This window comes from Lissotriton helveticus, chromosome 3_1 (assembly GCF_964261635.1).
Source record: "Lissotriton helveticus chromosome 3_1, aLisHel1.1, whole genome shotgun sequence".
NCBI classification, from domain to species: domain Eukaryota; kingdom Metazoa; phylum Chordata; class Amphibia; order Caudata; family Salamandridae; genus Lissotriton; species Lissotriton helveticus.
Window position 1 is genome coordinate 454,332,790 of NC_136061.1, and position 72,089 is coordinate 454,404,878.

A 72,089-nucleotide genomic window follows, 5' to 3' on the forward strand; every position below is an offset into this window, starting at 1 on the left:
AACAACTCACCAAGGCACAACTCGCCTGACACGATCCAGCAGGAAGTTCAGAATTACGCGCACGGGTCTCACCGCGCAGGTCCATAATATACTTCCTCATGATAGAGGATCATGGGAAGTGTAGTTTATGTCTAAATGTAAGGCAGGCGCCGTTTGATAGATCCTGACAGAATCTGCATATGTTTATATTTCTGCTCCCTATGGCTTGCCCGATAAGTCCATGATTTCATTAAAGAAAGTTTAATGACTGGTAGACAACTTCCTGATTAGCCTAGCTTTGGGGTATTTGGACAGTTCTTCTACATTCGGGCATACTAAGTGTTTCACTGGTTCTAGTGCTTCAGGATTAGTCTACACCCAGTTCCATCTTGCGTTATTCATTAAATAAAGTACTCCTATGTCCTTCGTACCCCAACTACCTATTTCAACATTGTTGCTACCCGTATTCATTAGGGACAGGATCAAAGCGTTGTGATAGCTGTCTAGGCAGTTGACCACTATCATGTCTTGTATTAGGGGCCAGAGGCTAAGTGCAACCAGGCAATAATCAATTCTACTGGCATAGCCAGGTCTAATATATGTCACCTCCCCTTTTGAGTCTGACTTTGTTCTCTCGTTGGTGGCTCTCAGGTCATGAAATGAAACAGTTCTTGTAGATGCGCGGACTTAGCCCAATGGGCGTCAAGGCGCCTAATCAAATGCAGAAGCTAGCAAAACTACGAAGTCCTATTTGCTCATGGGTAGGCCCTCTTAAAAAAGTAGGTTTTGAGAGCCTTTTTGAAGGACTCGATAGTCGGGAGCGTTTTTATTTCTGTGGGAATGGAGTTCCACAGCTGCGGAGCAACCATGGAAAAAGCTCTGGCGCCCCATCTGGCAAATTTGAAACGAGGAACAACCAGTTGAGAGAGTCCCGCAGATCGGAGGTTTCTTGTGGGGACATAACGCATAAGAAGAGATCCGATAGCACTGGCAGGACCCTCCTTCAATGCTCTGTGGGTCAGACAGAGAATTTTAAAAGCAATTCTGTGCTGCACCGGGAGCCAGTGAAGCTCCTTCCTGGCTAAGGTGGCTGAAGATGCTTTCGGGAGATCCAAAACAAAGCGTGCTGCAGCGTTCTGGAGAATCTGCAGACGATGTATCAAACCTTTATTGGCTTCCATGTACAGGGAGTTGCAGTAATCCGGCCTTGAGCCAACCAGGGCGACTGCAACCTGTTTACGCGCCTCGGGGGATAGGTAACCGCGGATTTTATTGAGCGTCCTGATCACGCCCCAGCAGGTGGCCACGGTCCTGTTGACTTGCAGGGACATAGAGAGCGAGGTGTCAAATAATACTCCAAGATTTCTGGTGGAAGGGGAGGGAGTGGGGCAGATGCCAAGAGAAGAAGGCCACCACTCGCTCGACCACAGATTTTGACTCTTCCCAAAGACCAACACCTCCGTTTTTTCGCCGTTTAGTTTGAGGGAATTTATAGTCATCCAGTCTGCCACATACTGCATGCATACCCTGAAACTAGCGGCAGATGTACTAACAGAGGTGTGGGCTAGTGATACCATGATCTGGGTATCATCTGCGTAGGATACCACCTCCATCCCCTGAGATTTAACCAGTCTTGCAAGGGGGGCCACATAGATGTTAAACAGGGTCGGGCTCAAGGCCGTCCCTTGTGGCACCCCACACTGCAATGACTTGGCAGGGGAGAGGTGGTTCCCAAGCATGACTCTCTGTTCCCTTTCGGTCAGGAAGGAGTTTAAGAGGCTCAGGGCCGGTCCTGTAACACCAGCTTCCCTCAGCCGAGATGTGAGAATGGCGGGGGATAGGGTGTCGAACGCGGCCGTGAGGTCTAAAAGGACCAGAACCGTAGTTTGGCCAGAGTCCACCTTGCGTCGGATGTTATCGACCACACAGATAAGGGCGGACTCTGTGATGTGGTGTTTTCTAAAACCGTGTTGTGTGTTATCCAGATATTCAGAAGAGTCAAGGAAGGAGGACAGGTGGAAGTTCAAATGTGCCTCAAGCATCTTCGCGGGTGCTGGAAGGAGGGAGATTGGCCTGAAATTTTTCAGCAAGGCCGGATCCAGGGATGGTTTCTTGAGAAGAGGCTTAACAATTGCTTTCTTCCATATAGGGGGGAAATATCCTTGAGAAATGGCCTGGTTAAGGACCTGAAGCAAGGGAGGAAGGAGGCAATTTCTGCATTCTTTCAGTTTTTTAAGTGGTATCGGATCAAGGGGAGAAGCCGATTTGGTCCTGTCCAATAGTAGGTTCAGTGATTCAAGGGATAATGATGGGAATGTCGTGAATAGGCACGAAGGATCTTTGCCTAGTGAATCAAGACTGGAAATGTCAGATGGAATTTTTTGGTCAAGAGCGCGACAGTGGGCTTCAAGAGAGACATGTTTGTCATGGATTTTGCTATGAAAGAAATTAGAAATATCGTTACAAAGTTGTTGAGAGCTGACTACAGGGTCAGGGAGTTGTAAGGAGCATAGAGAGTCGGCGATTTTAAAGAGCTCTCTAGAAGAGGAGAGGGAGCTGGTCAAATTGGAAAAATATCTCTGTTTCTCAATTATCACTTGGAGTTTGTAGGCTCTCAGAGAGGATTTATGAACCTCTCTGTCATTTGGGTCCCAGGATTTCCTCCATTTTCTCTCGTTGCTCCTACAGCCTTGTCTGAGAAGCCTCAGCTGATCGGAAAACCAAGGAGCCGTAGGTTTACGGCGCGCTACGTAACGCAAGGATGAGGGAGCAAGTTGTTCCACTGCGTTGAAAAAGGAGTCATTCAAGATTTGGGCTGCCTCTGCTGCTTCGTTTACGGCTAAAGTATCAGGAGTAGAGATCAGAGGGGCAAGGGCCTCATCAGAGATATTTCTGAGATTTCTCCTGAGGGTAAAGGGAGAGGTTTCCCGAGTAGTGAGACAGGGGACAGGAATGCATAGTTCGAATGGCACGGCAAAATGATCAGACCAGACCACCTGGAGAGGAGAGCCGGTGGAAAGCCTGGCATCGTTAGAAAAGAGACCGTCGAGAATGTGTCCTGCCTTGTGAGTAGAACTTTTTACAAGCTGGACGAGGTCACAGGATTCTAGCGTTTCAACAAGTGCAATAGTGTCCTTGGAGTTAGTCTCATCAAGGTGAAAATTAAAATCACCCAAGATAGTAAAGGCAGTTTTTCCAATATAGGGTTCAAGGATGGTCATTAGATCAGCGGGAAAGGTGGCCCTAGAACCAGGGGGTCTGTAGATAAGGATCCCAGAAATTCTGTAGCAAAAGAGAGCCAACACCTTGCTACCTCTCTTAGACCACCTGACCATGGGAAGATCGACCTGGGGACCTGCCAGACCTTATCCCAATCCTCGGCCAGGTCTCTAGCAATCATAGTTAAGGGCTCAAAGGTACAGTTTAGGTCCCCTGCTACCAGGACTCTCACGCTGTCATTGGATTCAGATAATACCTGGTCTAAAATTCTAATAGTATTGGTATCAACGGAACCCTGATCGACTCTATTATACACATTAAAGATCCTAATTTTTAGGTCATCACGTATATATTTAGAACTAAAGCTAGTATACCAGGGGAGTCTATATGAACTAGTTTTATTTTTAGGACTAAAACATTTCTGACCCAAATTGCCAAGCCTCCATGAGGCCCGTTTCTTTTTCCTAGTAGCATTCAGACCACAGGTTGAGAACCCGTTCCGATTTGGGGTATGCAGACTCCTTGTTTCCTGGAAAAGTATTAGATCATCTTATTCCACAAGGTAGCCCCACTCAGGGACAGCACAAAGTGTGTTGATCCTTGCCACATTGCAAACCAAAAATTTTAAATGTGTTGTGCAAGTACTTGAGGAAGTACAGCTGGAATCAATCTTAACAGTTTCCTCTTGCTCGGCATTTGGGGAACTGTTACCCCCCTCTCTTCCTCCCCCACTCCATTGCTCACTAATTCTCATCAATGTGTAAGGCTCCCCTATATCCTCCGTCAAATTTCTAAGATTTGTTGAGTAAGTACTTGTGGGAATATAGCTAGAATTGTTCACAACGATTTCCCCAAGCTCAGAATATGGGAAGCTGTTGAGCCCCCCTCCTCCTCCCCCAATCCATTACACACTGCTTCCCACCATAATAGCGGGCATCCCCATTTCGTCTATCACTTTTTCAGCCAGCCCTTCCTAAGATTGACCAGGGGGCATCATACATTCATCTGGGTTTAGCAATCCTCATCTATACAGTCATACTATTGTACCTGGGCCACTTGTGTTAGTTTAAGACTCCCCTCTCATTACAGACCCGGCAATCATTGGATCTAGTTCTGCCAGAAGTCTATATCTCATCATAATAGATGTGATAGCTGTGGGTATAGTACGTGAGTCGATTAACATAAGTAGCAGTGCCTAATTTCCCTAAACCAATGAATGACCTTATTTTTGAGTGATTTGTGATCTTCATAACCACCCTAGGGAATTCAATTAGATATATTTCGTGATTTTTGTCCTGCCAGAAACCGGTCCTAGGAGGCTTTATTCCGTTCCAGGGAAGACATGGCTTGGCAGTTCGGGCTGGACTGTTCCAATGAGGCACAGCGTCAAGACTGATTTGCATATGGCCATGTCTGAACTGGGGTGGTGTGGTGAGCAAAATAACGATGGATTAGACCCAGATCTGTGACTGGGGGTGAATGTTTTGCCATTGTGCAACATTCCGTCCATCAATTGTTGTTTTTGCATTTGTCACCCCGAGTGGGACGGGTATGCTCAGACGTGAGTCCCGTGCTTTCCATGCCACTGGAATCAAGCTATCCTGGCTGATGATGGCTGATAGCCAGAAACCGGTCCTAGGAGGCTTGATTCCGTTCCAGGGAAGACATGGTTTGGCAGTTCGGGCTGGACTGTTCCCATGAGGCACAGGGTCAAGACTGGTTTGCATACGGCCATGTCTGAACTGGGGTGGTGTGGTGAGCAAAATAACGATGGATTAAACCCAGATCTGTGACTGGGGGTGAATGTTTTGCCATTGTGCAACATTCCTGAGGGCTAAAAATCCAATTCCCCAATATTAGCAGTATTAGACATATCTATATATTGTGTTAGCATGATGTATCTATATACTCTTTACGTTTTATATGCATAATGCCTAACCTATATCTGTTTTAGCTAGTTGATAAGGTTATATGCTGTTTGTGTGTTCTGTTTACATCGAGTAGGCCGAGAACCATACAGACGCCATATTTTCCCTGCGTATGCCAGGCCCGAGCAGTGATCACGTGTTACTCTTCAATAGTTGTCAGGCCCCAATTCAGTTGAGTTACTGAGAACAGCTGAATACACACCATTCTGCCTCTGTTCATGGACTCAATGTCTCATCTGGCTTTGGGTGTGATAAGCGCATTCCTCAAGGCGCCGTGCCTGCACTCCCGGGCCCCGGGACGAAAGGGAGTCACCCCTCCTGACCTCCCCAATAATAACTAAGCAGAGCTTTGAACTAATCATGTGTGCCATATATGGTCCTTCCTCGAGGCCCAAGAGCCAAGTAGTGTTTTTCCATTTACGGTGACTTCTAGTACTGTGCTGAAAGTATATATGTGCTGTTTTGACTGTAAGCCAGCAGTCTTCTCCGCGCACCTGATGGGTGAGGGTTGGAGAGGCTCCTCTATAGAGTATTTTGCATAATAAACGATTGAACTTTCTTCACTGCCAACTGACTGGTTATTTGGTAATTGGTATTGGGGCTATTGGTAGGTATAGCTCCTTATGTTATTCTTTTAAGGTACGTCAGTTGGCGACTCTGGTGGGACTCCGCTTTGGGGTCGGCCTCCGGTAACCGGGTAGAAAGGACAAAGAATGGGGAGCCCTGGTCGAGTGGGTGGACTGATGAGAGATTCTGACTTACTCTGCTCTCGCGATCAGGGAGGCCCAGCTGCTAGTGACCCTTCACCGGAGTCCTACGGGTGTAACCCAGGAGCTGACCGTGATGGTCTTCAGGAGTTGGCAGTGGAAAATACGCAATTGTACCTGTGTGCACCAGGTGAGTGAATTGTCATTGGTATTTTTAGAAATGCGCGGTTGAGCAGTGCTTTGAAGCAGTTAACTTTTCTAGATTTGGTAGTCGGTGTACCACGGAGAACTTTGGGGGTCTGACGGGGCAGCATTGCGGCTGCACGGGCAGATGCTCCACGGACTTGTTTGGTGAATATTAGAGACACTGATCGGACGCCTTGGTGTGGCTTGTGTGGTGCACACCCGGCCGGACTTCTCTCGGAAAAGCCCGTGGTTGTACCTGGAGAGCCTTTGTGACACATCTGAAGCGACGCTAGGGCAACAGGCTTAGTAAAAATAGTCCTGAGGGTGAACCAGGAGGATTGTGGGATGGTCTGTAGGACGGTCTGTGGTTAACCCCTGTCCGACGGTCTCTTGGTAGTCTTTGGACTGCCTGATTTTGGTATCTGTTGGTCTTAAAATTCTGAATTGATTAAGTTCTCCATGAATGGGAGTCGACAGGCGCTGTTCCTCTGTTTTGGAAAAGACATGTCGTTTTGAAATTTTCTTTTTGAATATACCTATGCATGTATTGTCTGTATTTTTGATTTCGAACGGTGAATGGAATGTTGAGAATGTATGAACATGGCCATGTTTGAAAGATTGTTTTTCTGAATGAGATTGAATTGTCAGTGAATAAGGATGACATGCTTTAGTAAATTATGTTTTGGATGTTGTTGCTGCCAAAAAGGCACGCGATTGGATGAAAATCAGCCTGTCCCGGCAGAGGTTAGCCCGAGCTATGATATGTATGTTAAACATGGTATTTCACCTATTTTGTTTAATACGTTATGGCATAAGTACACTAAAGACAATGTAAAACTGCAATGGCCCTTAACCGGGTCTTTTGATGAGAAAAAGATACATTACTTGCAGGATAAATTATTTTCCAAACGTAGTTGACAGGCAATGTTTGATTCTTTAAATATGTGGCAAAAAGAAGCAAAGCGTAGACGCATTAGGGAGGAGAAGCTATGTAAGATGAAAGGAGGCCAGACGATTACACAGAAAGCTATAGCTTATGATAAAGATCAGACTGAGAAAAATATTGATTGCACGACTAGACAATTCAGGTTGCTGGTGGATAAAAGCTATGTAACTAGGACAGAGCAAGAGGATGAAAGAGAGGATTTATCAGATGTGCGTCCGCCTCCCCCTTATGCACCCCAACGCATATATCCTGCGGTCTCTTTGACTCCAGCCTCGGCTCCAATGGCTTCGGCACCCATGGTATCCTCTTCCCCAGCCCCTTTGGGAACTTCTTCTGTTTTGTCTTCCCCAGCCTTTGGATCGGCTACTCTAATCCCCGATGAGTTGTCCTCTTGCACCATGTCCACAGTTGTTTTTTTTTCCCCAACTCCAGCCTGTGCTTCTCAGTCTTCAAGCATGACCCCCACCCTAGCTGACCGAACTCTCTCTCGTGTTCCGGGTAATCTTGGCGTACGACGGTTGTATACTCGATCAGCAGTAGGGCTAGATGAGAAACAGGTGGTTGCGGATCAGGCGTCCCAATGGATGCGGAATGCCGTCTATACTATAACTGATATATGGAGTACTCTTAGAGATTAATAGCCTGTTATGCAGCAACACGCCTTGGAGCATATGGCTACATGTCTTATTTCCTTATGGGAACAGTGTTTCCCGGACGGAAGAGCCCCTCAAGTGATGTATGATATTCTGGACCGGGCTCATAAGTTTGTACTAGGATTGGAAGATGTTTACAGGAATGTCAAGACTTTAGTGAAATATCGAGGGCGGCTGCACTTGAAATGTCCAAATTGGGATTCCCAGCATCTTATGCGGGAAGTTCATTCTATTTATCATCCAAAATACCAGAATTAAGAAATGATCAGGATCAAGTAACTAGAGCTCTCGTGGAGGCACGATTTCAGGAGCAATGGGTATATACCCTTGGAAAAGGAGTGAGGTCCTTTCCCTGAAGTTGCAACTTCCCGACCCCCGTAAAAATCCTACTGCTTACTATAAAGAGCTCACCGAGGCTGCCTCTTCGGCTGCTATGACCCTAGCTGACATTGAGTTATTTTTCAGTTTACTAGTCCCTGTTGATCTGTGGCGTCAGGTGCATGATCAGGATCATGCCACAGAGTTGGAAGGGACTTGGAATCAGATTAACAAATGGGACAAGGATCGAAAGCCTGGTGATAAATCTAAACCTGAAATATTGGCTTTGCCAGGTCGGATTATTACCTACATGCATTCCTTAATTCCGCTCCGTAAGGTGGATAGGGACAAATTGACCGCATGTAAGTAGAAAAAGGACAAGAGTGTTTCGGATTTCTTCACCAGATTTGAAGGTGCGTTTATCGACTTTAGTGATACAAAAGGGGATGATGGACGGAGCGTTTGAGTGAATCAAACACTCATCCCCAGTCAACTGATCTGGGTTTACTCCATCACCATTCTTTAGCTCACTCTGCCACCCCAGTTCAGACATGGCCATATGCAAATCAGTCTGACCATGTGCCTCATGGGGACAGTCCAGCCCGAACTGCCAAGCCATGTCTTCCCTGGACTGGAAACAAGCATCCTGGGACCGGTTTCGGATTCATAATCCTCATCAGCCAGGCTATCTTGAATCCAGTGGCAAAGTGAGCAAGGGACTCACGTCTGAGCATACCCTGCCAACTTATGGCGAACAAAGCGATACAAAAGGGGATGATGGACGGAGCGTTTGAGCGAATCAAACACTCACCCCCAGTCAACTGATCTGGGTTTAATCCATCACCATTCTTTAGCTCACTCTGCCACCCCAGTTCAGACATGGCCATATGCAAATCAGTCTGACCCTGTGCCTCATGGGAACAGTCCAGCCCGAACTGCCAAGCCATGTCTTCCCTGGACAGGACCTGTCAGTGGAAGGTGGTATATGATTATTTGTAAATCGTTTTGTGACAAATACTGTTACCCGAGATCTCCGCGCGGCAACAAGCTGCTGAGAGTACCTGCTATCCCATCGACCCTGTGGGCAACCGGGGTTACGGATGTTGGTCTATTGAAGATTTCGCCTGTTTCTATTACTCTGAAACCTAATGTTCGTTTACCACGTATACCTCAGTACCAAATTTCACCGGCTGGTGAAAGGGCTCTGCTCGCTATTATCCAGGACCTGATAGATAAGGGCGTAGTGGAAGAAACGGCTGCCAATGTATGTAATAGTCCTATATTGCCGATTTTGAAAAAGGCCCCTGTTGGAAGTTATCCTGACCATGTTGATACTTACCGTTTTGTAATTGACCTGCGAGAAATTAATAAAATAGTGGTGCCGCAGTACCCTGTGGTTTCTGACATCACTACTATTCTCACTATGATTCCTCCCACTGCCAAGTATTTCTCAGTTATCGATCTAAAGAATGCTTTCTTTAGCATTCCGATCCATCCTGATAGCCGTCATATTTTCGGCTTCTCCTTATCTGGCCGCAGCTTCCGGTTTTGTCACGCTCCCCAGGGGTACACTGAGAGTCCTAGCATTTATAGCCAAGCTTTGAAAGCAGTATTGGATGATTTGACCCTGCCCCCTGGTAATGTGCTCCTCCAGTATGTAGACGATCTGTTGGTGGCTTCTGATACTGAGGAAGGTTGTAAGGAAGCCACTGTTAAATTGTTATCTCACTTGGTAGCAAATGGTAATAAGGTATCCCTCTCCAAATTCCAATATTGTCGACAGGAGGTGACTTATCTTGGTCATCTACTGTCGAAAGAGGGGAGGAGACTAACCCCTGAACACGTGACTACCATCTCTAATATGTCTGTACTACGTACTCAGCGTGATGTACGTGCATTTCCTGGTATAACCTCTTACTGTCACCAATTGATTCCTAATTTTTCTCTTCTGACTAAACCTCTCTTATATTTAACCACTAAGGATGTGCATGAACCCCTTCCCTCGACTGATGAATGTCAGGAAGCTTTTGACTCTTTAAAATCTGTGCTTTGTTCTGAACCCGTCTTGGGTGCTCCTGACTACCGAAAACCTTTCGTGCTTTATGTACATGAGGTAGACGGTTGTTCGCTTTCTGTCTTAACACAAGGATTTGGTGGTAAGCAAAGACCTTGTGCTTATTTCTCAGCTGTGTTGGATAACGTCGCCAGGGCCCTTCCTAGCTGTTTAAGGGCTGCTGCTACATTCGCAGTGGCCATTCGACAATCTGAAGGGCTTGTTCTGAATACTGACCTCACAGTGATGGTACCGCATGCTGTGGATACATTATTGAACAAAACAAAGACCCAGCACCTTACGAGTGCGCATCTTACTGGAAACGAATTGACTTTGTTTGCTCCCCATATTACAAATAAACAGTGTGCCACTCTGAATCCTGCCACGTTGCTACCCCTTCCTTCGGACGTGAAAAATACTGACGTACATGATTGTATATTTTGGACTGAAGAAGAGACGAAGGGACGGGTAGATCTCAAAGACATTCCTCTATCTGACCCTCAAGGGGAATTGTATGTGGATGGCTCTTGTTTCAAGTTGCCAGATAACACAACAACAGCTGCATATGCGATTACGACCCTCCGCACTGTAGTTGGGGCTTCTCGAGTACCCTATCAGTCAGCACAGGCAGCTGAGTTAGTGGCATTTCTGCGGGCCTGTGAGTTGAGTGAAGGATTGAGAGTAAACATTTACACAGATAGCCAATACGCCTTCGGCGTGGCTCATAGTTTTGGCTGGCTGTGGGCGGAGAGGGGTTTTCTCACTTGTCATGGTCAAAGAATACAATATGGCCCTTTGATTTTACGATTACTAACAGCATTAACATTACCAGAGAAGGTGGCTGTAGTTAAATGCAGTGCACATAAGACAGTAGTAGATGCAGTAGGTGAGGGAAATGCCTTTGCCGATCAGGTAGCAAAGGAAATTGCTAAATCCAAGATGCCTTCGATGTTTGTACCTACCTCTGCTAGGTGGGTTGTGGAAACAGAGATGTTTGACAACACAATGGAAAGTGTCCGAGAGATACAAAAAGAAGCTACTCCTGCTGAACTGGCTCATTGGGAAAGGGAAGTGGGGAGGTTAGATGAAAACGATTGTTGGGTTAATTTGATGGAAAAACAGAGATGGTTGTTGCCCAATGCATTGGTTAATGCTGTAGTAACTGAGGCACATGGTTCAGCACACATCGGGGCAAAAGGCATTTGTGCACTTTTGGATCCTATGTGGAATAATCCTAATATTCCAAAGACTGCTGCCCATTTGGTTCAATATTGCATGGTTTGTTTAGGACACAATCCAGGAGGTAGGGAACCTGTTCTCAGTGGGAACTTTGAACCACCATCTTTGCCTTTTGAGGTGCTCCAAATAGATTATATCCAACTGGAGCGCGTGAATAATCTAAAGTATGTCCTGGTCGTGGTGTGCACCTTTAGTAAATGGGTGGATGCCTAAGCGACCAAAGAAAATACTGCTCTGGCAACAGCAAAAGCTTTGATAAAGGAGTTCTTGCCACAATACGGATTACCTCGGGTGATCTGGACAGCTTACGAGGGACACTTTAATGCAGATCTTATCAGTCATGTTTGTAATGGGTTGCAAATTAAGCAGAAGTTTCATGCTGCACGACACCCCCAGTCTGCGGGACTGGTTGAGAAGTATAATGGAATACTGAAATTGAAACTGGCCAAAATCCAAGAGGGTACTTGGCTGAAGTGGCCTGATGCCCTACCATTAGCATTGATGTCTTTACGAGTTACCCCACATTCCCGATCTGGCTTGTCACCATATGAGGTCGTCTTTGGATGACCAGCCACTGTTTGGGGTGTCCCGAGACCCAGAACGTTCTGTGATATTGATTATCCAATGATGACAGGTTATCTGTATGCTTTGACTAAAGATCTCCGTTTCATTCATCAACAGGTATCGGCCCCTGCCGGAGGGTTCCGGACATCATTTGGAGCCAGGACAGTGGGTTCTGGTCCACAACTATCAGCAAAAGTCCAGCTTGGACCCTCGGTGGTCCAAGCCTCACCAGATTCTTTTGGCCACGCGGACGGCAGTGAAGGTGGATGGCAAGAGACATTGGATATATGTTTCCCACGTTAAAAAGTTGCCTCTCCCGCTTCCTTATGATCAGCGGAACCAGGAAGGAATTTGGACCAAGGAGAGCGAACGAGCCCCTCGTTTTGTCCCTTTTTCTGATGACCTGGAAGTAGGAGAAGGGCAAGGAGCAGGAGCGGGAAACAACCATTACATCGCAACTTTTACAACGCACTACCATTACAACGGAACTTTTACAACGCAAAAACCATTACAACGCAGGTATTTACAACGCAGGTATTTACAACGCAGGTGCTATTACAACGCATACCATTACAACGTAAGTACTGGTAAGTATATAATTATATTTAAGATGTTATATGTTTGTTTTTTAAATGGGGTACTTTTTGGGTTAAGGGTCAGTTTGGGGTTTTAGGGTAAAGGGGCATTTTAGGGTTCAGGGTGAGATTTGGGTTTTTGGGCAAAGGGGTATTTTTAGGGTTCAGGGTCAGTTTTCAGTTTTTGGGTAAAGGGGTATTTTTAGGGTTCAGGGTCAGTTTTCAGTTTTTGGGTAAAGGGGTATTTTTAGGGTTCAGGGTCAGTTTTCAGTTTTTGGGTAAAGGGGTATTTTTAGGGTTCAGGGTCAGTTTTCAGTTTTTGGGTAAAGGGGCATTTTTAGGGTTCAGGGTCAGTTTTGGGTTTTTGGGTAAAGGGGTATTTTTAGGTTTCAGGGTCAGTTTTCAGTTTTTGGGTAAAGGGGCATTTTTAGGGTTCAGGGTCAGTTTTGGGTTTTTGGGTAAAGGGGCATTTTTAGGGTTCAGGGTCAGTTTTGGGTTTTTGGGTAAAGGGGTATTTTTAGGGTTCAGGGTCAGTTTTGGGTTTTTGGGTAAAGGGGTATTTTAAGGGTTTAGGGTCAGTTATGGGTTTTTGGGTAAAGGGGTATTTTTAGGGTTCAGTGTCAGTTTTGGGTTTTTGGGTAAAGGGGTATTTTTAGGGTTCAGAGTCAGTTTTGGGTTTTTGGGTAAAAGGGTACAAGGTAAAAAATAAAGTAAAATTAAATTTAAATTAAATTAATTAAATTAAATTAAATTAAATTAAATTAAATTAAATTAAATTAATTAAATTAGAATTATTTACATTTGTAATTTAAATTATATACTTACCTATACTTACGTTGTAATGGCATGCGTTGTAATAGCCCCTGCGTTGTAAATACCTGCGTTGTAATGCCATGCGTTGTAATGGCACCTGCGATGTAAAAGTTGCGTTGTGATGGCATGCGTTGTAAATGCATGCGTTATAACGTCATACATCCGCAGGAGCAGAGGCTGAAAGGGGCTTCGTCGTCTGCATCAGTAATTGTCCCGGATACTGTTGCTCCTACAGTTGAACCATATTCCTGTTGCAATGGATGTACCCTCCTCTGTTTTGTTCTCTGATCAGGAAACTCCTGGCTGTGTTCAAAACAATCAGTGGCCCAGAAAACGACACGGTACCCCAGATGAAAATGGAAGGAGATAGGGAAAGACTTGAGTAATAGGGTTTGTCAGAAACCTTCCTGGGGTAATGAGCGAGATACTGGACTGAACACGCTGAGGGCCTGGAACATTTTGTTTGCTCTGTGCTGAAAGAAAGACTGAATTTCCCGAAAAAGGGGCCCAGGTTGTGTTTTCTTCAAGAGTTGTGTGAAAACCCAACTCCAACGCGAGGATTTGTTTTGGTTTTCTTTGTGATGAATGATAGGAGCCTGCCTGTGAGGCTCTAGATGGACACAGGAACGAAGAACCCTCTGGCAGGTTGGACTGCATTGCGCAAGTTTAGTTTTGGACTTTTAGCTAGCATGTACCCTTTTGCCCTTTTTGTTCCCGAAGAGGAACGCCCTCTTGCACCCCTGTTATTACCTTTCATATATGCTTATTTTTTCTAGTTGGACCATGCGTGTCAAAGTAGCCTTTGTGGTCACAATAGTGATTTTGTTAATAATATTAATGAGTGTGTTTGTATATTTGGAATTTCGTCATCCTATGCCTACTGTCTTGGGACAACTACCCCGCCTCCAGAACATCTATTTTATACTTTAGCCCCGCATAAAGAAAGGCACCGTCAGACTTATACTAAAAATGTATTTGTTGAAATGCTTCATCAAACGCATAGTGCTACGAATACGACAAACTGTTGGGTTTGCGGCCTTCTGCCCTCTGTAATGCACAAACATGATCTATTTATCTCTCTGCCATTATCATATTTAGGAAGTTGTGAAGCTTGGTTTAAGTTGTTATCTATGCTGTACATGCATTATAATGTAGATACTAAACGAAATTCAGAAAAAGACTATGAGATGATCCTAGCATACATAGAAGTACATCAAGGTTTTGACCTGCAGGAAAATGAAGGGGAAGGGTCATTAGACCCAAACACTTGTATGAATTTATATACCGATCACGAAAATGTTACCTGGTTGTAAACTGAAATACTCGACGTTGAAGAGTTTAATTTTACCCAGTATTTTCAGCAATTTCAGGAAAGAAATGTTACAGATGACAAAAGCAATACCAGTGCCCATAATAAACAGTACTTCAGCATTCTGTGTTCAGGGAGCAGGATACATTTCAATAGGAGAAAGTCGATGTAATTATACCTATCGGCTGCGCACCTTCAGGAGTCCTACATTGTTGACTCCCCCTAATGTATATTTCGTCTGTGAAGAAAATGCATATACATGGCTTCCCCATGGATGGCTGGCCGTTGTTATTTGTCCTTTTTGTATCCCCCAGTATACATAGCCCCCTCTAATTATCATAAGGCTCATCGATTAGATAACTGGAGTCTGTCACTTGTCAGAGATAAGAGAGAGATTGATACCACCGACATAGATCAGACAGATACTCCTGAGCAGCATTTTATTGACATTGCAAAGGGGTTGTTTCCTATTTGGGGTCCCATCATTACCTGTAAGGAAGTGAGGCATCTGTCTAGAGTAGTCGAAAGGGTGATTAATACCACTGCAGGTATATTGACCAATCGAACTGTAGAGCTTCAAGCGACGAGACTCATCTCGCTTTAGAATGCCGACCGAGGAGGAGCATGCCGCATGATCGGCAGCTCCTGTTGTATATATATCCCTGACTCTGCCCCTCTGTTCATCTGGCCATTCAAAAGTTACACCATTTGGCCTCTGAAGTGCATGCAGATACTGATACCTGGTCTTTAGCTGGTTGGTTTTGGGGTCTGTTGTCCTTCTGGGGATGAAAATATTTAATGGTACTAGCGGGTATAGCTGGTATCATATTCACCGGCTGTCTCTGCATACATTGTGAGCCTGCTTGTTGCTCTTACTGTGCTGCTAAGCTCGCCTATTCTGTGACTAGTCCTTCTCCAGCAGCAGTAAAAGCTCAATTAGTTCAGCAGGAGATAAAGGATATCATGCAGATTGATGAAGGGATTTTTGAAGACTGACTTCCCTTTTAATTAGCTACATCATGCTAAAAGGGCAGTTCTGAGGGATAAAAATCCAATTTCCCTATATTAGCACTATTAGACATATCTATATATTGTGTTAGCATGATGTATCTATATACTCTTTGCGTTTTATATGCATAATGCCTAACCTATATCTGTTTTAGCTAGTTGATAAGGGTATGTGCTGTTCGTGTGTTCTGTTTACATCGAGTAGGCCGAGAACCAAACAGACGCCATCTTTTTCCTGCCTGTGCCAGGCCCGAGCAGTGATCATGTGTTAGTCTCCAATAGTTGTCAGGCCCCAATTCAGTTGAGTTACTGAGAGCAGCTGAATGCACACCATTCTCCCTCTGTCCAGGGACTCAAGGTCGCATCTGGCTTTTGGTGTGATAAGCGCATTCCTGAATGAGCCGTGCCTGCACTCCCGGGCACCGGGATGAAAGGCAATCACCCCTCCTGACCTCCCCAATAATAACTAAGCAGAGCTTGGAACTAATCATATATGGTCCTTCCTCGAGGCCCAAGAGCCAAGTAGTGTTTTTCCATGTACAGTGACTTCATATACTGTGCTGAAAGTATATAAGTGCTGTTTTGACTGTTAGCCAGCTGTCTTCTCCGCGCACCTGATGGGAGAGGGTTGGAGAGGCACCTCTATAGAGTATTTTGCATAATAAACAATTGAATTTTCTTCACTGCCAACTGACTGGTTATTTGGTAATTGGTATTGGGGCTATTGGTAGGTATAGCTCCTTAAGATATTTTTTTACGGTAAGTCATTCCGTCCATCAATTGTTGTTTTTGCATTTGTCACCCCGAGTGGGACGGGTATGCTCAGACGTGAGTCCTGTGCTCTCCATGCCACTGGAATCAAGATATCCTGGCTGATGACGACTGATAGCCAGAAACCGGTCATAGGATAATTGATTCCGGTCCAGGGAAGACATGGCTTGGCAGTTCGGCTGGACTGTTCCCATGAGGCACAGGGTCAAGACTGATTTGCATATGGCCATGTCTGAACTGGGGTGGTGTGGTGAGCAAAATAACGATAGATTAAACCCAGATCTGTGACTGGGGGTGAATGTTTTGCCATTGTGCAACATTCCATCCATCAATTGTTGTTTTTGCAATTGTCACCCCGAGTGGGAGGGGTATGCTCAGACGTGAGTCCCGTGCTCTCCATGCCACTGAAATTAAGCTATTCTGGCTGATGACGGCTGATAGCCAGAAACCCGTCCTAGGATGCTTGATTCCGGGCCAGGGAAGATATGGCTTGGCAGTTCGGGCTGGACTATTCCCAGGAGGCACAGGGTCAAGACTGATTTACATGTGGCCATGTCTGAACTGGGGTGGTGTGGTGAGCAAAATAACGATGGATTAAACCCACATCTGTGACTGGGGGTGAATGTTTTGCCATTGTGCAACATTCCGTCCATCAATTGTTGTTTTTGCAGTGGTCATGTGCGCGCCATGGATGGGGCTGACAGCATGCGTCCCTATCAGTGCGGAACTGCATGCCATATGCCAATCAAACTAAAAACAGAACACATAACAGAACTCCCTCAACCAAAAAAACAGTGTGACCCCCCTCTCACCCTTCCCACCCCACTCCCCTCCCCTTTGACCCCCCAGCAACATGACGGGAAGCAGACAATAGGGCAGGCAGAGATCTGTCACCCTCCCTCGCCCAACTTACTCCACAAGTTACAACTCCCGTGGGTATCCCAGAACCATCAGGGAAAAGCCCAGAAAAGACGTGAACAAAAGATTCAGCACTGGAAAGGAAGGAGAGACAAATTGAAAAGGAGGAATAGTAATCAGAAAGATGGGATAGGGACGTGAGAAACAGAGATATAAGCGTAAAGGAATGTGTGTCCAGCTGGCAAGCTCCAGCTGAATAGTGGACATCATGGTCAGTCCTGCAGACCCTTATTCAGGAGCTAGAGTCCGAAGGGTCGGGCTGGGATGCCCCGGCGCCGGGCAACGTTGCTTGTTCCAGGGCCAAAATCTCGGCCGCCAAAGGGTGCATCGAGGGATTCAACACCTCCTCCCCTTCAGAGGAGGACGGACCGCTTTCAATGTCTGCACCCCTGTCCACTCCGGTGTCGTAAGCTTGCCGAAAGTCTGGAGTCGAGTGATCCACCAGTGCGGCGTCTTCTCCTTCCCGAACCCTTTTGGACATACGGGGTAGCTTCCAGGGTGCGGCCCTTTCGCAATTGATGAGGTCAGAGGGAGCAATGAGAGTCCAGAGGACGGCGGCCGGGCCCATTCCCATTCGAGGGTGGCGGCCCACTGGCCTGTGTTTCCGGTTGCCTCTCGGGGGGACGCTCCTCAAGCCATTGCCATGCCTCCTCCGGCGTCTGAAAGAACTGGGACCTGCCGAGGAGGAGGACCTTCAGTTGCACTGGAAAGAGCAACATGAGACTCAGCTAGACTTTCAGGTCAAGTAATTGTTTGTTATACCCCTATCACCAGGGTGATTATGTGGGTGCTTGCTTCTTGTGATTCTACAGGGTTTGCCTACTTGTTTGCGCTAGAAGACGTAAAAATTCCTTGTTAGCTTGGCACTCTGTGAATTCAGCTTCCGCATATTCATTAAATCATTATTAATAAAAGACTTGAGATCGCTCCGACACAGCCCCAAGGGGGCGCAGGTGTGGATGAGTCTGTGGCAGCGGGATAGTTGTCCTCTGGAGCTCTGACCTTGCTGGAGTGATCTGGCCTGTTACACGGACCATACGGAGTCGCTGGAATAGTCACACCTGCAAATTGTTAAACTCTACCATTACACCAGGGGAAAGGCGGATCATACCCAACCAAAACTAAACTTTGACCAGGCTAAGAAACAACAAGAACCAAGCACCAATGACCAATCTACGTCACAACCCACGACGGGAGCAACAGGAGGTAACGAATGATGACATACAATCCATGTTCATTACAATCCAAACCGCATTATCCAATATTGATGGGAAGATTGACTCCTTGATGTATAGGGTAGACAGCCTGTCCGAAAGACTCGATAAACACACAGACATGAAGGAAGAGGAAGTGGGTGAAGGACAACCAGCTGGTGGCAGGATGCGGAGTCCCTCCCGGGGCTCGATTCCTTCTCGTATGTAACGAAAGAGCAAGTTGGCTCCTTATTGAGTCGGGTAAAATCAGGCTCGCCATTGGACCCTGTACCACCGGTGGTCATGGCGACACTCAGTCCGGTCCTAGCAGGTGCGCTCTCCACAATATACAACATCTCATTGGAGACGGCTATATTTCCTAATAAGTGGAAAACCGCATGCGTAAAGCCACTGCCTAAAAGAGCACTAGCAGACCCGTCTGATCTGCAGAATTACAGACCAATTTCACTTCTTCCCTGCTGTTCAAAGGTCTTGGAAACCCTGGCCAATCAACAACTATCCCTCTATCTGGAGCAAAACAGCCTGTTGGATCCCTCGCAGTCCGGTTTCCGTGCATCACATAGCACGGAGACCGCACTGTTGGAGGTGGCGGACACCATAAGGATGACTCTGGATAGAGGAACCCCAGTGATCCTAGTCCTCCTTGATCTGTCAGCAGCATTTGATACCATCTCGCATAGGCAGCTGCTAGACAGATTAGGGGGGATTGGAGTGAAGGGTAGGGCTCTTGAGTGGATAAAAAGCTTCTTATCGGGCTGTACCCAGAGTGTTCAGCTGGATTCATTTATATCTCAAATCACAGGGATGGACAGGGGTGTTCCGCAAGGATCTGTCCTGAGTCCTACACAGTTCAACGCATACATGACTCCTTTGGCTGATATCATCAGAGGCTATGGCTTCGCGACCATCTCCTATGCGGACGATACGCAGCTAATTGTCCCCGTTGAGGAGGACATTATGTCAAACCAACTAAAATTTAGGAGCTGCATGTCCAGCACTGCCAGTTGGATGAGGAGGAATGTTTCACAACTCAACTCCTCAAAAACTGAGATTCTACTGTTTGGAAAGGCCAAAACCATCTGGTCTCCAGAATGGTGGCCCATCAAGATGGGCGAAGCCCCCCTCTCTAGGAGCTGGGCCAAAAACCGGGGTGTCAAAATAGATGACAAATTGTCTATGGAGGAGCAGGTTAAGACAGTGGCCGGTGCCTGTTTCGGCACAATGAGAATGCTTAGGAAGGTCTTCCCATGGGTCCCATTGTCAGCAAGAAAAACCCTCACCCAGTCACTTTTGGTGAGTCGGTTGCTGGCGGGGGCAAGGGAGGATCTTCTATCAAGGCTCCAGGTGGTGCAGAATACTGCAGCCCATTTAGCCCTCAACAAACCGGCACGGACCCCTTCAGCCCCCCTGTTGAACCAGTTACACTGGCTCCCGGTTAAGAAGCGAGCCATTTTTAAGATACTTTGTGTGGTCTTTAGATCACTACAAGGGAGTGGACCTGCCTATTTTAGTAATAAACTTAGCTGGTATCAGCCTGCTCGCCAACTAAGATCTGGCAATGCCAACTTGTTGTGTCCCCTGAGAATACATAAGGTTAGGATGGATGGCAGAGCCTTTTCCTATCTGGCAGCCAGCCACTGGAATAAATTGCCACAGAATGTTAGAGCTTGTAATGAGCTCACTACTTTTAAGAAACTTTTAAAGACATGGCTATATTAGTTTCATTTGTTTATTAAGGACCGTTCCCTCGAAGTGCCGAGGTATCCCTTTAGGGATGATTCGCTTGCGCTGTACAAATCCACAAGTAAAGTAAAGAAAGGATAGATATGGTGGAGCGAAGAATATCCGAAGCAGAAGATGGCCAGGTACATTTGGACGCGAAACAGATGAAGATGGAGAAACAGCTGGCGGCTATGATGGTGAAGACGGAAGATTTAGAAGCCCGGTCTCGTAGAAGCAACATCCGCCTGATGGGAATTTCGGAAACGACAAACACGGGCCCAATGGAACCCTACATGGAAAAGCTGCGAATCTCCATGTTGGGACGAGACACCTTCTCGGATGTTTTTATTGTTGAAAGGGCCCATAGATCGTTAGCGCCGAAACCACCTGCTGGGTCCAGACCGAGACCGATTATCGCCAAAATCCTGAACTACAGGGACCGGGACGCGGCACTTCGAAAAGCCAGAGAAATGGGAAAGCTATCCTATGAAGGCATAGATATTTCCCTATATCCAGACTTCACGTCTTCGGTACAAGAAGCGCGGAAGAAATTCACTACAGCGAAACAGAAATTGAGGGAACTGAACATTCCATACGCTATGCTATACCCGGCCAGACTAAAAATCACTGCCGACAGCAAAACACGGATCTTCGCTGAACCATCGGAAGTAATGAAATGCTATCCTTCGGGAGGTGCAGGACAATTAAAACCCAAACACTGGCATATCCTCGAGACGCTGCTCCAGATAAGTTGACAGTTATTATGTATAGCTTGTAGTTTCACAGTGGTATCACATCGAGCGAAAGCCTTATACAAGATGGGTCCACGCCTGTTGCTGGGCAAGCAGTTCTCATGTAACTTTGATCAATATTGTTTACTATTCAGTATTGAAGTTGTAACATGCATGGTAGGGCGTTGTCCCATGTAGCTTGCGCTGCAAGTAATGGGAGGGCACTCTGACCCTTAAGTGTGTACCACACCGACTTTAGTATTTCTCTCTTATTTTTTGTTTTTGTGGGTATGTTGATTATTATTATTATTATTGGGTGTGCCTCCACTAGTACGGGGACAGTGGAGCGGGAGGGGTTGGGCACGAAGGGTAACCAGAAAACTCTGACCAGCGGAGACATGGCAAACAGACTCAAAGCAGACACTTTGAAACACCATAGACACATAAATTGGATAGGTGGTGGAGAATCAACAGAAGACTGACACCTTAAAACAAACCAGACCGTTAGCGTTCCTCTCCTGGAACATTAGAGGGTTGCACAACCCACAGAAAATACGTAAGGTGCTAGCGTACTGGGAGAGGCACAAGTTAGATGTGGCTTGCCTGCAGGAGGCACACCTCACTGAATCTAGAGAGAAACAAATAGGGGCAAAGTGGGCTTCATTTAGGCTGGTGTTGTCCTACTCCTCATACGCTAAGGGTGTTCTGATATGGGTAAAGCGTACCATGCCCTTCAAGCTTATAAAGTGTATGCGAAACGATCAGGGGCACTATGCGATATTGAAGGGAAGCTTGTAAATGTGTATGGCCTAAATACCTACGAACCCTCTTTTAATGTACAAATCTGGGCGAAATGATATGCCCTCCAACCCGGCACTATCCTTTGGGGTGGGGTTTTTAATACCTGCCTGGACCCCACACTGGACAGATCAACTGGTACTAACTGGTACGGCAAGCATTCGGCAAAAGTTATAAGGGAGGGGATGGCAGACTGGGACATGGTGGACAAATGGAGATAAAGACATCTGGACATGAGAGAAGGCACGTGCTTCTCATCAACGCACCTCACAAGGTCCAGAATCGATTACTGGCTGGTATCGTGAGATGTAAGCTCATGGAATATTGATGTGGCACACTTACCCAAAACACTCTCTGATCATGCCCCAGTTTGTATCCACTTAGAAATCCCAACGCACACCCCAAGACAGTTCACATGGAGACTAAGGCAGACGGCGCTGCAGGACAAAGTATTTCGGGAGGAACTCCGCCAGGCAATACTATATTTTTTTAACACAATTCTGGATCGGTCCAGAGCACAAGGACCCTCTGGGAGGCTTTCAAAGTCACCATAAGGGGCACTGTATAAGTAAACACGCAGGCATACTAAAAGATATACAGGGACAGCTGGAAAGAATTGAGGCTGACATTAATAGATTGGAGCGCGAATTTGCTGAAACCCAAAGCGGCACACTACTGGCTGAAACTATAAAACAAATTGACAAATATAACTAATTTGCAGATGTCGAGGTCAAATACATATCGCATAAATATACACCTAGGAACTATGGAGAAGGGGGCAGACCTGGTAGAGTACTGTCATATAAAATCAGACCCACTCACACCAAGGCGTACATCACGCAGATCCAGGATGCCCAGCACAACACGGTATACGACACCCCAGCCATACTGGAATGCTTCACCAAATATTGCATGCAGTTATATACTGCTCAGGCAAAGTCCTCCACATCTGACATACAAGACTATTTAGATGACATTACGATGGCGTGTCTGTCGGACACCCACCAACAGTACTTCAGTCTCCCTGTTTCTAAGGATGAAATCATACACGCCTTTAACTCCCTCCCCAATAATTAAGCTCCAGGGCTTGATGGTCTCCCGGGAGAGTACTACAAAGAATACCGAGATATACTGATCCCACACTTTAATGAAATGCTTGAAGAAGGTGCACTACCGACCACATTAAGCGAGGCACTCCTGATTGCACTCCCGAAACCGGGAAAGGACCCATCTCAGTGCGAATCATACAGGCGCTTATCCCTGATAAATATAGTTGCTAAGATCTTAGCAAAAATAATTGCAAATAGAATACAACCACTTCTTTGTAATCTCATGTTACCGGACCAGGCAGGCTTCATGCCGACACGGTCTCCCACCCACAATATACGCACCATCTTCGCACTATATCACCAGTTAGACCCGGATGTGCCAGCAGCCACGGCTGTATTAGATGCTGCCAAGGCATTCAACTCTGTGGAGTGGGACTTTATGTTTGTCACTCTTCAAAAGGTGGGATTTCCTGAACCATTTTTAAAGTGGTTTTCCTTGTATACAGCACCTAAAGCCCAGGTCAGGATAAACGGCTATACATCCAACCCCACAGAGATTACGCGAGGCACTAGGCAGGGTTGCCCACTGTCACCAATGCTCTTTACCATAATCCTAGAGCCACTGGCCCGTAAAATCCACCAGAAACACTCCGACGCTGCCCTACAATTTGACCTTCGGCCAATTGGAATAGCGCTGTACGCTGATGACATGGTCCTCTACACCACACATCCGGCTAAGAATCTAAACCCGCATATTAGGGAAAATGTTAGATATGACCAATACGCTGGCCTCCGAATAAATTGGGATAAATCTATTGTGATACCACTCACTGAGGATACATTGGAGCCAGATTTGGAATTCCATTTGAAGGCGTATGGACCCACTTAAACACCTAGGGGTCTGGATTCATCGGGACCCAGAGCTAGTCATCAGGGAGAACAATGGAAAGGCAATGGCGGGAATAGAAGAACAGGTAGACAGATGGATAAAAATGCCCTTCTCAATGGCAGACAGAATAGCCCTACAGAAAATTATAGTCTTGCCTAGGTTCCTTTATCTGTTCTGGAATATACCAATATGGCTAAACAAGGCCTTTTTCGACATACGCTCTCTCCTGCAGAGACTGAAATGGGCTGGTAAACAGGCTAGGACAAGTTGGAAGGTACTTACACAACCATACTATTCGGGTGGTTTTGGGGCACCAGATTTCCATTTATACTTCCTATGCGCACAAGCACAACATGCACACTACTGGACGAAACCACACACCTACATACTGCACATCGCAGTGAAAAAAATAGCATTTCTCCCATGCCACTGACAGCACTGATAGCTCACCCAATACGATATATACGCCAAGAGTCAAGATAAACACAGCCAAGTGCACCTCGAGGGCATGGCATGCGCTGGCACATAGAGCACACAAACTACCGGTATATGCACGTGCGTTGCCCATGGCGAGACACCCCAAACTCACTGTAACGCAAGAAAGGAGCATGCAAACGTTGCTTAAGGAGATAAGCCTAACTTCCATGGGACAAATATTCACCCATAATACATTCATTAACTGGAAAGACCCCTCTCTATGTGCACACCAACTCCCCCTGAAGAAATGTGCGTATTTAAGATTACGCACGGCAATCAGGTCATTATACACTACGTTCCTCGCTGAACCCGAGCAATTGAACGCATTCCAAATATTACTAACGGCTCCGACCCTGAAAAACCTGGTAACACGATTATACAATGTGGCCCTGGATGAGCAGGCTGAGAAACCTACAGCAGCGCTGAGCAGATGGGAAAGAACACTGGGTGAGCCAATCGAAGAGCAAGACTGGCAATACAGCTGCACACAACTCACGCTCCTCACGTCTAACTGCAACTTACGTATTATAAATTTCAAGTTCATTCACCAAATATACTACACACCGGCCATGCTACACAAACTGGGCCCAAGGGAGACAAAGGCCTGCCAGAGGTGCAATGCGCTGGGCGCAGACTTCTTACATGTATCATGGTCATGTCCTAGGTTGCAGACGTACTAGGGTGAAGTCACGGCCACACTAACCAATATGCTAACGGAACAGATCCCTAACACCCCCTTGGTGTGCATTTTAGGAGTCAAGAAGCTTAAACATGCTAGGCGCAGGAAATTCCTAGCGGTAGCACTACTACTTTCAAAAAGGCGCATAGCAATAAAGTGGGGAAGCAAAAGACCACCCAGGCTTAAAGACTGGATCACGGACATGACCTATTGCAAAGAAGCGTTAGAGACTCACGCAGAAGACATTCCACAAACTTCGAGGTCCAGAGATTTCAGGGAACCACTTGTTCAATACTTGCAAACTGCTCCGGAACCAGAGACATGAACTGACTAATATCACCACAGACGCCAATACATCACTTGACTGAGTGACACACACAGGAGCTAGGCGGACTGCTAAGCACACAGCAACAATACAAGATGTGTTCAATTATCACATGGAAGTACATAATTGTCCGCTGAAGCTGAAATGGTGAAAATGATAAATGTTATGTAGATAGTCTGTACTGTAACCACAAAGTGTCATGTGCAACAACACGTCTGAAAATGTAAAGTCTTATGTGCAATGTAACTGCTAGTTGGAAAAATAAAATAAAAAAATAAAAAATTATTAATAAAAACCAAAAACACGTAATGTATGCAATATTTATTTGTGTGACATGGATTGTTGAGGCAGAACATCAAAAGTATCTCAGTAAAGATCCCGAACTCTCCTGAAGGATCCAACCTTGGGGCTCATAGCTCCCCAGTCGCTGTACCTCCGGTACTCTCCGGCCCTCAGGTAGTGCTGACGGCCTCTGTAGTTGGGCTCTTCATAGAAGACCCAGTGCCCCTCAAGCACATTACAGGAGTGGATGTCATTGTAGCGGAACTGCTCGTAAACATGGGGACAGTCTTCAGAGAACTCCATCATCTGACCTCCAAAGTTCTCTCGCTCATAAACTCTTATTCTGTAGGATCCACGGTGCTGGACAAGGAGAGAAAAGAAACTAGGTTGAACTTTCTTAATAACATAAAATAAAATGTAAGATAAAAATACAAACAATACTTTCACTTAAAGAAAATGTGCTCTGTTGACATGTGCTTGTTTTACAAAAACATAACTTTTGCTTGGCATCCTTATTATGTAATCTCATAATCTATACTAATATAATAAAGAGAGAGCCCAAACCTTTGAGGCGGGTAATCTCAGGAACCACAGCACCAATCACAACACCCAATACAGCGTTGGAAAGGGCAGTTGCAGCAGAAGGACATAGGGTATGCAGACGCCCACCATATACATTTAAAAGGTAAAAGAACCGTGCCAGCAAAGTAGTCCCTTGTGGGCGTGTCTGTGTTGTGCTGTGGGCGTGTGCTGGGGGCGTGACAAACGCTGGGGGCGTGTGGTACGTTCCGCCCTTCAAGCCATGTCTCATATCGTGTGCTAATCCCACCCTGCTCCCTTTTTAATACCCCTGCACCCCATAATCATAACCCACCCTTATTCCTTAAAATACCCCAACACCCTTAAACACTAACCCATCTTAACCCTATGAATATACCCTGTACCCCAAAACCCAAACCTATCCCTAAACCCTAAAAATACCCCTGTACCCCAAAACCCAAACCTACCCCTGAACCCTAAAAATACCCCTATACCCCAAAAACCCAAACCTACCCCTGAACCCTAAAATACCCCTGTACCCCAAAACCCAAACCTAGCCCTGAACTCTAAAAATACCACTGTACCCCAAAACCCAAACCTAGCCCTGAACCCTTAAAATACCCCTGTACCCCAAAACCCAAACCTTCCCCTGAACCCTAAAAATACCCCTATACCCCACAAACCCAAACATAGCCCTGAACCCTAAAAATACCCCTGTACCCCAAAACCCATACCTATCCCTAGACCCTAAAACTACCCCTGTACCCCATAACCCAAAACTATATCTGAACCCTTAAAATACCCAAACACCCCAAAACATATACCTCAGTACCCCAAAACATATACCCCTATACCCATACTTACCTTATCCAAACATTAAAAAAATATATGCTTTTACCATTCATGCATTTACAACGAATTTCGTTGTAAATGTATGCGTGGTAAAAGCATATAAAATGTAATGCCATGCGTTATAATGGCATTGCGGAGTCATGGTACTTTCATAATGAAAGTATGCGGAGTGATGGTATGTGGAAAGAAAGATGCGGAATAATGGGTGTTTACCCTCCCCCGGTAAGTACATTGGTGGCACGGCGGCCCACATCTCCAGCAACATACTCATATTTTTTCACCACCCATTTGAAAAATGCACAGGTCTCTCTCATTGATGACCAGCACCGACATACACTTTTAGACACACTTCCCGCCACAAGTTCTAGAATTGCGAAATTTAGAGCTGGGGAGCTATATTCGAATCTCGGCATCAGCTCAACATCCTGTGATTCCAGGCAAGTCGCTTTGTCTCCCCGTGCCTACCGCAAATGAATGTGTTCTTCTGTAATGTAAATTGTGCTCATGCCATGTTGTCGAGTTCGCGTTATATAATATTGCAAGGAAAAATAAAGTAGGGAAACTCCAGTTCACACACTACTGAACGCGCACTCTTAAGTGCATCAGCAGTGCACTGTGAATCGGAGCGTTTCACAGGCCTGTCACAGATAAGAAATGCTATCAAAACGAAATCCTACAAAACAATATACTACTGGCCTTCATACCGGGACAACGTCGGGACGGGCTGCTAGTGTGGTTATAAAGCTCAACATCCACCCCATGATAATATGGGGTGCTAAAGCGATACTAGCTCGGATAATAATGAACTGAGTTCAAAGCAAACCATAAAGCAATATCGAAGATTAAGGCAGCAATGATATGGGAAATTCAACATGGAGAAATAGCGGCTTTATACAGTCTACTACGATGATAACTAATTTATTAAATGTACTAATAGGGTCCCGTGCCGTAGTGTTAAAAATTGTTCAGTGCTGTATGCACTCTTTTGGGCACTAACGGGTATTTTGGGCTGAAAGCTCATTTTGCAGCTGGCTCGCATTTAGCACTCACTCACTACTCCCGTCATCAGCGTTTTCCTGATTTTGACAGTGAGTGTGAACATGTAAAATGGGGTTATTAGAGCTTAATAGGGTACAAAAAAACGATGAACCCTGGGCACATATATAAGACTGGATGCAGATAACAACCCTATAAGTAAAAAATGCCTTATGACCATTTGTGTCACTGATATAGCACGATATAGCACGAAATGTAGATTGTACAATCGGCGCACAGTTTCTACCCTCATAAAATAGAATGGCCTATATGCATAAACCAAAAAATCACTACACGATTTACCATTTCAAAGTTCTTAGAATATTTTTTCAGGCGAAATAAATAGTAAAAAGACTTCAAACATCAATTCCAAACCACGAACATGTATCTCTATTTCCCCATTTTCGTGTCTTGCTCGGGAATATGGAATATTTCTGCAAGAAGTAAATGCTACCAAACGATCGTTCTATAGCAGCCCATCTTGCTCTAAGTGCTGCGCAGTCCATCAAAGGTCTAAATATTAACATGCCCAATATTAATAGAGATCTATTTTAAATGAAGTTTTGGTGCAGAGAAAAGGCAACTTGTTAGAATTTATTTTGTTGCAACAACATTCAGTGATTTCCTGGATATACAATTACATCCATCATAATGTGAAAATCAAGGAAATATAAAGGTTAAAAGGACAATAAGCAATATCAATAAAAGGACGAAAAGACTGAATTTGACAGCTAAAGTAGAGATTGTTATTGTACTTACGGGCACATGCATCATTGTTGGCTTTTGCAATTCCCAAATTGCGATTTTTCTTATGGGCCTAAAGGCCCATAGGAATGAATGGGAAGACATTCTCAATTTGCGAATCTCAATTAGAGAATTGCACCCCTGAAATTGATCCGTGCACATATGTTGCACACACACATGCCCTAATGGTATGCGTGTGCGCAACATGAAACTTTAAAAAATGCACAAAAGTTCATTTTTCAAAGTTTTTGCAAATTACCATGAAGTTCAACTTCATGGTAATTTGCTCCCCCAAATAGCGAAATGGCAGTTTTTTTACCTTTATCCATTTAAGGAATCGCAAAATGTGATTCTTTAAATGCAATCGCAATTTGAGAACTATCAATTAATTGTGAATTCTTGGCTGATTTTTTGCGAATTGCAGCGTTTGCGATCGCAAAAGGCTTTGATGCATGTGCCTGTTAGAGAATAGGCTAGCTTTTGGGTTTGGTAAGGGATAGTGTTAGATATGAACTTTTTTAGATGGTTTTCCTCATTCTGGTATTCCTTGTAATGTCTTTTTCTTCGATGGGGATTTCTCATTACTACTCCTTACAATATAAGTTTCTTCACTGTTGCATTTTTCATTGTCACATAGATCAAGAATCTGCTTCATGTCAAAGTAACTCCAAAAATGACCAAACCATGCAAACAGTCATATCTCTGCATCGTCTTAAACTAAATGCTGTCAAAGCATTCTCCTTAAATGCGAGAGTTAACACAACTATCAGATACGTGATATAACACTGAGTTCATTGTTAATTTCTTAAGCTATGGGCGTAATGACATTAATATATAGCTGGAAAAAAACACCAATTTTAATTTTGGATGGGTCATTTCAATAAGTTGTTTTGGATAGTTAGGTTGTTCATTGCTGCGTAACACGGTAATACATGTTGGAGTTTCCTATCTTTACCAACCTCCTCTTGTTCCAGGATGGAGGCCCCAATTATACAGTAGTAGCTAATCATGCTTAGATCACACAACCTTGATGATACAGTATCGTAACAAATGAAATGTAAACCTGGTCAGGTGATGTGAGCTCTATAAGAGTGCCTAAGAGAGTGTGTGTAGACTGTAGAATGCCAGAAGCTGGTCATACTGGGGCATGACCAAAACATGCGTTGAAAGGCTGTCGAATGGGCTTGACATCTGGGGCAGATAAGGTCAGCCATTGGGAAAATACAGTTTAGACGGTAAGCTGTGAGGTAAGCCATATGTGCCGATTGAGCGGAGGGACAGGCAACCAGCTGTAGCCAATCGACTTCTGATTGGCCAGCGTCATCACAACTGACCCGCCTTCCTCCCCATTTAAACCTACTCTCAGCGCGGACGCACGCAGCGCCCCCCAGAAGGTGCGCAAAAGGCAAGCCCGTCTGCACCCGTCCGCGCCAGAACGCCGCCCGCCGCCCGGACCCCTGTTTCTGTCATACTCTAAATTCATAGGTGAGCCTCTTTGTAAAATGCTATGTTACACAAGCGACACGCTGAAATCTTTGAATATCTCAAAGACCTTTTACACTGGCACGACCACTCTGGGGATTCAGCCCCCTATATATCATCACTTAACTCCCCGGACGGAATCCTCAGTATGCCTTCGTGCAATCACCGCTAAATCAATTGAGTCCTCAGAATGTCTCAATGCCACTACAGCCAACAAGATATCGAATTCTGTCTCCAAATCAGACAATATCACTACCACATCCTTTGAAAGGAAAGAGAATGACAAACACCTCACGGCAATGTATCTCAACACACGATCTATACCTAAACATGCTATAGAGCTATGGAGCATCTTAGACGCCGACAAACCAGATATATTTTTTTTCACCGAAACTTGGCTCCACAGCCAAGCCTCACCTGACATAGCATCTGCTTTTCCCCCAGAGTATTATCTAACTAGGGTAGACAGAGAAGTGAGTAGAGGCGGAGGCATAGCAATTGTGGCCAAACCTCCCACACAGATCGAGTCACTGGAATCTTTCTCCAGCCTAACTGCGGAAATCATGGTCGTTAACATTGAAATCTCCTGCACCGAAACATGGAGAGGGGCCTTAGTCTATAGACCCCCTGGTCCTAAAACCAAATTAGTTAACCATCTTTTAGAAATCATAGTTTCTCATACACTGGCAACTGACAATTTTGTTTTACCTGGGGATTTTAATTGTCATGCCGAGCTTCTATCTGATCCCGAAACAAGCCATTTAATTAGAACAATGGAAAGTCTAGGATTGACCCAAAGGGTAATATGCCCGACCCACCTAGCGGGCCACACATTAGACTTAATCTTCACCAACTCATCTAAAATGAGCAATGAGATTCCGCTCCCCATGATTTGGACCGATCATTATCTGTTAAAGTTCAATCTTCCTAGACACACTCCGGCTAAATTAGCAAGTAAAAAAAAAGCTCTCATACGACCTTGGGGCAATATGACGTCTGAAACTTTCCTTGAACATTTTAAACCTTTAACAAATCAGCAGTCCCCACTAGAACTAATGGTAACCAACCTAGAGACCTCCATCCTGCAAACGCTGGACGAGATCATCCCTGAAACGAATGTTAATGTGAAATCCGTTGCCTCTCCATGGTTCACCGCAGCTCTAAAAATTGACAATCAATCGAGTCGAGCAGCCGAACGCAATGGCGGAAAACAAAAAAGAAGGAGGATCACATGAATTATAAATTGCTGCACTCACTCTATGGAAAAAAAATCAAAATGGTTAAAAAGACTTACTTAACCGCACGCATAAACAACGCGGCTAATTCAAGTAAAGAATTATTTGAGATATTAAAAGAATTTACTTCACCCCGGGCCGAACAGCCTCCTTTTGCACCCACTCAAGAATGGGTCGAGTCCATGTCCATTTTTTTTTATAATAAAATTAAATCAATCTATTCTTCCTTCTCGAACATTGACTCTAGTCTACTCCAACAAAATGACTACCTACTTACAAAGCCCCCTTCTGCGAACCACAAGGACATTCCTTGTTAGACTGAATTTGACCCCATTACTGTTACTAAAATAGTTGAAGGCCTAAACAAGGTAAAAACTGGTTCCCCTCTGGATCCTTTCCCTCCCTGCCGCTGCACCAAAATTACTCCATTACTGATCGACTCTCTCATGGACATTTTAACACCTCACTAGAGCAAGCCATTGTGCCAATTAAATGGAAACATGCACAAGTTAAACCTATCCTAAAAAAACCTCCACTGATCCCACATTACCAGTTCACTATCGGCCTATTTCACTGTTACCCTACTTTGGGAAAGTACTAGAACATCTAGTCAACAGACGGATTACAGCCTTCATAGAATCCCACGGGGTACTAGACCCCTCTCAATCTGGTTTCCGTGCCGCTCATGGCACGGAGACAGCGGTCATTGAGATCGTGGATGACATCAGGCTCGCAGAGGACAGAGGTGTTTCTGCTATTCTCATCCTTTTGGACCTATCCGCTGCATTCAATACCATCTCCCACAGCATCCTGAAACATCGACTGTGGGAGATAGGTATCAGAGGAAGGGCCCTCAGTTGGATTGAGAACTATCTTACTGACCGCCTCACCACCGTGCGAGTAGACACTCTGGTCTCAAGTAGCCGCCCTGTAACCGTGGGGGTACCCCAAGGATCGATTCTTAGCCCTTTACTATTCAACGTATATCTCACTCCGTTGACGAAGATCATCAATTCATACGGTTTTGTAACCGTTTTGTACGCTGATGATACCCAATTGCTTATCACATGCGGTACAGATTATTCTGGCACCCGCTCTCGTTTAAAAAACTGCATGATTGAGATTAGCAACTGGATGAACAACAACAAACTGCAATTGAACACTAGTAAAACCGAAATCATTCTGTTTGGCAATGCTGAAAAATCTTGGTCGCAAGATTGGTGGCCTCCTGAACTGGGAGCATGTCCCGCTCCAAAACCAGCAGTACGCAATCTGGGAATATTGATTGACAGTGCCCTATCCATGAAAAACCATGTTAACCAGGTCACCGGAATCTGTCATGGTATCATGTGTAATCTCCGGAAGACTTTCAAATGCCTTCCTATCGAAGCCAGGAAACCTCTGGTACAGGGCCTGATCATCAGCCATTTGGACTATGGCAATGCCATGTATGCCGCACTCAATGAGGACCTGCTTTCAAAGCTGCAGACCCTCCAGTATGCTGCAGCCAGATTGGTTTTGAATCTCCCTCCCAGAACTGCCTCTGCTCCATGCTTGAAAAAACTCCATTGGCTCCCTGTTCGTCTAAGGAGCCATTTTAAGATCTTGAGTATGACACACAAGACTTTGTACGACACCGTTCCTGAATATCTTAAAAAAAAACTCAACTGGTATGTACCCAAAAGACCCTTAAGGTCTAGCAACAAATCTTTCCTGATTCAACCACGGGTCCCCACCTCCCGCTATGGCCATCGTTCCTTTTCCTATCTTGCCCCTCTGCTTTGGAACAAATTGCCCCCCCACTTGTTAGCCATCACCGAACACAAACAATTCCGTAAAATTCTCAAAACTTGGCTGTTCCCTAAATAACTCCTGACACCACCCACAACAGCTCCTAACGTTGTCTACCGTTTTGCTGCAAGCGCCTTGAGACCTCACGGTGAAAAGTTGCGCTATATAAAAACATGTGACATGACATATATTGAATGTTCTTGAATCGCGCATTTTTGGAGACAACTTGGAGAGACTGAGTGCCCGTGTCCATTCAATGTCATGTAGGGTGGCACTCCAGATCCTCCTCCTATTCCAGCCGGAGTTGAGTCAGTGGGACCCCAGTATGTCTGTTTATGGCTTTGTAAAGCCAAGTGATAAGATGCCACCCTTCTCCCATGGTGTGTAGTGTATGCATCACTACATGGGTGGGTGGCTCTGCGTAAATTACACCCACAGTGACCTGATAACTGCCTGTGTAAAGGATATTGATTTGTTGGAATGTTGTATTCCTGGCACAACTGGAGTAAATGAGCATCCTGAAACAAACCCTCCACCGTGTCAATTGAATGTTCATTCCAGGTTGCTAATTTGTCAGCACTAAAATGCCCCAAGGGTGCAGGTAGATCCTGGAGAGAGTGGCCGGGGAGTAGGTTATTGTGCACTTTGTGAACTGGAAGATTTTGCCAAGCACCTCCAAGCAATCCACACATGGGGGGACCATGAATGGTTCAGATTAACAGTGCGATGAAGAAGTTGTTGAATTACATGCAGGGTTAGGGGCCCTTCCCTGCACTGGCTTCATAAAGATTGCTTCCCCAATAGCCACCTGGCCACTCACTGAAGTTGCACCATGAGGTAATAAGCCTCAAAAGATGGCGCTCCCAGTCCTCTGCACCCTGACTGGTAACTGAAGCTTATTTGGTGCTACTCTAAATTTCCTGTAATTCCAGAGCTGATTTCCCAAGTCAAGAAAGAATTGCCTCTTAGGAAATACTGGGACATTGACAAAATAGTAAAATAGTCAGGGAAGCACAATCATCTTGGAGAGAGCAACTCTACCTGGCAGGCCCAGCAGTAACCACTGCGAAAACTGCATTTGAGACTTTGGGGCGTTAAATACCCTATTTAGGTTGCCATTGAATAAATCCTGCTGAGAATGATAAAGGCAGACCCTGAGATACCAGACCACTGCTATCAATCACGTCAATGACTCTCCACCCAGTTGGCTAACCTGCGGTGGGCCATCACAGTTAAGTGAGAAAATGCATGATTTCCCCCAGTTCACCCAAAACTCTTCTACCTGCTCAAAATCTTGAAATGCAGCTGAAATAGGGGCCACATCAGTCAGCGTGTCCCGTAGATATAGTAGCACATCGTCTGCATATAGGGACACTACATGCACTGTGCCGTCTAGCGGGATGCCTCAGCATCATACCCCCTCTCTGAGTCACTACACCAAGGGCTCCATCGCAAGGGTAAATAGCATAGCTGAGAGAGGACACCCCTGCCGCACACTGCCGCTTATTAAGAAGGAGGCTGAGATCAGGTTGCCTACGCTTGCTCGAGAGGTAGATTTCATGTGTAGAAACGACCCGGCCACATGGCCCTCAGGACATCGAACATGTATTCTCAGGACGGGGAATCAAAAGTCTTTTCTAGGTCTAGATGAGGCATGCTGCTAAGGGTGAGCACACTGTAGACTGATCCATGGTGTGGAAAAGTCGTCTCGTGTTGTTAGATGTGTTACGACCTGGTATAAACCTGTCCAGATCTGGGTGGATCAGTGTAGGTAGTAACTGCACATACCGATCCAATAACAAATTTCCAAGGATGTTATAATCTGCACCTAATATACCTGTAGGTATGTACAAAGTCTGTGCAAGAAGAGCTGGGTGGGGTCCCTGCTATGGCTGAGCAAGGGAACTAGAAGAGACTCTTGAAGAGAAGTTGGGAGCAAGCCTATGGTAAGAGTCTTATTGTAAATTTCAACCAATGGCAATGAGGAGCATGGAGAAGCAATCATAATATTCTACCGGCAGGCCATCTAAACCAGGGGACTTATTTCAGGCCCAGTCATGTATCGCCCTCTTCACCCCGTCTACAGTGATCAAGCCATCAAGATCCTTCCTACGATGACGGTGATGTAGGTAAGATTACGGGATCTAAAAATTGGTGAGTTGCCTTGGGGGTGATGCTGGTTGTTCCAGATATTACCTGGTGTAGTAGGAGTTGAACATTTGCACTATGTCTACTTGGGCTTGCAACGGATGGCCCCCGTCCAAGTTTGTCACCCGTAGCATGAAATTGAGTCTTGTATTCCACATAATGATAGCCTGCGAATGATAGCAAGGAGAGGCTCAATCAATGAAGAATGGCATGCTTTAGTGTCATTCAACACATAGAAAAAACTGGTGGTCAAATGAAGGATAAAACACTACAGAGGCTTAAGAAAAAGAAAGTCAAATCAGATCACTCGTCAAAGCTAAAGACCATGATCGCTATAGTTACTGACACATGTGCAACTCTATGACAGAAGAAAACCCTGAGGAGGGGAGAAAACAATACGGATTTCCATCAACTGCCCTTAGTGGCCCGTGTCATCATTTGGAACTCCCAGAGTGCCCCTGTCACCTCAGCTCTTCTGGCAACAAGCCAAAAAATGAAGGACTGGGCGTAAGGAGGGACCAGTGTAACAGGCAATTGACCAAATCAATCCATTAATGCAGTGCAAAGTAAACAATAAGTGAAAGTGATGTTAAAAAAAAAAAGTTTCAGCAGCAATCCAGACAACTTTATTAATGATTGCCGATGAGCTTATTAAAAACAGTATGTCGGCAATGAACAAATCTGCCGGGTGTAGTGGTTTACTAATTTCACCTGTAATGGGTCATAGGACCCCGGCTTTCTTCAGGACCTTTGAATAGAAGCTACTGCATTCTGTGCAATTTGACCAACAAGAGACAAAAGTGCATAAAAATGAAAGACATAAAATTATCACAATACCGATGGTTGTGAGCTTTTACAGTATCTCTACACAGGTCGGATGGTTATTCAAACCTATCCCGTGGTGACCTCCCACAGCCTCAGCAGACTTGTCTGAGGTACCGACGGAGAGGGCGGTGCCTCCCTATACCTGAGTCTGAGCCAGGTGAGGTGAGGTTGATACCTCACACGGGATAGGTTTGAATAACCATCCGACCTGTGTAGAGATACTGTAAAAGCTCACAACCAGCGGCATTGTGATAATTTTATGTCTTTCATTTTTATGCACTTTTGTCTCTTGTTGGTCAAATTGCACTGAATGCAGTAGCTTCTATTCAAAGGTCCTGAAGAAAGCCGGGGTCCTGTGACCCATTACGGCTGAAACTAGTAGACCACTACACCCGGCAGATTTGTTTATTGCCGACATACTGTTTTTAATAAGCTCATCGGCAAACATTAATAAAGTTGTCTTGATTACTACTGAAACTTTTCTTTTTTTTTAACATCACTTTCACTTATTGTTTACTTTTGCACTGCATTAATGGATTGATTTGGTCAATTGCCTGTTACATTGGTCCCTCCTTACGCCCAGTCCATCATTTTTTGGCTTGTTGCCAGGAGAGCTGAGGTGACAGGGGCACTCTGGGAGTTCCAAATGATGACACTGGCCACTAAGGGCAGTTGATGGAAATCCTTATTGTTTTCTCCCCTCCTCAGGGTTTTCTTCTGTCATAGAGTTGCACATGTGTCAGTAACTATAGCGATCATGGTCTTTAGCTTTGACGAGTGATCTGATTTGACTTTCTTTTTCTTAAGCCTCTGTAGTGTTTTATCCTTCATTAGACCACCAGTTTTTTCTATGTGTTGAATAAATTGGGATTTGGGGATTGAATCTGGTTAGGTCCCTAAACATTTCCCTGTGACCCTTGCTCACCTTTGGGGGTGTTGTGTTGTAGATGCTTTAGTGTCAGTCAGGGCACAGCAGGTTGTCTCGTCTGGGGGTGGCTGTTGTTTATGGATTTTACTTCCTCCTCAGTGGCCTTCGAATCCCAAGCCAACTCTCTATCAACCCCTGCTATATTTTACAAACAAAAGCCACAGGTTACCACCTTAAAAGAGTACCATTCTAAAGCACGGGTGGTAGCGGTGGCAAGGTTACCTACAAAATAGCAGGTAATATGTATACACTGTGCCTTGTAGACGGCTGCCTTAGCCAATTTGTCTGTGGAGAGTCACCAGGTATGGACCAGGGGATGCGGTGCACCCCATTTTATGTCTGCAATGGGGGCAGTGTGATCGGACATCAACTGCCCCTGATGGTTAGAATGAGCAAGCAGTGGGGTGAGGACGGGGAGCAGAGAAAACGGTCTAGTCAGACATTTAGGTTGTGCATGGCCGAGTTGTGAGAGTATAGACGCAAGTGTGGTTTATGGGTTCTCCAGGCATCTAGGAGGGACCATTGCTGGGTCATCTGGGAAAATTGTTGCCAGTGCTGATGGGCTGGGGATTAGAGAAGCAGAGGGTTACAGCGGTCAAGGGAAAGAAACAGGATATTATTATAGTCCCCTCCCAGTTACCACGGAATGCCTACCCATAGGGGGAGGATCCGATAGGGCAGCCGTAGACTACTTGCTCTGAGTTACGAGCGTGTATACATTCCAAAAGGACTAGACCACCATTAGTTGGCCTTCTGTAAAAACATATCTGCCTTATTATCAACCACCGTTCGGTGGCCCTGAAAGGGGTTCGATGTACCTTACTTTACTTTGTGGACCTATAAAGCGCAGGTGAATCATTCCCAAGGGGATCTCTTGGTGCTATACGGATCCATAGCAAGGTTCCTCATGCATAGGAATAATACACTACATCATGCTGCATGTGTTTGTGGTGGTCAAGCCATTGTTAGCCCAACAGGGATATCACAAAGGGATCAGACTATGCAGGTGGTTTTATCTAATAGTGCTGAGTGTTTTCAGTGGGCACTGATGCAGTATGATCCATGACAGGGCATGCCAGGAAGGCAAGTTAGTAGTCCCATAAAGTCCCTCATTGCTTATTGGTTATTTATAAGAGGAAAGGTACATTAAAGCCAGTCCTCCGCTGTTTCTGGTATGACAATTGGTCCGGCTAGGAGCTCCCACGCCCACCAAGTAGAAAGGGCCATAGGGTCAGGGGTCATGCCTCATGCCTGCTACAGGCCTGCTACAGGCACCACAATGCCCGCCTCACACAGGGCAACCAGGCCCGCTTGATGCTGCTGGACCTACCACAGCACACTGGCCCGAGCCCCGTAGCAGAGTGGCCCGGCTCCCTGGAGAGGAAGCATATGGCTTCTCAAGTGGCTGCAACGACCCCCGGTAGTTGTTCACAGGCATCCCGCTTCATCCCCAAGGGGATTTCTCGGCGATATACGGATCCATTGCAAGGTTCCTGGTGCATAGGAATAATACACTATATCATGCTGCATGTGTTTGTGGTGGTCAAGCCATTGTTAGCCCAACAGGGATATCACAAAGGGATCAGACTATGCAGGTGGTTTTATCTAATAGTGCTGAGTGTTTTCAGTGGGCACTGCTGCGGTATGATCCATGACAGGGCATGCCAGGAAGGCAAGTTAGTAGTCCCATAAAGTCCCTCATCACTTATTGGTTCTTTATAAGAGGAAAGGTGCATTAAAGCCAGTTGTTATATCTGGCTTATGTCTTTTATTTTCCTTGCTTAGACTTCCCTGTTGCTTAGCTAGTGTGAGTGGTAGAATACCTGATGGCATCATGGAATGTTGGGTCCCTGTCTTGTGTGTGGAGTGGCAGTTGATGGCAGGCAGGCTGAGCGACAGGAGAACTGCTCCTGGTGGGGTTACAATTACATCTACATATCTCTTTTTCATTATTAACTTAACCTGGAACTAAGCTTCAATAAATCAAACCTACTTTTATATACTGGATTCAAGGACTTTTAATTGTTACACCAGTCCTCTGCTGTTTCTGGTATGACAATTGGTCAGGCTAGGAGCTCCCACGCCCACCAAGTAGAAAGGGCCATAGTGTCAGGGGTTATGCCTCATGCCTGCTACAGGCACCACAATGCCCACCTCACACAGGGCAACCAGGCCCGCTTGATGCTGCTGGACCTACCACAGCACACTGGCCCGAGCCCCGTAGCAGAGTGGCCCGGCTCCATGGAAAGGAAGCGTAGGGCTTCTCAAGTGGCTGCAACGACCCCCGGCAGTTGTTCATAGTCATCCCGCTTATTTAAGCAGAATAATTGTTGAATTATCGTGCCTACTGGCCAGAGCTAAACTAGAATGAGTCCGCCATCTTCAGTGGCTTGTCCACTCCACTTTGATTGGGTCATATATTAGAAGTGGAAAGCAAATTTCCACTTGAGGACTTCAAGATCGCTAACCTACTCTGTCATGAAGCTGATCAACAGTTAGATTTCATGAGTACAGTTCTTTGAGGAAGTGAAGATTTTAAAGTACAGATAAATAAAATAAAGCAGAGTAAGACTCACTTGTGGGGTCAAGCGGCAAGACCTGATCGAGTCATTGAAGCCCATCCAGTGCTGGAAGTCCGGGTACTCGCCTCTTCTCAGATAGTACTGGTGGCCCCTGAAGTTGGGGTGTTCATAGAGGATCCAGTTGCCATTTTCCACTCGGATGGAGTTGCAGCGGCTGAAGAAGGATGTCAGATCGGCACACTCAGTGCTGCACTCATAGGAGCGGCCTTGAAAGTTCTTGTCCTCATAGAAGGTGATCTGTTAGAAAGAACATTTTATTTTGTAATATTAACTATTGAAAATTACAAAATATGATTTGTTATGTTTTTGTCAAATATGTAATCTATTGGTTATCTAACTTTAATTTGTGAACACCAGGGTTTTTGATGGCACTGGGAAAATATATTAGAATGTCTGGGTTACAATATCAGCAGATTCAGACAGTGGAAAATATAAAAAGACTTGTAAGCTAACTATCCTCTTCACCTAAAGAGCTTAGCTGGCACACAGTTATACAAGTAGGTGCGAAGTAGGGCATCGCAAACTATGCTACTGACAGAGACTGCCATGTGATCTGGTGCAGGTCAGACCTTTTTTCAAGTATAACATAAAATATTGTCAAATATAAACAATGGCACATCACAAAATTCAATCATTTCGGATTTGTTTCTGCAATTCAATGAGTGTATGTCGTTTTTGTGACTTAGATCATCTTTTACCTTCTATCCTTATCTTCACTACTGCTTGGTTTTCTTCAAAATACTGTACACACTTAGGCCCAAATTCACAAAGATTTAGGGGCTTTATTATGAGTCTGGAGGTCCACTTTCCACGGACCATGGACAGTGGTGGTCTACTGATTGCCCTGATATGATTAGGGAGGTCAGGCCAACCTAGGACCACAACATCTGACGCAAATACCAGGGAACTGCTATTCCCTCGAAGTTGTGCCGCAGTCCAAGGCCTCAATATGCTTTGTGGTGCTGCTGCGGCCCCACCAAGCATTTTAAGAGTTTACTCACAACCACACTTTTCATAGCAGAGTGACCGCCATGAAAAGTGTGGTGGTGAGGAAACAAAGGGGGCCCCTTGCGCTTCACGCCAATTGGATGCACACAGTGCCCCCCCTAAGTACATGCAGAGTATGGACTGCTGTAGTCCATGCTCTGCAGGTACTGCCTTTGATATTCCATTACGGTGCCTATTTCATTGGCACCACCCTGGGAACACCAACGGGCAGTCTGGTAGACAGGACAAAACACCTAATCTGGTGGGCGGTTCAAACATGGGTTTGGCAGTGGAGGAGCAGGGCGGTCCTGCTCCCCACCGCCAAACTTATAAGAAGGCCTTTAGTGCTGGGTTAGTGTTGCTTTTTTAATGCCAACCTGATGCTAAGCCTTTTACAAACCAACGCCACTTGGTATTAGCGTAGGATTGCATGAAATAGTAATGTAAAGCAGCATGAAACGCTGCTTTGCATTACTTTGTGCCAAGGGGTGTAACCTGGATGATGCATGGGAATTACCATGTAACCACCCATGCTTTTTTATGCTAAACCCTATCTGCTAACATTAGTAGACAGGGTTTATATAATAATGCAGCTGTAAAGCAGGCATTAAAAGGAGAAATGTTATTATTTCCCCTTTATTTTCTGACTTTACGTGCATTTTGCACTGTGCAAAGTTATGTGCTGCCATGCATTGCTTAGACTAGAGTCAAAGGGACGTACCGTGGGTGATGCATGGGTGTTCCCACACAACCACCCAAGGTTTCTGTCACTACGCCCTATTTATTTAGGATCAGAGATTAGTGACCATTACAGTTAGGTGCTATGAAAGAGACATTATTTTTTCTCCTTTATTTACTGACTGTACAGCAAACATACAAAGTGGGAACATGTTTAAAGTTAGTCTAAGCATAGTATTTTGTACTGGAAGTGTAACCTTCCAGTACAAAAATCATGCTAGCCTCATGGAGAGGAGACACTCTTGCACTGTGGTGCAAAGGTGTGTCCGCGGGGCACAGCTGAATATTTCTGCACCAGAGTTAGGGAGAGTGAAGGAGAGGGCCATATTTCTCTTGCTCTTTCCTTCTCATGCAATGCGGCACAGCATTTGCGGCTACAGCACTGCGCTACGTGACAAACTGGTAAATCTGTCCGAAGTGTACAGACACGACTCCACAAAATATTAGCCTTGTTCTCTTGCAATAAAAATATGTTTGAATCTCCAGCCAAAATAACTAGTCCCTAATTAATTAATTGAATGAAAATCCCGATTGTGATTATGAAATTGGCAGGACGCCTCTCCCCTAAGAGATTTTCTGAATGAGATGAAACTCGCAGAAATTGTGAGCAAAACACAGATACTACTGGACAAACGATGCCATTTGTCCTCTTTCTCTACAGTGGAAACAGTGACTCTGCTATTACATGGAGCAGCTCGAACTATAATTCGCCTGCATGTAATTCCAAAGGCCGTTCACATGAGATGCAGTCCATTGCTGAATACAGAAACACAATGCACTAAGTATGTGCACATGCATGGTCACTCAACTGAACACGAACAAAATGCAGGTTCCATCTTAGTGAATTTTCTGATGCCATCTATCGTAAAGTGAAACAGTTCCCTAATGTAGAGCTGGAGTGATGCGCTCCAGACGCACCGGACACAAATGGCCATACATACCCATTCGGAACTCAGGGCTCCAATATAAGTGACTTAACAATCTAAAAAAATCACCAAGATTTGCACTATATTTACAAAAAAAAATACATTTGACTAATGCCACATATTTTATAAGAAGGCATTTTAGATTTAACTAAAGAGCCAGCTATTCACACATATTGACACATTCTTAACTATAAATGAGGCTCTATCACAAAATTACACACACTGCCATCTCTCACTTACTTTCCCCATGTTGGCTGCTGGATGGATTTGAGACCTCGGTGCGGTGATGGGCAAGTCCACTCCTGATATACATGCACTAATCCCACCGTCTGTACGTGGACAATGCATTGCCCGCATACAACTGTTTCTGCACAGTAAGGTAAATGTAAATAGTGCCCCTTTCAATGCAGTAAAGTACCCACTGGTATTGTTTGGAGTTGCTTACTGAGCAATCGTTTTGCTGTGAACAGAAACCAAAACACAACGTTGTGAAAGTGTTACCAGCACCCTATTTAGAACACATGACTGTAAGAAACAGAACAAAAAACGTTCTAGAGTTCTCGCTGGAACAATTATTTATTTGTCTGTTTCTAGCTGCACTCACTAAAAATTCTCGTTTCAGACAATAGATCCATCGAAGAACGATCAATTTAAGAATATTCCTTCTGCTAGGAGTGCAATGAGAGGGATTTCCACTGTACAGCCACTATGATAATATTTGCATTTATTAGTTTGATGATGTATTTATTTGTTGGTTTTATATAGGACTCAACAGACACAAATGCCAGATCGCCTTGAACAAGTTTATAATACAAAATGTAAGAGTCAGAAAAAAATAAATGGCTCAGCCGAATCGCGTCGTGCGTGGGTTGTGAAAAAGAATAAAACATCTTGCCTGAAGTTCTGTGGTTTCTGAGTCTCCTTCTTCGCTGCTGCCGTGTGGAGGTTGGAAGTAGCGGGAGTTTGGCTTCACTGATATACACTGACTCCTGTGATCTTGAATATATATATATATATATATATCCACACATTTGCAGGTATCCCAAGCGAAGTGACCACAGGAGGAAACTGTGTTGCTTCAATTATTTAATCACATCTTGCAAGCAGATAAACGTACAGCGTGGCAGCCTCAAAACAGTCAAAATGCCAAACGCGTTTCGGGAAATAGGTTGTCCCTTCATCAGTGGCTGGTGATTACATCAGGGCAAGGAGCGCTTTTAAATATGAAAGTCCAGCCCCAGTGGGCGTTACCGTATGCACGGTTTTGTGGGTCTTGTAGTTCTCAATACATTCTCCTTAGTGAGCGCGCCCAACATGTCCTTGCAATTAAACCTGGTTTATTCCCCAAGTGGGTAGAGATGCACTCTGTCGGTTATCTGCCCCGCTTTGTCGATGTCATCAGAAGCGGTCGGGCCTCGTCCTGCAAAGACGCCCAATTTTCTTCCTTCCTAAAAACGCCCGCACCAATGTGACGCAGGCTCAGGATCCGCGAGCAGCGGAGGGTCAGACTTCACGGCCGGGAATCGACCGTTACAAATCCACACATTTGCAGGTATCCCAAGCGAAGTGACCACAGGAGGAAACTGTGTTGCTTCAATTATTTAATCACATCTTGCAAGCAGATAAACGTACAGCGTGGCAGCCTCAAAACAGTCAAAATGCCAAACGCGTTTCGGGAAATAGGTTGTCCCTTCATCAGTGGCTGGTGATTACATCAGGGCAAGGAGCGCTTTTAAATATGAAAGTCCAGCCCCAGTGGGCGTTACCGTATGCACGGTTTTGTGGGTCTTGTAGTTCTCAATACATTCTCCTTAGTGAGCGCGCCCAACATGTCCTTGCAATTAAACCTGGTTTATTCCCCAAGTGGGTAGAGATGCACTCTGTCGGTTATCTGCCCCGCTTTGTCGATGTCATCAGAAGCGGTCGGGCCTCGTCCTGCAAAGACGCCCAATCTTCTTCCTTCCTAAAAACGCCCGCACCAATGTGACGCAGGCTCAGGATCCGCGAGCAGCGGAGGGTCAGACTTCACGGCCGGGAATCGACCGTTACAAATCCACACATTTGCAGGTATCCCAAGCGAAGTGACCACAGGAGGAAACTGTGTTGCTTCAATTATTTAATCACATCTTGCAAGCAGATAAACGTACAGCGTGGCAGCCTCAAAACAGTCAAAATGCCAAACGCGTTTCGGGAAATAGGTTGTCCCTTCATCAGTGGCTGGTGATTACATCAGGGCAAGGAGCGCTTTTAAATATGAAAGTCCAGCCCCAGTGGGCGTTACCGTTTGCACGGTTTTGTGGGTCTTGTAGTTCTCAATACATTCTCCTTAGTGAGCGCGCCCAACATGTCCTTGCAATTAAACCTGGTTTATTCCCCAAGTGGGTAGAGATGCACTCTGTCGGTTATCTGCCCCGCTTTGTCGATGTCATCAGAAGCGGTCGGGCCTCGTCCTGCAAAGACGCCCAATCTTCTTCCTTCCTAAAAACGCCCGCACCAATGTGACGCAGGCTCAGGATCCGCGAGCAGCGGAGGGTCAGACTTCACGGCCGGGAATCGACCGTTACAAATCCACACATTTGCAGGTATCCCAAGCGAAGTGACCACAGGAGGAAACTGTGTTGCTTCAATTATTTAATCACATCTTGCAAGCAGATAAACGTACAGCGTGGCAGCCTCAAAACAGTCAAAATGCCAAATGCGTTTCGGGAAATAGGTTGTCCCTTCATCAGTGGCTGGTGATTACATCAGGGCAAGGAGCGCTTTTAAATATGAAAGTCCAGCCCCAGTGGGCGTTACCGTATGCACGGTTTTGTGGGTCTTGTAGTTCTCAATACATTCTCCTTAGTGAGCGCGCCCAACATGTCCTTGCAATTAAACCTGGTTTATTCCCCAAGTGGGTAGAGATGCACTCTGTCGGTTATCTGCCCCGCTTTGTCGATGTCATCAGAAGCGGTCGGGCCTCGTCCTGCAAAGACGCCCAATCTTCTTCCTTCCTAAAAACGCCCGCACCAATGTGACGCAGGCTCAGGATCCGCGAGCAGCGGAGGGTCAGACTTCACGGCCGGGAATCGACCGTTACAAATCCACACATTTGCAGGTATCCCAAGCGAAGTGACCACAGGAGGAAACTGTGTTGCTTCAATTATTTAATCACATCTTGCAAGCAGATAAACGTACAGCGTGGCAGCCTCAAAACAGTCAAAATGCCAAACGCGTTTCGGGAAATAGGTTGTCCCTTCATCAGTGGCTGGTGATTACATCAGGGCAAGGAGCGCTTTTAAATATGAAAGTCCAGCCCCAGTGGGCGTTACCGTATGCACGGTTTTGTGGGTCTTGTAGTTCTCAATACATTCTCCTTAGTGAGCGCGCCCAACATGTCCTTGCAATTAAACCTGGTTTATTCCCCAAGTGGGTAGAGATGCACTCTGTCGGTTATCTGCCCCGCTTTGTCGATGTCATCAGAAGCAGTCGGGCCTCGTCCTGCAAAGACGCCCAATCTTCTTCCTTCCTAAAAACGCCCGCACCAATGTGACGCAGGCTCAGGATCCGCGAGCAGCGGAGGGTCAGACTTCACGGCCGGGAATCGACCGTTACAAATCCACACATTTGCAGGTATCCCAAGCGAAGTGACCACAGGAGGAAACTGCGTTGCTTCAATTATTTAATCACATCTTGCAAGCAGATAAACGTACAGCGTACCTGCAAATGTGTGGATTTGTAACGGTCGATTCCCGGCCGTGAAGTCTGACCCTCCGCTGCTCGCGGATCCTGAGCCTGCGTCACATTGGTGCGGGCGTTTTTAGGAAGGAAGAAGATTGGGCGTCTTTGCAGGACGAGGCCCGACCGCTTCTGATGACATCGACAAAGCGGGGCAGATAACCGACAGAGTGCATCTCTACCCACTTGGGGAATAAACCAGGTTTAATTGCAAGGACATGTTGGGCGCGCTCACTAAGGAGAATGTATTGAGAACTACAAGACCCACAAAACCGTGCATACGGTAACGCCCACTGGGGCTGGACTTTCATATTTAAAAGCGCTCCTTGCCCTGATGTAATCACCAGCCACTGATGAAGGGACAACCTATTTCCCGAAACGCGTTTGGCATTTTGACTGTTTTGAGGCTGCCACGCTGTACGTTTATCTGCTTGCAAGATGTGATTAAATAATTGAAGCAACACAGTTTCCTCCTGTGGTCACTTCGCTTGGGATACCTGCAAATGTGTGGATTTGTAACGGTCGATTCCCGGCCGTGAAGTCTGACCCTCCGCTGCTCGCGGATCCTGAGCCTGCGTCACATTGGTGCGGGCGTTTTTAGGAAGGAAGAAGATTGGGCGTCTTTGCAGGACGAGGCCCGACCGCTTCTGATGACATCGACAAAGCGGGGCAGATAACCGACAGAGTGCATCTCCACCCACTTGGGGAATAAACCAGGTTTAATTGCAAGGACATGTTGGGCGCGCTCACTAAGGAGAATGTATTGAGAACTACAAGACTCACAAAACCGTGCATACGGTAATGCCCACTGGGGCTGGACTTTCATATTTAAAAGCGCTCCTTGCCCTGATGTAATCACCAGCCACTGATGAAGGGACAACCTATTTCCCGAAACGCGTTTGGCATTTTGACTGTTTTGAGGCTGCCACGCTGTACGTTTATCTGCTTGCAAGATGTGATTAAATAATTGAAGCAACACAGTTTCCTCCTGTGGTCACTTCGCTTGGGATACCTGCAAATGTGTGGATATATATATATATATATATATATTCAAGATCACAGGAGTCAGTGTATATCAGTGAAGCCAAACTCCCGCTACATCCAACCTCCACACGGCAGCAGCGAAGAAGGAGACTCAGAAACCACAGAACTTCAGGCAAGATGTTTTATTCTTTTTCACAACCCACGCACGACGCGATTCGGCTGAGCCATTTATTTTGTAATCCCAAGCACCAGTACTTGCATCGCTTACGACACAAGGTTGAACATTGTTATGAATCCAACGGGACTTGCATGCTCCCTTGCAACATAAGCAATTTTTTCCAATTTTTTCAATTTTTCCAATAGGTGCAGTAAATGAAAGGGCATCACCTTTATCTGCTCCGCTAGGGATTACAAAATAGAGGACTGACCCGTCCTTCCGTTTTGCTTTTTACTGTGTACCCGCTATTGGAAGAGGTTTTTTCTGCTAATTGCTGTTAGTCCCGTTTTTTATCCTCATTTGTACAGGTTTTTTTGCCACATTACATCTATCTGGCACATTCCGCCTTTCCTTAGTTCGCCATTTAATTTCGCCAACTGATACATGTTTATCAGAGTTGCCCGGCAACCCATCCCTACCCGAGTCCTTCAACTATGTCTCTATAGCCGTAATGCGTTATTACGCATACGTGCTAACCACGCCCACCCCGGAAGCGTTTTCCGACGCTACTAATTCCTGCCGGGCGTCTGAGCCCAGTAGCGGGGAGGCACGGAGAGGCGAGTAGGTACATGGCGCTCTAACCATGCAGTAACTGTAAGTTTATTTAAACCCCTTTTTATTTGACTGAAGCACCATGTGATCGTCTATCCTTAACCGGTAAGCCCCACATATGAGACGATCTCTCTTTTTTCTCCTCGACAGAATACGTTACGTTCTGAGGTTTTTTCCTTCCCTCCACCCCGTGAAGCCCAAAAGATCCACAACAGGAGTAAGCCCTGTTGACCATGAGGGTTTATTATTGTGTGTTGTGTGTTTGTTAAATGTGAAAGTACGAGTGGGTTCTGATTTCACGCCGTTACTATTCACGCTAACCTTGTAGTGAGAAGTCGAGTCACGCACAGATATTCGCTGAGTGCTGCCGACTGTTGGTTTAACGGTTATTGATCACTGAGCACGCCGTCATTGATACAGTGTGCGTGCTGTAGCCCCGGCAGGCTTTATTATAAATTTATATCTACTAAAGGCACTATCACTAAGTGTAGTGATGAGCAAGCCTACATATACACAATGCGTCTAGTTCTGAATGGGATGCACAGTAAGCAAGCAGACACGTGAGAATCAGCACGGCACGACGTTACAGGCTTGTAACATGCATATTCGTGACCCCTATGTTTTTTCCTCCGCAGGTCTTTTGCTTTTCTCACCACCATTGAGTGTGAGTATTTGACTGTGACAGATTTTTTGTCAATGGTCCTAAAGGAATTTAGGCTTGGCAGGTCGTTAGTGTGTCCTGACCACCCATCTTCCTCTTTTGGTCCTGATGAAAACCCGGAATTTCCCTTTAACGGGTTGAAACATGTAGACCTGAACCACACATAGTGATACACACGGTCATAATATACCTCTTTGTATCCACACACTTTATTTTAATATTGTCCAGTAACTTGCAAATAAAATCTTTTTCACACAAGGATACCAGGACAATTTTTAACATTTTTTTGTTCACTTCACACTCAAAATACCCGCTCCACTGTAATTCAGGTGTCGCAGCACACCCTGATGGCATTCGGCTGTCAGGGTGGACCCCGATGATGAAGCATGTCACCAACCAGGTTGGTGAGTGAGGGGTTTTTAAATAAAAGAAGGACTCTCTTCCTTTTGTAGTCATCTCATTCAGTCCGTATTTAATGCCTTAGACGGTACTCCTCTCTTGTTTTTGTAAGACTTTGGACCTAGGGGACCAGGAGTACACTCCGTTCGCTTTTTTGCGAATTGATCCCTTACTCTCTCTTTGTTTAACTACATTCTCCACATATAGTCATAGCGAAATATCTCGTTTGCTCTTTCATGTTCAAGTCATTTCAAATAAACCGCCGTGTCTTAACCCCCAAATGCATAAACAATCCGCACTATTTATGGAGCGGTTTCAAAATAAACAATATTGCCGTGTATCGGCAAAAGTTTAAATGGACACACTTATCCAAAAAACACAAACCTGAGAAAGAATGGCATTGTGAGACACTATGCCTATTTCATGCGATAATCGCAATATAAAAAAGATCTAATGAGTACAAATCTAGCCGTGTAGATCTTTTTTGGATAAGTGTGTCCATTTAAACTTTTGCCGATACACGATATTGTTTATTTTGAAACCGCTCCATAAATAGTGCTGGTTTTTCCTTTAGCCCGGCTGGGCATGATTAAGGAATTTGGAGCCTGCATTTATTTACGCGAACACCATCGCGTTACTTAGCACCCGCTTTCAGAGTGACTCGTATGTTTGGTGTACCTGGAGCTACAATTTAATTGAAACGAGTGCACCAACATCGCCGGGCGTTTCTAAGGAAGAGGAACGATATCTCCTTAATCTGAAAGGTGAAGCCCGGAGGTATAAACGGGGAGTACAAGAGCTGGCGAACTTCAGAAGCGGTAAGCCTGCTTGTCTCACGTACTTTCCCGTGTTATTCCAACTCATATTTTCGACGGTTTAGCGAGGGGGCTTGCAGCAGTAAGCGGATAGACTTTGAGTATTGGCTCCCGGGATACCAAAGAGTCTTGATTAAAATTGAACATGTTTAACATGTCGGAACGTCGAGATGCGGCTGGAGACATCTTCAAGAATAAAAACCCAGACATTTCTAAACCGCCATCAGTAACCAATGTGGCCGTTTCCAACACCCTATCATCCCAATTTCAAAAATTGGAAAAGCTATATGAACGTGAACTGCGCAAATGGTGGGAGGGCACATCATTACAGGGGTACATAGAGGTACAGAGGGTGCCTCGAGGTCTTCGGATCTTTACCGTACCCGCGTATGAGAACCCAGATCCCCAGTTATTAGAAACATGGGCGTCACATATAGCTAACTCCTGCAAAGGTATGCTGGAGATTTTAATCCAATTCGCATCGAGTGACCGTGATAAGGTTGTGAAAGAGATAGAGGAGTTGGAAGAATTGATTGCACAAAATACCAACAAAGAGGAACAAGAACAACTGAGGGCTAACATGAAAAAGAGATTACAAAAATATGAAACTAAAATCAAACTTAGAAAACAAGAAAAATTTGACCGGGACGAGCGGGACTACGCAATGGGAAGGGACTTGACCTTCCACAAAAAATATGATCAGCCACGCAAGGAAGTGGCCAGGAAAAGCCAAATGCCGAAAGCCCCAGTGGAGACAAGAATAGAGACCTCTGACTCAGATCTCATTGTGAGTGAAAGTTCTGGAGATGAGACAACAGGCCTTACAACAGCGCCTATGACATTGACAACTAAGACTCCTTTTCAACAGGAGTTCAAAGTCATTCAGGAGAGCTGGCTCAGAGGTGGCAAGAACAAGCCCCCAGAAGAGGCAGACAAACAACACGAGGCGGCTGGACAGGGAAGAGGCAGAGGACAAACAAGAACAACGTCAAGGGTAACCAGAAGCCAAAGGAGAGGCAGATGGTAAATACCTTAGATCAGCTAACCATTGTGAATTTGTCCCAAAGACAATTAACTCCAACAGAAGAGTCTGTTTTGAAATTAGGACTCAAATTTTGTCCAAATAGAAATATGGAATATACACAGACACGTATTGATCTGTATAAATTTATTTGGAAAGTCAAATTGCACAAGTTTTTTAAGACCAAACCAACGGTAAAGTAAACGAAACACTTGAGAAATAAAAAAGACACTGATCTCTTATCTGTGAACGATCTTACAGCCTGTGAAGTTTTACAAAATTTAAGACGAGATGGCGACATGGAAACTAATGCAACAAGTAACACCTTAACACAAAGATTGGCCAATGTCAACATTGATCAAGAAGCACCTAAGAGTAATTTTAAACTTGCTTCGAGATTTGTCCCCCAGACTGCTGTGGATGCTATCGACATCTTTTCGGATGTGGTCACCAGGGATCTGGCTACCATGAGGACTGAATTTAATCCACAAAAAAAGCACTTTAATATCACTAAGGCACAGAAATTGGCGGTCAAATGTTTGATGGAGGACAAAAAGATTGTATGTAAACCCTCCGACAAAGGAGGCAACATAGTTATTATGTCAAGACTTCAATATGTTGCAGAAGCCATGCGCCAGCTCGAAGATTCATCATGTTATACTGCCATTGTAAAAAAGGACTATTTGACAAGCATTGATGAATTACATAATCTGCTTAAAAAATGGCATGATCGACAGATGATTGATCTTGATGAATATCTCTTTCTAAAAACTATGAACCCTACCTTACCTTGTTTTTACCACCTGCCCAAGGTACATAAGAACATTGATAACCCCCCTGGAAGACCTATCATCTCTTCCATGGGAGGCCTAACAGAGAACCTTTCTAAATTTTTGGACCATTTCCTATTTGGTTTTGTTTTATCTCTGAAATCTTATATCAGGGATACCACAGACTTTATTGAAAAAGTGGAACCTCTTGTCTGGCAACCCTCATATGTACTTATTACTCTGGACATAACAAGTCTCTATACTTGTATAGACCATGAACAAGGACTCACAGCGGTTGAATTTTTCCTGAACAAAAGAGAATCGAAATTTGCCATGCATAATAAGATGCTATTGGAACTTATAAGATTCTGTCTGTACAATAACATCTTTCTTTTTCAGGATACAATATATCGACAGTGTTCTGGGACGGCGATGGGCTCCTGCTTCGCCCCCAGCTATGCGAATTTATTCGTAGGCTGGTGGGAGGAGCAGGTAGCCTGGGCCCCCAGGAACGCCACTTGGAACAACAAGGTGGTGGTATGGAGCAGGTATATCGATGACCTGTTCCTAGTGTGGGATGGGTCTAACGAAGAGGCTAACCAGTATATAAAGGTGCTAAATAACAATGATTGTAATCTTAAGTTCACAGGGGAAGTCAACAAGGACAAGGTTAATTACCTGGACCTTCAAGTGAACGTAAAAAATGGTCAGATTTGCACCCAACTTTATCATAAACCGACTGCCGGTAACAGCGTTTTACATGCCTCAAGCAGTCATTCCCATAAACTTATCAGCAATATTACTTACGGTGAATTTTTACGATTGAAACGTAATTGTAAACAGAATGATGATTTCAAACAAGCAGCCACTGACAGTATAGAGAGATTCCGCAACAGAGGTTATAATTGGAATCTGCTCCAAGAGGCTTTGAATAAAGTCAGAAAGATACCTCGTAGTACCCTTTTTGCAGAGAAAAAGATTGTCTCCACTGAAGATGTTAAATTCCGTATGATTACACCTTTCTCTGCGGATTCATCTAAATTAAGATCCATCTTATCCAAACATTGGCACATTCTTAAATCTGACCCAATTGTGGGGTCTGATATTCCTGATGTGCCATTAATAACCTTCAGGAAGGCAAGATCACTGCGTGATGAGATGGTCCATAGCTATCTACCACCACAGGAGAAACAATTAGGAACTCTGAAGGATGCAAAAGGCTTTTTCCCCTGTGGAAAATGCAAAGCCTGTTCAGCTAGCAAAATAACTTTGACATATGATGTCACAGGCTGCAAAGGTGGCAAACAAATAACTAAATTTATGTCCTGCCACACAGACCACGCAGTCTATTGCTTAGTCTGTTCCTGTCCTTCTAGATATGTTGGAAGCACCATTAATCCTGTCAAATTGCGGGTGCTGGAGCACATGCGGGCTATTGCAAATAAAGATTTTACATACCCGGTAGCCCGGCATTTTGCAATCAAGCATAATAGTGACAGGAATCTTCTTAGATATTTCTGCCTAGATCAAGTCACTGAAAATCCCAGAGGAGGCAATAGATTGCAGACATTAAGGAGATGAGAATCCAGATTCATTATAGATCTAGAGACCTGGGCACCTAAGGGACTGAACATGGGGGAGGAGCTTTCATCTCATCTGGGCTAAAAAGACACATGTTGGGTTATCTGTGCATTTAGAGAAAAAACTGTTTCAAAAAAACTTGAATATTGAATTTTGATGTATTAACTGAGTCTAATATTTGAAGATGTATATGGTTGTAAAAAAAGGCAAACATTTTTTTAGCATGGCGATAGTTTGCTAGGTTTGTCATTTCACGTATCACTGACCTGAGATTATAGCAACCAGTTATCTGGTTGCAATTGCCGATCCACGGCTAGATTTGTACTCATTAGATCTTTTTTATATTGCGATTATCGCATGAAATAGGCATAGTGTCTCAAAATGCCATTCTTTCTCAGGTTTGTGTTTTTTGGATAAGTGTGTCCATTTAAACTTTTGCCGATACACGGCGATATTGTTTATTTTGAAACCGCTCCATAAATAGTGCGGATTGTTTATGCATTTGGGGGTTAAGACACGGCGGTTTATTTGAAATGACTTGAACATGAAAGAGCAAACGAGATATTTCGCTATGACTATATGTGGAGAATGAACATATTTAAAGATGGCGTGCATTATACGCATGGATGTTGAAGTCCGTTGTTTGTGTCAATGAAATCTGCAAACATAGATAATGGTGCCGCACATCACTTTCCGATGTTAACACTGACGAAGGGATTTTATTCCCGAAACGCGTTTGTTCTTGAATACATTTTTCTGCTGAACTACTGCTGCTGCCTTCGAGAGTGCTGGTTTTTCCTTTAGCCCGTCTGGGCATGATTAAGGAATTTGGAGCCTGCATTTATTTACGCGAACACCATCGCGTTACTAAGCACCCGCTTTCAGAGTGACTCGTATGTTTGGTGTACCTGGAGCTACAATATATATATATATATATATATATATATATATATATATATATATATATATATATATATATATATATATTTATATATATATATATATATATTACTGCAACACACTCCTTTTTTTTAACGAAAGTAGACGGCACTCCAAGTTGTTTCTCCAAAAGTGATTTTATTGGCAGACCCCCTGCCCCCTCGACAGACGCGTTTCACCTATTTGGCTTCCTCAGTGTCAACCACTGCATTGTAAGAGGCACCATTTTATTACCGCCCTTCTCCCAACATAGAAAGAGGACTAGCCGTATTACTACATTTCAGCGGCCATCTTATAGTGTGTTTCATATGAACAACAGTTTATTTTATATATATACTAGCAGCCCGCCCCGGCGTTGCCCGGGGGAGAAGGGGGCTTGGGGCAGCATTTTAAGGCTCTGTGCACGCCCGCACCGACATTACCCAGACCGCATCCCTCCCGCCTCCCGCCTCCCGCCTCGCCGCCGCCCCCCCGCCGCCCGCCCCGACATAGCTCAGCCCACCTCCCGCCTCCAGCCCCGACATTGCCAAGCCCGCCTCGTGCCTCGTGCCTCGATCCTCCCACCTCCCGCCTCCCGCCGCCCGCCTCCAGCCTGCCTTTGCCTTACAGAGCTGCCCGCAACGGACTTCACCGCCACTCCTCGCCGCCGCTTACCTGAGCCGCCGCCCACTCCGGACTCTACCGCCACTCCTTGCCGCAGGTCACCGCTCCTCCCCGCATCTCGTCATTACGTCTAGGTCGCGGTCAGCGCTACGTCGCGGCCGGCGCTTGTTTTTAGCGGACTACTTTGTTTTCAAAATTACATTTTTTGATTTCGCTTTTTTTTTAATTTAATGTCGCCTATGTCCATCTACACACCCTGAGGATTCCAACAATGTATTGGGTGTGTGGATTGGCGCTGTGGTTCCCGAGTTTACCTGGCCAAAAGGTGCAAGTTCTCTCTTTATAATAGTAGTATAGATACACAGAAAAATGGTGTCAATAAAGTGCTTGTGCCATTAAAAACAACGTGGTTTTAGCCACAGTACATTATTTTTCAAATGTCTCTTCAACGCATTCCACATATGAGATATATCGCGAAAAACAGACGGAGTTACCACACATTCTAAATTATCTGGTTTGCTTTAATAATTCCTTTGTGCCCCAAGATTGTATGTATTGTTTGTTTTTTTGTGATATATGATAAGCACCTCTTCCTCTGCTTGAAGAAATGGAGTCGCACTTCACTGGGCTCACGCACACCTATTCATTAATTATGCAGGTTTGGCAGTCCTGACGCGTTTCGTTGATCACTCAACTTCTTCAAAGGTGTGCCGCACTCTGTCTCTATTCCGTTCCTACAGCGATTGCCATTTTAATTGTAGTCCTTTTGGGGGTTGTCCCTCTGGTGGGTGGGTTCGAATCACAGCATGCTGGTCACTGTAGTACTCGCAAATAGGTCATTTCAATCCCTCCGGTGGGTAGTGCATTATTTCAATTAAGAATTAGTGTCTCCGTGTTGTTGAGCCACTGTGCTCGCTTCAGCCTCTTTTCAGGATAAAACAGGAGTCATACCGGAGCCGGTCTCTGGCGGCAGCCACTTTCCCTTATCCGCTTCTGCGAGGTTTCAAGTTCGGTTCCTATCAGGGAAGAAAGGCGGTCTCGCTGACTGTGCGGTATTTATATATATTACCTACTGGCGGTCGCCAGTAGGTAGTTATAGTTAAAACCTAGTTTCCATAGGAAATCTCAAAATTCTATTTGGAATAACTTTGGCGCCGGTGGACGAATCTTCACGAATTTCTCTAAGAAAGTGGCCTGCTCCGCTCCGCTCCTTCCCTGAAAGTTTGGGGGTGATTCATGAAGCAGGGGCCGAGAAAAAAGGCGGTCCCAAAATGTGTTTTACCCATGCAATTTTCCATAGGACATTTAGCCAGGGCTACAGCCCGAACGGCTGAACGGAATTACACCAAATTTGGCAAAAAGGTAGAGTTTGGTTCGCAGATTACCCTTTTTGTTGAATGGTGTCAATCCGTTCAGTAGTTCCGGAGAAAATCATGAATAAAATCATAAGTATATCTATAGGAGCTTACTGTAAGCTTACTGTACTCTGTACCTTCCCGAGCACGAGCTGAATGCTAATTGGCTGCAAACACTCCAAACCAGGAAGTTTTGGCAGCCATCTTGTGCCTCGGTAGAACCGAGGCACAAGAAAGCTGAAAACAAACATGCAAAACACACAAAGGGGGCAGGGTAGACACACCCTGACCCCCTAGGCCTGCTCAGGGGGTCCCACAAGGACCCCCAAGGCCACCCCCAAAAATTACTTTTTTTTTTAAAATCGTGGGGTACGCGTAGTACGCTTACCCCGTGGAGAAAAAAAAACCCGGGTTGCTTTTTTTAAAATTAGCCCCCGGGGGGACCAAATCCCGGGGGCATATTTTTAAAAAAGTGGGGGGAGGCCCAATTCCCCCCACACTGCCCCGGGGACCGCCATCCCCGGGGCAAAGTCATTATACTAGCAGGGGGCACACGGCCCCCCTGCAGCCCCAGGGACCGCCACCCCCGGGGCTTTATTTTCTAAGTATGTGGGGGGCTCATGGCCCCCCCGCATCCCCGGTGACCGCCACCTCCCCGGGGCACTAATATGCAAAATAGGGGGGTCCGTGACTGACCCCCCAGCCCCGGGGACCACCACCCCCTGGGGCTTCTTAGATGTTGGGAGGGGGGACCGGCGGCCCCCTCCTGAAGCCCTCAATAACCCCCCAGGGCCGGCTCCTGCAGAGACCCGGGGTGCCTACCCCCGGGACACTGCTGTTTGCTGTGGTAGGGCAGGAGCCTCACGGCTCCCACCCTACCACAGCAAACTGCTTTGATTTTTGAAAGAGAGAGCAGGAAACCTGCTCTCTCTTTCAAAAATGAAAGCCGATTGCTTTTCTGTATGGGGAGCAGCATGTTAGCTGCTCCCCATGTAGAAAAGCAATGCCGGCTACCGCAGGATGTTGGAAGCCGGCAGGGACCGTGGGGGGCTTGGGGACCCCCCCACAGCCCTCAATGAGGAAGGCCAGGCCACATGTGGCCCGGGAGGGGGACCACGCGGCCCCCCTCCCAAAAATTAAATAAATAAATAAAATAAAATAAAAGGCCAGCCCCGGGGGTTGGGGTCCCCGGGGCCTTAAGGGGGCAAAGGAGGGGGGCGATGCAGACCACTCCCAAAAATAAATTAAAATAAAGTTGTCCATGCCCCGGGGGATGGGGTCCCCGGGGCCGGAATTGGCCATGGGAGGGGGGCCACGCAGGCCCCCTTCCCGATTTAAAAAAAAAGAAAAAGAAAATTGGGGGAAGGCCCTGGGGGATGGGGTCCACAGGGCCCAAAAAAAAAAAGAAAAAGAAGGGGGGGCTACACAGCCCCCCTTCTTAAAAGTAAAAAAAAAAAACGGGATGGGGAGGCCACGCCGCTCCCTGCACTTCTCTGCAAATGCGCCCCCTAGCGCGTTTGCAGAGGGGGAAGTAATTCCCCTCACATACTGGGGGTACCTGGGGGCCAATTATCCCACCAGGAGCCTCCAGTATGGGCCAGGGGGCTCCCTTGCAGAGACATGTAAAGAGGCCACGCCCCTTTTTACACCTATCGGCAACGGAGCCCCCGGCGCATACTGTATGTTGCTGGTGGGCTAGTTGGCCCCCAGGGACCCCCAGTATGCAAGGGGAATTAGTTCCCCCTCTGAAAAAGCACCAGGGGGTTGCCTTGCAGAGAGGTGTAAAAAGGGGTGTGGCCTCTTTACACCTCTCTGCAACGCAGCCCCCTGGCGCATACTGGAGGTTCCTGGTGGGCTAGTTGGCCCCCAGGGACCCCCAGTATGCAAGGGGAATTAGTTCCCCCTCTGAAAAAAGTGCAAGGAGGCTGCATTGCAGAGAGGTGTCAAAAGGGGCATGGCCTCATTACACCTCTCTGCAACGCAGCCCACTGGCGCATACTGGAGGTTCCTGGTGGGCTACTTGGACCCCAGGGCCCCCAGTATGCAAGGGTAATTAGTTCCCCCTCTGAAAAAGAACCAGGGGGTTGCGTTGCAGAGAGGTGTAAAAAGGGGTGTGGCCTCTTTACACGTCTCTTCAACACAGACCCCTGGCGCATACTGGAGGTTCCTGGTGGGCTAGTTGGCCCCCAGGGACCCCCAGTATGCAAGGGGAATTAGTTCCCCCTCTGAAAAAGTTCCAGGAGGCTGCATTGCTGAGAGGTGTAAAAAGGGGAGTGGCCTCATTACACCTCTCTGCAACGCAGCCCCCTGGCGCATACTGGAGGTTCCTGGTGGGCTAGTTGGACCCCAGGGACCCCCAGTATGCAAGGGTAATTAGTTCCCCCTCTGAAAAAGCACCAGGGGGTTGTCTTGCAGTGAGGTGTAAAAGGGGTGTGGCCTCTTTACACATCTCTGCAACTCAGACCCCTGGCGCATACTGGAGGTTCCTTGTGGGCTAGTTGGCCTCCATGGACCCCCAGTATACAAGGGGACTTAATCCCCCAACTTAGAAAGCGGTTCGGGGCGTGTTTGCACAGTATTGCAGGTAGGGGGCGGGGCTAGAGGTGATTTGTGTGCAAACATGTTCTGTGGCGCGTTTTAAGTTGGGGAATGAATTCTTTTTCAATCCAGAGGTCCCCTAGGGGCCAACTAGTGAAACAGGTACCTTCAGTAAGCACCACGGAGCTGCGTTGCAGAGTGTTGTAAAAATGGGGCGTGCCCTCTGAACACCTGTCTGCAACACAGCTCCCTGGCGCATACTGGAGGTACCTGGTGGGCTAGTTGGCTCACAGGGGACCTCAGGATTGAAGAAGAATTAATTCACCAACCTAAAACGCGCCACAGTGTGTGTTTGCACACATGTTACCTCAGGCCCCGCCCCCTTCCTTCACTATTGAGCAAAATATTCCTGTAAAATCAGCCGAACTACGAATTCCGATTTACTCACCTGTTATCACAAGAGACGTCAGTACTGCATCTTTGAGCGCACTACTGATCATGAAAAGTAATTCTAACCATACTTAGAGTAACTTGAATTTCCTTCCATAGGCTAACATTGACTGGTTTCACTTGGAAATTTTTCTAAGTGTGGAGTTTTGGAACTTTAATAAATTCCTCTAAAATCAGCCGAACTACGCATTCCGATTTACTCACCTGTTATCAGGAGAGACCTCATTGCTGCATCTTTCAGCCTACTACTGATCCTGAAAAGTAATTGTAACCCTACTTACAGTAACTTGAATTTCCTTCCATAGGCAAACATTGACTGTTCCTGAAAAGTAAATTTAACTGTACTTACCAGTAACTGGAATTTTCTTCCATAGGATATCATTGCCTGCGATATAAAATATATATAAATAAAAATATTACAATTTCAATATTTTTAAAAACATTTATTTTTCAATTTATATAAAAAAATATGTAATGCAATTTAAAAAATATCTAAAAATAAATAATTTTAAATAATGTAGTAAATCAGTATAAAAAAAATAACAATTAATACATTTAAAAATTATCATTTACAAAACCTATGGAATTCACTGAAAAAAACATAGGTTTCAGACACGTTATAGTTAAAAATTAGCATTTAAAAAACCTTACAAATTCACTGAAAAAACCATAGGTTTCACACACGTCATAGTTAAAAATTACCATTTAAAAAACCTTAGAAATTTACTGAAAAACCATAGGTTTCACACATGTTATAGTTAGCTGGACATTTCACTCATACAAAACCATTGAAATCCCCCCGTTATAGTTAACTATAACTCGCGCTCCCGCAATGCACTGCTGATGACGTCACATATTACATCGTTAATGACATGGTCAGTGACATCAATCATGACATCACTGATGACATCTCAAATGACATCACTGATGACAGCATCCTTGTGAAAGAGTGACAGACCTCCTCTCAGCGTAATAGCGTAATATAACCCCTGATACACACATTCAAAAATAGAAACTAAATTTTTTTTTAAAAATGGAAATACCAATTCCAGTTAGAACAATCTAATCAGTAATTCTAAAATCTACATACACATCCAGTCATTCACTAACAGTTCTATATAGGCACCCACACATGTACTCACTCATCATATGTACTCATACACCTATACATCTTATTACACACCGACACTCATCTATAGAGTTACTCAAACACAAACTCACACATGCAAATAAACTATCAAACATCCATTTACTTGCATATACAGCTATACACCCACCACTACAGTTACTTCTACAGATTCGTACACATACTTACTCTCTTAAACAATCAGTTATAGAAACACATATTTATTTAAACAGGAATTCTTACAATCTCTTGCTCTGACATATACACACTTATATACATCACTTATATACATCAATACTCACATATACTAGTTTAAAACATATGTAGTTACTCATAAAGATACTATTGAGACAATGATTCACTCACTAACACACCCATACACACACTCATCCACCCATACAGTCCTGCGCACATGCTGTCTACAAAACACATACAGTGAGTCACCCATTCATGCATCTATGTGGTAAGTAATACCCCCCACCAAACCATACAGACACTCATACTGATACTCTAAAAACCAAATAATAACCCATCTCGACACTCATGTAGCTAGTCACCAACCCATGCAGCCACTTATACACAAAGTGAGACACTGATAAAGATATTTACATATTTAAACATTACTCGCTAATACATGTATTCACTAAGATACACTTAATAAGTCATTTATACAATCATTTTTACACAAAAAACATCCATTTAAACACTTATATACACATTTATTCTTCCATCGACCTTTAGATATACATATATAAAACATATTTATTTTTCAGAAAGACACACATTCACTGGATGATGTCATCAGTAATATCATTTCAGATGTCATGAGTGATGTCATGAGTGATGTCACTGACCATGTCATGAGTGATGTAATATGTGAAGTCATCAGCAGTGCATTGCGGGCGCGCGAGTTATAGTTAACTATAACGGGGGAATTTCAATGGTTTCAATGGTTCTGTATGAGTGAAATGTCCAGCTAACTATAACATGTGTGAAACCTATGGTTTTTCAGTGAATTTCTAAGGTTTTTTAAATGCTAATTTTTAACTATAACGTGTGTGAAACCTATGGTTTTTTCAGTGAATATATATAGATATATATATATAGATATATATATATATCTATATATATGCACTAAAAAAACCGTAGGTTTCACACCAGTTATAGTTAGCTGGAAATTTTACTGGCATAAAACCATTGAAATTCTCACGTTATAGTTAGTTGGACTCACTATAACTTGCGCGTGCAATGCACTGCTGATGACGTCACATATTACATCACTCATGACATGGTCAGTGACATCACTCATGACATCACTGATGACACCATCCAGTGAATGTGTGTCTTTCTGAAAAATAAATATTAGTGAGTAATGTTTAAATATTTAAATATATGTATTATTGTTTCACTTTCTGTATAAGTGGCTGCATTGGTTGGTGAGTAGGTACATGTGTATGCATATGGGTTATTAGATGTTTTTCTTGGTATCAGTATGAGTGTTTGTATGGTTTAGTGGGGGTATTACTTAGCACATAGATGCATGAATGACTGACTCTCTCTTTGTATGTGTTTTGAAGACAGCATATGTGCAGGACTGTATGGGTGTATGAGTGTGTATATGTGTGTGTTAGTGAGTGAATGACTGTCTCACTAGTGTCTTTATCAGTAACTATATATGTTTTAATCTAGTATATGTGAATATTGATGTATATAAGTGAGTATATGTGAGAGTAAGGGATTTTAAGAGTTCCTGTTTAAATTAGTATGTGTTTCTATAAGTGATTGTTTAAGAGAGTAAGTATGTGTAAGTTTCCTTAAAAGTAAAGTGGTAGTGTGTGTATAACTGTATATGCAAATAAATGGATGTTTGATAGTTTATTTGCATATGTGAGTATGTGTGACAGTATCTTTTGGATGACTGTCGGTGTGTAACAGGATGTATAGGTGTATCGCTACATGTAACAAGACACTTTGCTATGGTGAGCAAAGCATTGAACTTATCATGGTTGCTGGTGATAACCATAAGTGTCCAAAAAAAACCTAATTTTTCCTGATTTTTTTTATGCTCCAGTTGAGCCATTTACAATTCCCTGTTTTTTGTTTCTCCCCATAAAAAATACAAAAAAATATAAAAGTGTTCAGAAAAGCCAAAAAAAGTACAAAATGTTCATAAAAACATAAAAAAAAAAAAAAACAACAAAAAGAAGAAAAAAACAGTTCTTTTTAGAACTACCTTTACTTTATAAAAATACACCTATATTTTTAAAGAATCTGTGTCAATCTTTTTTCTGCAGGGTACGCGTACCGGTACGTGCACCGGGGCGCGCACCGGGGAGCGCACCAAAAAAAAAAAGAAAAAAAAAATTAATGAAGAAGTTAGCATGAGGGAAGAACACAAAGAGAGTAATGTTAAGAGAAAGAGAGCTAGAGGGAGAAACACAGAGGGATTGTTTATCACATAGTAAAAAACAGAAAAGGTGTAAGGGTAAAAGTGAGAAAAGGAAAATGAATAAGGAAGCGAAAGAAGGGAAGAGAGACGAAGAAGACTAAAGTAGACATAGTGAGAGAATGTGAATGGGTGTTGAAAGACAAAGAAAGAACAGTAAAAAATGGGGAATGAAGCGTAGTGAAGGATCCAGGATAAATGAACAATGCTGAGAGAGGGTAAGGAAAGAGCAGTGAGTATAAGTAAAGAGGCGTGAAAGAGGGTGAACAATTTAATTAGGATAACACATGGGGAGTGATAAAAAGAAAGGACAGAGACAGTAACGGAAAGACTGTCAGAATGGGTCTGAGTGACACAGCAAAGAAAGGTAAGTAATGCAGTATGTGTGACTTATAGGGAGTCAGTGGGTGTAGGTCGGGGTGTGGGTGTGTAAGGTGTGTATATGGGTGTGGGTGTGTGGGGTATTTCGGTGTGAGTGGAGGTGAGGGTGTGTGAGATATGTGTGAGGTGTATGGGTGTGGGGGGTATGTGTGTGGGATGTATGTGTGTGTATGGAATGTGTGTGTGTGTGAGAGTAGTGTATGTGGGGGAGGTGTGTGTATGTATGAGGTGTGTGTGGGGTGTGTATGTGGGGTGTATGTCAGAGGTGTGTGTATGTGTTGGAAGGGGGATGAGGTGTGTATGTAGGAGTGAAGTAAATAATTAAGAAAAACAGAATGAGTGAAGAAGAAAAGGAAGGGAACAGAGGGTAAGTGAAATAAAGAATAGGGACTGAAAGAAGTTGAATATCAGAGGGGAAATAGGGAAAGGGGAGTAAACATGGAGAATAAGAATAAGTGAGAGAAGCACAGTAATGAAACAGGAGTGAGGTTGGTTGAGAAAATATTAGTGAGCTTAAAGCAAAGGGTGATGACAAACTACATTTTTGTAGTGACACTTACCATATAATAAATGTAACTCTAATTATATTTTTTTACTACACTTTGTATCTGTGAAAGAGAGAAGAAAAAATAAGTTATATTTAGTAAAATATGTATTTTAAATTAAAAGATACAAATGAAGAGGTTAAAAATCATAACAGTGTATTTAGAAATAATGTAAGAGTGAAGGACATAGAAAGGGAAATAAAGTAAAGTAGAATGAAAAAAAGAGAGAAAAAGAAATAGAAGCAGAGCAAATTACTAAGAGTAAGGCATATAGATTCACTGACAGAGAGGAAGAGAAGAACAGAGAAATGAACTGAAGGTAAGAAAGACACTAAAACAATGTGAGTTAGTAAAACTAAGTCAAGAAACAGTAGTAAGTAAAAAGATAATGACAGAGTTGGAAAAGAGTCTAATTAAGAATGCATTTAGAAGAATGAGGAATAGAAAATAACTGAGAGTAAGTGAAGAACAGTCATAGAGTGAAGGGATGAAGAGAGAGATAATAATATACAATGATTGAGGGAAATGAAGTGAGGAAGTTAGTAAAGAGACACACTAAGAGAAATACTGAGTGAGGTGGAGTACAATGAGTGAGCAAAGGAAATGAGTAAAGGAGCAAAAAAAAAACAGAGGAGAAAACGACTAAAACAGTGGTAATGAGAGAAACTAATTTGGTGATGAAAGTAAAGAGAAGGACATTGAAAGAAAGGAAATGAGGGGTAGTAATGGAACCGGACTAAAAGAAATAGGTTGAAGAACGATGAGAGAGGAGCAGTGAAGTTGTTGTAAGAGAAATGATAGAAGGTAGATAAACACAAGTGAACATAACACAAGGAGAGTGAGGGACTGAGTACATAGAGGTAGTGAACGGAAAATAGAGAGAAGAGGTCAAAAGAAAGGAGGAAACAAAGATAAACGAGGGAGAGTGGACGATTTATAGTGATAGAGTGCGACAATACTGGTGAGTGAGTAAAGAGGAATTACTAAAAGAGCAAAGGAGGAAAACATGGAAAAGGAAAGTAAAGCAGACAGACTGAAAGCTGAATAGTTATGCAAGGGAGAGAGGGGATGCAGACAGTTGAAATGAGAATGAGGGGTTGTGAAAGAAGTGGAGAAAAACAACAGGGTTGAAAGAGAGTGAAAGAAAGACATTATAAGTGAGTAAAAAGAGCTGAAAGAGGGTGGAAAAAGAAAAGTGAGTGTGAGACAATGGGAATATAATTTAAATTACAGAATACAAACTATAGATTAACTTGTACAACATGTTACATAGTTTATTTTTGCTGTTCTCAGAATATATTGAATTTCACTTAAAAAAGTGAGTTCAAACTACTCATTATATTACAGAGGGGAAAAAAAACACAATCAAAAAGATTGTGTTTTAAAAAAAACCATCTAAAGTTATAAATAACAAACGTACACTAATCTTTGATTTACTTACTTTTCCTTTAGGCCAAATAGTATATCATGAAGGTCCTTTTCGTTGGAAAATACTCTGCTGTTCTATAAAAATTCCATTTCATCGACTTTCTAGAAGACAACCTTGAAGAACATCTGAAATATTTTCATTCTTTTCATATACTCCTTCTTTTCAGTCATAACTCTTTGCTCATTCCTTCACCATTCCTTGAGGCCAAATAGTGTCAGATGTATCATTATATTTTCAAATGAATTAAAACAAACTCTAAAATTACCGTTTTTCCGACGTTCTGAAAAAAAGGCTCAAACAACATTTTCATAATATTTAAATTTACCTAATTCCATCTGTGACTTACTCATGTTCATCATTTCCAATAATACTAATATCACTTCCTATAAGATCCACTTACAGTACCTATATGACAAATCAATTATTTATATTATCTTGATCACTTTTACTCTGAATATAATTTTAAATAGCAAACTAACCTTTATTAACTGCTCCCGTCTTCATACGCCAATTACCTTTACCTAAATTTCGGTTCTAAAAACACTAGATATGAATTTTTTAAGTCAAAAGGCAAACGTTGTTTAAAAGTCAAATGAGTATCGTTACAAAGGGTCCAACCTTTGCAACTTTTTAAATAGCATGTGTGATGCCCTGATGTTGTTGAAGAACCGTCATGCTGAATAATAGCTACAGTTCCAAATGTTCTTTCTGAAATGGATAACTGAGAAGCCACACATTTTTTAATAGAAGTTGTCAATTTCGTTCCATCAGGTCTACATCGTTGGAACATTAAAATGACATAGTGACCGTAACTTTGTAGAAATAATGTGGACAGCATTGCAGACTTACATTGGGTACACACCATATTGTGATCAGCTGATTTAACTAGATTATTGAAAGACACTGATTTGCAGTCTGGTAAAGTCAAATATATAAATCTTTCAGTGTCTATTCTAGTAGTACTTGATGAAGTACAGTTATCACAGTCATGTTGCCATTGATAAGAAAGGTTAAAAAGATTTTTTATATCTACTCCTTCATCTTGCAATACATCAAACATATACATTAAAAATTCCTGACAACCCTGCTGAATTATCTGTGAAAATTGATTTTGACCAGAACATATGTCTAGAAGATTTCTAATTTCTGAAACACTTTCTATTTTTGCTCTATCACTGCTACATTTCTCGTACACAGAATTCAATAAACAGCACAATGTTTGATCCCGATTTTCAACAATCTGTTTTTGTAAATTTTGAAGAAAAAAACCAACATTAACTACTACATTAGCATAGCAGTTGACACCAGAACTGTTTTCAAACTGAAATCCAACAACATCTTCAACAGAATCCTTTTTCTTTCTCTTTACAATTACACTTTTATCTACTTTTTGCCTTTTTGCTAGTACCTCACTGCAATTAATCTTATTTCTTCTTTTTCGGCCTACCACACGTTTTTCAAACATAGGATATTGAGGCAAATGTGGAGCATACTCTCTTCTTAACCTATTGTATTCTTTAACACAATCTAGATCAGCAGAAATCTTTGTTTCATCACACTCAATCAAGTACAATCCTGATAAAGTTCTGACTCGTGATAATGCCACATATGCCAAACCCTCTTTAAACACAGAACTTCCAATGTTCACCAAAGCACTATCTACACTTAAACCTTGAGATTTATGAATTGTCACTGCATATGCCAAACAAACAAGAAACTGTTTTCGGCTAACATATAAGTCTTTCACAAGCAAAAATCTAGCTGAACAACGACAAATTTGTTCTATTTCGTCAATGCCATCAAATTTAATTTTTAAATTTCAATTCCATCTCTATTTTTGTAATTCACAAAACCAACAACATGACCCATTGCTCCATTTACCAGACCTCTTTCAACATTTAAATTCCTTCTCAAAATGATACGACAATTTAAACACACATTCAGAGTCTTTTCAAAACCAGCAGTTTTAGATATAGTCTTCTCTAATGAATCCAATTTTGATTTCAAATTTTCTGACAAAATAATTGTTGCTCCCATATGGTCTATTTTATCTATAGCTTCCAGTTTCACTATCTCTTCATTTTCTAACTTCAACATTTTGTTGTTGAACATGGAACATTCTTTCAGAGTAGGCATCAAACATATGCCAGATTTCTTCTCATTAATTTTCTTAAAAATATTCTCTGGAAGAATGTTTTCATTTGGGTAGAAATTAGAAATTAATCGTCCATGTAAAGCTTCTTTCCCATGCTGACTTATTTTTCCAATTCTTACATCTTGTAGAATATTTTTATAATCTTCATCCTTTGCCTGCCGCATATTTTGGAGTAGTTCTGCATATTTGAAATTTAACCATATATTAACGTTTCCAATGCTTCCTTGGCACTTCCTCGTATCTTCATGCGTGACCATTTTAAACACTGGTTGACCTTTCACTGGAGTCAACTGCAGTAGATCTCCAAAAACAATAATATGTTTTCCTCCAAATAAGACATCATAGTCTGTTCTAAAAATTTCTTGCATTCTCAAATGTACAAAAGCAAGCATTATATTTGACACCATGCTTACTTCATCAATGATAAGAATTTCATTTTCTTGAGGACTCTCGAAACATCGGAACACGCATCTCCAGATAGCTTGTGATATTGCAATTTGTTATCATGCTCCACTGGCAGCATCAGTAAACGATGTAAAGTAATCCCTTTAATATTATGTGCTGCCAGCCCAGTTGGAGCGGTAACAACACAAGACAGCGGTGATTCAGTCCTTTTCTGCAGATAAGTTGCAATTGCTTTAATCAGAAAACTTTTTCCAGTTCCCGCTTCTCCACTCACGTACAGTTGGACAGGCTTAAATGATGTACATGAGCACTCTTTCTTCTCATGACTGAATCTATGTTCAACCTGTTCTGTGACTTCGTCATATATCTGTTTCTGCTCAAGGTTTAGTTGTTTCACCAAATCTTCTAAGTTAACTACATCATCTTGAGCTTGTTCCATAGCTCTTTCCACCTCATCCATGGCAGTGGCAGCTTCATTTTGAATAATTGGTCCTCCAAGTGGATCCTGACTCAATGAAGCAGAACTCTGACTGTCTTGAGAACTGTCTCTAGCAATCTCTGCAGCAATTGTGGCTTCTTGCTCTATTTCTTCGTTCAACATTTGCAGATAATTTGGAAAAACAGGACATTCTATGGTATCTTTGGTTGCATTAAAAGAATCTTCGTAACAGAGTAAATCTCCAAATAGTTCCTCTTCTGTACGCCATGGCTTAAAGAGTTGCAAAAGAGCTAAATAGTAAAATTCCCTTTTGTCTGGATTTTCACAACTCAATTTTCGATGATTAATCAAATGGCCTTTTTTCTGTTTCACTAGACATCCTTCACATCCAATGACAGCATATATTCCATTATTGATATCTTCTCTGATGTTCCTCTTATAAATATAGCTTTGAAGAACTTCATAGAGACAAGCGTTCTCAAGGTGAGGACGTCTATTTGGATAGTATGTATCCAACATGTTTGTCTTCAAAATATCTGTACTTTCTGGTTCTTTCACCACCAAATACTCTATCTCTTGTACAGATTTCAAAACTCGATTTCGTGTTGCAGCAAGACCTAGACTCACCCAAATGATGGTTCTAGATTTGGCATAGAGACTTGCTGATGACAATCGATCAGAACATTCATATGCTCCAATTTCTCGATGCGACAACATCTTTATACTGTAACTGTATACTTTCTTGCTTAGACTCTTTTCATGTGAAATGTCCTCCCACATTTCCTTCAGTTCTGTCTTTTCTTTTTTTGTGATGTAAGACGTCACATATCGAGCCACAGCAATAGAGTTGTCAGCAACGAATTGAATATCCATGTTAGCATTCCACATGGACAAAATCACTGGGTTGTAGTCGTTGATGTACTTGGACTCTTCATTTCTTTTTAAATTGTATGTATTTTTTGGTGACTTCCTCGTCACAGTATGTCGCAGAGAAGACATCAAATTATTTACTCTTCCTTTAGAAATCACTGGTCGTGGAAAGCTGAAACGACATTTTGTGTAGAACTTGTCCTTGTTTCTGAATTTTCGACGACAGTACTTTCCACAACGATGGGATTGAAAGCGTAAAACTTGTTGCCTTAAACTGTTTTCTTCTGTAGTTTTCGGAACAGCACATGTTGAATACTCTTCAATGAAGCTCATCACTGTCTCATCCGAATCTGTTCCAAATTTGGGTGCATCTTTAATCCACAACAACATATGTATGTGAGGAGCACCTCTCGCTTGATACTCCTTTCTCCAAAAGAAATCCAAAACCTCTCCAAGGGGAGGATTTTTTTTGTTGGTAATAAAAGACATCATAGCTTCAAATCTATGATTGAAATATCTGCATACATTCACTGGATCCAAAGAACACAGTTCTCCAGCTGTTTTGAATTCTATATTTTGTATATTTGCATTTGCCTCACGTAGAAATTCAAGTAAGTCGTCCCATGCATACTCGGCACAGCTAAGAGTGAGGAACCATGTAGGAGTTCCTAAGTTTCTTAGCATACATTTCAATTCCCCATGACAACGGTACCAATACTCGTTTGTACCACGCTGACATGCCATGAGATTGATTAAATGAGATTCCAAAATATTATCTTGCAGATTCACTTTCTCCATAAAGTCCCTCGCCGAAACATTTTGCAGATGTGCTCCACTTTTCAGTATATGGTTTACTGCATAAGAAAGCCCAGACAAGTCACTTTCATACAGTAAATGAAACAAATAGGGAATGCATTGACGAAACCTTGGATCTTCAGCATATAATCTTACAGTTTGATATTCAGATGCAGGAATTTGAAGTGGTCGATCTTCATATCGTCCACCTCGACCTGTTGGAAATAGCTGTGGAAAACAACGAGCTTCCAAACTTTCCTCCCATACACTAATGGGACTTCCTTTTGCTGCTTTCATTTGAAACAATTCAATTGCATTCCCCATTACTTCTTTGGAATGCAAAGGATGAACAGTATAATGTTCATATATTTCTTCACTTTTAGACACATCAACTTTTTCAATTTGGCCGCCTGAACAATCACTGTCTTCATCTGCAGCTGTTTCCTCTGCTGCAACACATACATCTTTGTAATACTCATTGTTTTTGACTAAATACAACGTTGCCTTTTTGACTTTCCTAACATCCACTAAATCTTGCCCGATTTTCTTACTCTTTATCGGAACCCCATTAACTAGAATAACTAAAGGTTCCTCTTCTACTTTTTCTATACCAATTGTATCAATATTTTTTTTCAAATCTAGAGGCAAATAAACAACTCTTCCCTTGAATCCTCTCTGCAAATCTGTAGGAGGCAATTTCCCTATCTTAGGCTCCATGCGAACAATTGCCTGAAAAGGATGGACACATTGAATCAAAATAGACTCATATGTATTTAAATGCATCAATTCAAGGGGAATGTCTACCAACTCCAGATTATTATATATTTTTTTTTGGTTATAAACTTTTATTCGTCATCAATTCACACACACAGCTTTCCGCCTACAACCCTGGGGCCGGCAGCAAACTACGATATGGCAGTACAGTAATCAAGACCAATGTATCTAAAATGGAGAAACACTCTATCGTCTTCCTAGGATCTAGTCGGCCAAGATTCAAACAGCACAGCGTTGATATTGTTGCGTGTATGCCTACTCCCCAAGTTCCCGACCCTCAGTCCTCGGTGAGGGTGAGTGTGGCAGCCTCCAGTAGAATGTATGTATTAACGTAATGCATGTGCGTCCGACAACGAGAACAAGGGCCAACCTCCCTAACGTAACTAACCCACTAAACCCCCCCCCCCCTCCCTGGACTGCCTGTGTGCTTACATTATTGTGTCACTGTCTTTCCACTGGTGTACGCCATTCCGCCCACGCCTACAGTGCCCTGCACCCTCCCCGCCCACTCATGTCCCCCCCCCGCCCTCCAGTCCCGAGTGGCTCCCTGTGTTGGCAGTCTCTATGTCCTGCATCCCCTAGCTGTCCTACCTACCCGAGTGTCCCATCCACTGTCCCTCTCCAGTAAGCAATGATGTTATCTAATCCTCCTGGTCCCCCTCTCTCTCCCGTTGTCCCTCTGTCTCCTCCTGATCCTCCTCCGCGGTGTCTCTATTAGAATTGTAGGTCAGATACAGGTCCCAAAAATTTTTTGGGCTACTAACAGGGGGTAAGAGTTCACTGTATAGCTGTGATTGTGTACAACAGTACAGCATGTCCCTGTCCCACCTTCACTTAGTTGGCAGCGGGCCTCGCATCCAACACTGCGCCACCGCTCGTCGAGCCATAATTAACCCTATGCCAGCCAAGCGACGCGTCGCCGGAGGTAGAACTCTGGTGTGTCCCAACAATGCCAGCGCCGGATCCACTGGAAGCTCAATCTCGAGTAAACGACTCAGCTCCAGGAAAACTCCCTCCCAGAAGCTGTTAATTCCCGGGCAGGACCACGCCAAGTGTAGGAAGTCCGCCACTGGCGTATGGCAGCGTTCACATTCTGGCGTCTGTCGGAGCCCGTATCTGTGCAATCGTTCTGGAGTGTAGTACACTCTCTGTAGAAATTTAAACTGGATTAGCCTGTGCCTAGCATTCAGCGACACACTTTTCGTACTTTGTCAGCAATATTTCCACATATCGTCACTTATCTCCGTCTGTAAGTCTCGTTGCCACGCCAGTCGGGCCTGCGAGGGTGCCCGTCCTCGGCGACACTGCCCCATCTTGTATAATCGCGCTATCAACTTGCAGGATGATTGCGCTTTTATCACGTACGTCAGCTCAGGCAGTTCAGGGGGCTCTTCCATGTCTGGGCCCAGCAGTTCCTGAAGCGCCGCGCGGACCCTGTGCAAGTGAAAACGGTGTAGTAACGTTGCTGGGATCTGAGAGGAGGCGACCTGGTCCCAGGAAACCACCCTCCCGTCCCTGAACAAGTCGCCCAATTGGTGTATGCCTCGTTGACTGAGGGCACCTGTGACTCCCTTTTCCCGCAGCGGCGGCAGCCACACTGCCCATGCTATCGGAACCAGGGGAGAGTACAGCAGTGAGCAGTCATGGCTCTTGGCCAAGGAGTGCCATGCGTGATTCGTCGTCTTGATCCATTCTAGAGTTCCTACCCGTCGCGTGGCCGGTTCGAATATGGTAGCCGCTGGCGGGAGGGGTTTCGTAAATAGTGTCTCTAGAATCACATGGGGGATATTACGATCCCCGTGTATCCAGGTATGCAAGTGCGCCGCCTGCGCTACCCTATAGTACTGTTCCAAATCCGGGGCCCCTAGGCCACCTTGGTCGTATGGGAGGGTCAGGACCTGCCATTTTACCCTAGGTTGCTTTCCTCCCCACACCAGCCGCGTGAGAGTTTGAGTCA

General features: G+C 44.2%; 1 protein-coding gene across 1 annotated transcript; it reads right to left on the minus strand.

Annotated features, from left to right (window-relative positions):
• Positions 1-25,376: 25,376 nt before the first annotated feature.
• On the minus strand, positions 25,377-42,525 carry LOC144824612 (gamma-crystallin-3-like). Its single transcript, XM_078683666.1, has 3 exons — positions 42,406-42,525; positions 39,509-39,751; positions 25,377-25,712 (listed from the first exon to the last, which is right to left on the minus strand). The coding sequence occupies exons 1-3, from the start codon at positions 42,520-42,522 to the stop codon at positions 25,437-25,439; spliced, it is 636 nt and encodes a 211-aa protein (XP_078539792.1). The 5' UTR covers positions 42,523-42,525; the 3' UTR covers positions 25,377-25,436.
• Between the last annotated feature and the right edge of the window lie 29,564 nt (positions 42,526-72,089).

Coding starts and splice junctions, on each gene's coding strand:
- LOC144824612 (XM_078683666.1), bottom strand. CDS start 42,522: ATGCGGGCAATGCATTGTCCACGTACAGACGGTGGGATTAGTGCATGT. Junction 39,752..42,405: donor CAGCAGCCAACATGGGGAAA/GTAAGTGAGAGA, acceptor TCTTTCTAACAG/ATCACCTTCTATGAGGACAA. Junction 25,713..39,508: donor CTTGCCGCTTGACCCCACAA/GTGAGTCTTACT, acceptor CTCCTTGTCCAG/CACCGTGGATCCTACAGAAT.